A 72,089-nucleotide genomic window follows, 5' to 3' on the forward strand; every position below is an offset into this window, starting at 1 on the left:
ATACAAAGCAACCGAACGATTGATACCATCTCCAGCAGACCACGCTCCGGACAAGCCTGTACTAGCCTACTACCAAACCATCCACTCTGTACACCTGCGAGGGTATTCAGGGCAAAGCTTTTTTGCATGCCATGCGTCCCATATGTACACAAGCCAAAAACACCTTTATAAAATTTTGCCTAACAACGTGTGTGCTAGCTCGTCTGTCGTTTGCTCACTCCATTGTAACACCAGGCCAAAGGGATGAAGGGAGAGATCTCTATGCTTAGATGGAGACAACTCCTCTCTCACAAAGAACAAGGGAAAAAGAAGCTAATGAAAGAGGAGAACCTACAATCAAACATATTCAAACACGTATCTATCTAGTATGTAATAATCCAATAGCATGCAAGCAAGCAAGAAGAAGAAAGAAGCAGAGCCCACAAGTAAACTACTATAAAAAAACACACATAAAAATGACTAGTTTTCACATTGCGTGCCAAACTTGTGCCGACCTCTATTACTAGTCTTAACCAACTATGTACATGGAGTCTTTCCCTATCTGACATTAAGCACACGGTAAGGAAGCTTTATCTATTCGAGCATCATCATCTTACAAAAGATAAGTACCCATTTGACCAGGTAAGATGATAAAGTGTCTTACAGTCAGTCGGGCGATGAAACCCAAACACCTAGGTCACTACAAAGCCACATCCATGGTCTCGGCATTGTCCGACAATCCACCCATCACTCAGAATTTACCAACGTACATGACATATTGGGTGTCCTAAATTCTTCCATACTAGGTGTCCTAAGTTTTTTCATCCTCAAGAACAATCATCCTCTCTACACATCAACACTTGATTCTTTATGTCAAACCATTTGTAAGAGTCCATGAAGCAGACAAATAAGCCTCAAAGAAAGAAGTGTGTTGGAGTTTTTACCGAAAGGAGGTTCTATACGAGCTCACCTTTTGTCCAATGCCCATGCACGACACCTATAATATATGTACGAGCTCTGACCCATCATGGAGAACCCTCGACCTTATGTACCCTCCGCTTTGATTCCAATTCAAGACGGACACAACCTCACCCTAGCCAACGTATTTGCCATGGAAGCCAAATCTCTAAGCAACATGCTATGAGCTCGGGGTATGATGTGATGTCGTGCCAAGAAGATTTAGACCGCAATCTACCTATGCAAATCATTCCATGGTGATTCTAGCGCTCATTCTCCCAATCAAAAGGTGCAAACCGCTTCTACATTTCCAAGAGTCCCAACCATTTTCACAATAGAAAAGTGGCCTCACGAAAAGAACTTCATCAATGCCTATACCTTTCACACGGCCTTGACAAGTTGGCTACCACCACGACTACCCAAAGGCTCTTACCAATATGTTATGCATTCGGCTGTTGCGAATTGCTTCCGAAACATACCATTGAACCTTGCATGAAAACTTCATTGCATATCATAAAGCACCCTAAAGTTAGGAAATACGAATTTTCCATGTCATCACGTGCATTTTTCCACCATGCCCCTAATCAAGGCAAAGCCAAGGGCTAACACGTACGTGTTGCTAACCATGCATGTCATCACGCCTACTTTCACATGCACCATATATCCCTATTTATGCAAATTTGACTCCCTCCAAATTTCGCCACCTATACAAGTGCAATGTATCATGTGCCCCACTTGCAAAGGGGTAAGCAAAAAGTCCCAAGACTTTAATCTAGCACCCTTGAAAGACGATAGTGCTAAGCTTTATTTCCAATAGAGAATTCTTTTCCTTGCATTTCAAGAGGGTGTCTCCTCGACACATGTTTCTGTAGGTATGAAATAGAATCGAATTCCATGTGCACTTGGTTGAAGCTTCCCCGAGGTGAGTTACCGACATGTCGAAAATGTGTGCATTCACTCTTTTAAAACAACTTCTATAACTTCAAACCTTGTAGGGCAATGTACGTCTAAATTGAACACTGCATGAGTCTAAGCTCAAATAATTTTCTCTAAGTACACATTCACATATCACTCTAACGATTCCGCTTAAATACATCCATTTAAATCTTTCTTGTCAAATACACGGGAAATTGCTAATAGCTTTTATGAATTTATGCATTTTGAATGTTTACCCAAAAACAAGATTGCAAAATCAACCCAAAATGTAAGTTCAGAGACATTTATAAATAAAACTTAATGAGGTGAATCAGATTAAAATTACAAGTTGATTCTGCAAGGAAAAAGCCCACATGGCCTCAAAACGATTTCAAATTTGCATCCAAACTTATTCGAGCTCAAATCAAAACAAAGACTTCAAAGGTTGACCCAATGAAAGATTTAAAGAAATTGTTTCAAAACCTAATTAGTTTCATATGGTCCAAGATACACAGTCTTAAGGTAGCCCATGTACTGTGATACATGCAGTCACAATCATGCTATTTTGTTTATCCAACATCACTTAAGTGCTCTGACATGCAGAGCCTATCCCACATATGGTGCTGCACCAAGGCAGCCTATGTGCTATATGATTCATGCAGCTACAACCACACTGTTTGATGTATCCAAAGTGTAGAGTCCATCCCTACACATGTAGTGCCTAGTACAGGACAAGCCAAGGTCTAAAGAGATGAAAATCAATATGGAGGTAAAGAACCCAAAACTCCCTAAGAATGAAAACACAAAATCAGTTATGACTAGCATTCCAATATAGTGTGTGACACACTAGTTCCCTAGTAGCCACAAGGGACTGCACACAGGCATTGAGGTACTCAAATCTATCATCAAACCCTAGATAACCTATGTGCCCAGATTCCAACAGCACACAGCACATTTATTGTTTCTAATGACAAGAAAACAAAGAAAAAAAGAAAGCAGAAGGAAAAAAAACTACGGAAGCACCAAGGTCCTCGAATCTATCATCATCCCCTCGAACTACCCTGTGTGTTTAGGTTTGAAACAGGAGTAGGTAAGAACGTAGAAATACTGCATGGAGTTAACTCAAATCTATCATCACACACTTCATACCCTATGTGCCTCGATTTTAAACAGGACACAGCACGTCCACCATATATAAAATCCAAAAAAAAAAAAAACTAGGGAAGAAGCAGAAGAAAAATGACCAGAAAGACTCAATTTAAAACAGTGAAACAAACAGACCCATTACCAAATTTTCTTCCCAAAAAAGGAATATTGCATGAAGTAATTTTTTAAATATTATTTTTTCATTCACAAGGCAAAACTTTGCTTTTTTCATCACATGATATGAATAATGCAGCATACACTTGAGACAGGGAAAAGAGACTAAAAAAGACTAGGAGGGATTCACAAACGTCCCTCCAACAGATCCCCTGTTTTCGTGACCAAATCCCATTCGTACAAAGCATGATGCCTGCATGTTTTCATCTTCACAGTGCACAGACAGGTAAAGTGATAGCACCCCATACCTGCCCAATTATGGGCCAGATATCTCAAAAAGCTGTCCGATGTGGACAAGCCAGCTGCTCAACAGACAAGCTGAATCATGGACCCTGATGAGATTTGAACTCTAAACCTCACACGGCCTGCAAGCTTTGCTATAATAGAGAGTGGAAGTTTTGTCAATAACTTGGATCTGTGCATGGTTTGTAAGAAGGGGGACAGACACCTCCACGAGGGCACTGGGTAAGTGCTGGGAGACGACAAATGGGTGCTTCAACTTTCGGTTGTAAAGCACCCCTAAGTCAACTATCTTTATTTTGTTCTCTTTCGTTTTCTCACACTTGAAATAATGTTTACCTTGTCCTTATCCAACCTTTCATCATCCAAAATGTGAGAATACTTGTCAATACTAGCAAAAGGGGACTTCTTGGAGCCCTCCTTGATAAAGGCCCTTTTCTCCCTTCCTTTCTTTGCTTGCTTATTCAAATTTGATTGCTTCTTTGTGTGCTTGTTTACATCTCTATTCCAGGTGTCTTGAGAATCTTCGACTTTATCGATGTCTTCCTCAAAGGAATGCTCCCTATTCATGTCTTCAAAAATCACATCTTCCTCAGAGCTATTATACTCCCCATTCATGTCTTCAAAATCCATATCTTCCTCAGGGCTATTGTACTGCTCGTTCATGTCTTCAAATGCACGGTCTGTTTGCTTGAAAGTCCACTCCCCTTCTGATTCGTTTTCTTCTTCAGAAAGATTATCCAAGCCCATCTCTGTGCCCTCATCCTGATCCAGGAGATCCTCTATTTCATCATCATCACTATTATCACCCACTAAGTCATCTTCTCCTCCATTTATTGAAATAGCATCCTCCTTAATCTTTGCCACTTTATTGGACTTCCCTTTCCTATTCAATTTGGATGTGTAAAACTTATGAAACACAATATCCTCTGGTGCTACCTCCTTTTCTGATAGTTCAAGGAATTCCACTCCGACAGGTAACATGGTCGATGTTAAAGCCTATATGACAAAACATAAGAACGGGGCACCTGATTAATATTGAGTTTTTTAAAAGCCACAGGACCTCAACATGAATTTAAAAAATGGACAAGGAGAAACTACCTTTCTAGCTGGTGCTGACAAAGAGGAGCCATGCCATGTTTCGCTTTTGCGGCGAGACTTAGGTTTTTTCTCTGTGAAACGGTCTAAAAATACACTTAAGGCAAGATCCCTTAGTGGATCCCCTGCATAGAGAATACTTGCACCAGAAAGTAGTGTTTTTGCCATCGCTGCAACAGAAGGATGCACATGCGATGCTAAGGCTGTTAGTTCCCACCAACAAGCCTTATCCGCATTGCTGCCAAATAGAACGATATCAGTTGAAATGTCCAAAATGAGAATGATATCAGTTGAAATGTACAAAATGATTCAACCAACAGACAGATGCATGGATAGCTACATCACTAGATATATAAATACTAAATAGACAGCTACACAAACAGAAATGCATCCAGCAGTTAAATTGGAGAGGGCCTCCCAGCTACATCATGCCAGATGCCCATGGTGGATCAGACCCAGGTGCCTCTCTGCATGACAGCTTCAGATCCGACATATCCTTCAGAGTCACAGTTGCTCCACAACAGGAGGTAGATGTAAACAGTTTGTATGACGTCATAGATGAGGAGGAGACACATGAATCCCTGTTGTCCACATAGAGAACTTGTAGTTGAGATGCTAACGCTTTTTTCTTTGATCGTTTTATACTCTTTTTTCTTTGTTCGGTTTATCCTCACTACATATCTAGTTACTCATCATGTAGCTAGTCACCTCATGGATGTACAGTTAACGCTTTTGGTCTCATAGATTCTACCCTTCGGGTCTTTTGTAGATGTTAACTTAGTTCGTTGTTCCCTTAAGGGCTGCCCTTTCCTTCAAGAAGGCAAGGTGAGACTACATTCTTGAATCCATGACTCAAAACATAATAGGAATCAGAAAATTTTGAAGTTTAAAAACTTCCCCTCCAGTGTACATCAGTGAAGGTACTCTATTTCAGCAACGTTTCCATGCCAGTGCCGATGCAGACTTTGTTGCAGAAGGCAAAAGTGCCATGATGCAGATGCTTGGACCTTAGCTCCAATTTGATGTAGGAGGCTTGAATTTGATGATTTTCTCCATATTTCTTTGAAGCCCCAAATTTCTGCAAAAGCCCTGAAATAGTAGCTTCAATTCGATAGGCTGGTGCCTCATATGGGTAGATATTATAGGTGTGTATGTAGTAAGCAATGATATCAACACGTGCCAAGTGTCACTGTTACAGTGTGTGTTTTAAGTCATAAGAGAAGGCTCTAAGCCTAGGAGAATCACAGGACAAAGGAGACATTACAGCATCAGGGAGAGAGTTCCTCATGCTGGGGACCACACATGGCTTCCGGAGCTCTAACATGCTTCCCACGTGGTCCCCAGCAATATCTCTACATGGAAGATAAATACAAAATAACATCAATATGTTTCACAAAACAGAATGGCCTGCAAAACAATGGCAAGAATAGAAGTTACCTTGTTGCTCGTACACATCGTTTTCTTGCTCCACTTAGAGTTGCCAAGGTTTCTAGGGACTGACGCTTTCTTTTCCTTTGTCGAAAGCCTACTGGTAGCTTCTTCAGGCTTGCAAGGTGTCGTTGCTTGTTTCGTGCATCTTGTTTGGCTGCATTCATCTTGTCTCGTTCAATATCAAAGGCCTGCTTAAGCAACAAGTTGTTCTTTTGGAGCTCCTGATTCTGAGTTTTCAAATTGTTCACCACTTCTTCAAGCCTATCAATGTCCTTCTTGTGTTGCTGCTGCAACTCATGCCATAAGCCTTGAAAATGCACTCTTGAATGCGATTCTTGAGCTGCAACAAAAGAAAGCCTTCTACAATAGCCAAATAGACCATTAGCTCCATCACCTACATACGTGAGAAATGTAGTGATATTAACAAAAGGAGGTGGAGCATTGGTGAGCGGGTCAATAGGGTATATGAATCCATTTCTCCAAAGGTCAATACATTTTTGTCCTTGTGATCGAAGAGTATCCAATGGCACATTGGTCACACCACTTGTTTTTGAGCTGCGGATGGTAGCATACTCAGAAGCCAAATCTACATGTAACCTGAACTTTGGTGCTCTGTTAGATATATCTTCAAGTTTAGGGTTAGGCAATGCTGAAAAGTGCTTCTTGTAGAACACAATGCGAGAGTGAGGAGAGGATATTTTGAGGAGAGTGCAATGAAGTTCTGCTGTAAAAAATATTAGAAGATCATAGATGGATAGTGATTAGGTAATAGGAGAAAGGACATGCAAGATGGCAAGAGGCATAGAAGATGGTAGATTGAGGTTTTGCAACATAATACAGTAGAGAGAGAGAGAGAAAGAGAGAGAGAGAGAGAGAGAGAGAGATGTAGAATGTAGACGGAAGTAGGGGATATGTATGCTAAACAATGCAAGAATGGAAAGTAGTAAACTCTGAAGCTATGGAGGTTGACAGAGGGATTTTCTACACTTCAATGTAGGAAAGACATGAGAGAGAGAGAGAGAGGGAGAGAGAGAGAGAGCAGAAAATGATAAAAAGATGAGGCATGGAGGATGAGAGAGTGTGAGATATGAGCATTTGGAAGTGCAGAGGTTATGGAAGCTTACTAATCAGAGATGCTTGGCCATGGCACGTCCAAATGAGAGAAAGGGGAAGAGAAAGAGGATTTTAGTGAGATGAGGGCGTCTTAGAGAGAGAATGTAGAGAAAGAAAGTGGTGGGGAGTCCTAAAAGTGGAGGGAAGAGAGGAGGGAAGGCTTTTCAGCCATTTTGAATTTGGTAAAACCAAAAAGTTACCCCCAATTTAGCTCAAGCAAATATATATTTGAAAAACTAGAAATTCAAATAATGATTGCATAAAGATCCCCTTTTCAGGCCTAGTCAAAGTTTGCTTAGAGTCCTTAAGCAAAAGTACTTAAAAACATAATATGGCAGCTTAAAGAGTCCCCATAGACCTCAACCTTCCCCTAATGATTAGGGGAAGGTTGAGTTCTATGGGGGCCCTTTAAGCTGCCATGTGATAAAAGAAGTGTGAAGGCCAATAGGAAAAATACATGTGTACAAAAATGTTGGGTTGCTTAAGAACCTAAATCTTGTGGTCAAAGGTAGAATCTTACCTTTTTCATATCAGCAAAGAAAATCTTCAATATCTTTTCTTTTTATATTTTTATAAGGGAAAAGTTTTAAAAAGTTATCCCCCCTCACTTCTCTTTTTCCTCCACATCTCTCCAAAAGTAGGGGCGTGTTTCTCTCTCCTCCCTTTTAGACTAACCCACTCTCCCCATCTACCACTCTCTACACCCTCACTTGCAGCCCTATCTTCATCTCCAACTTCAGGAAAGCTCTTTGCTACCAGCTACTCAGAGGAAGCTCTGTTATCAGCCTCTCTCTCTCTCTAGAGGAAGCTCTGTTATCAGACTCGGAGAGAGAGAGAGAGAGAGAGAGAGAGAGAGAGAGAGAGAACACAAGAAAGAGAGAGAGGGCGGACAGGGAGGCGACAGCAGACGGCGAGCAGGATCGAAGAGAGAGAAAGAGAGAGAGAGAGAGAGAGAGAGGGGGGGGGGGAGGCAACAGCAGGCAGCGAGCAAGTTCGAGCAACAGTCACGCACGTGGCGAGCAGGTTCGAAGAGAGAGAGAGAGAGAGAGAGAGAGAGAGAGAGAGAGAGAGTGTGCGCGCGAGTGCGTGAGTTCGTGGGTGGGTGGGTGCGTCGGTCGGTGTGTGCGTGGGTGATAACAGAGCTTTCTCTAGAGAGAGAGAGAGTCTAATATCAGAGCTTCCTCTAGAGAGAGAGAGAGAGGCTGATAACAGAGCTTCCTCTGAGTAGCTGGTAGCAAAGAGCTTTCCTCAAGTTGGAGCTGAAGATAGGGCTGCAAGTGAGAGTGTGCAGAGTGGTAGATGGGGAAAGTGGGTTAGTCTAAAAGGAAGGAGAGAGAAACACGTCCCTACTTTTGGAGAGAGATGGAGGGAAAAGGGAAGTGAGAGGGGGTAACTTTTTAAAACTTTTCCCTTATAAAAATATAAAAAGAAAAGATATTGAAGATTTTCTTTGCTGCAGATCTGAAAAATGTAAGATTCTACCTTTGACCACAAGATTTAGGTTCTTAAGCAACCCAACATTTTTGTACACATGTATTTTTCCTATTGGCCTTCACACTAATTATCTCTTTAATCACATGGCAGCTTAAAGGGCCCCCATAGACCTCAACCTTCCCCTAATCATTAGGGGAAGGTTGAGGTATGATTAGGGGAAGGTTGAGGTCTATGGGGACCCTTTAAGCTGCCATATTATTTTAAGTACTTTTGCTTAAGGACTCTAAGCAAACTTTGACTAGGCCTGAAAAGGAGATCTTTATGCAATCATTATTTGAATTTCTAGTTTTTCAAATATATATTTGCTTGAGCTAAATTGGGGGTAACTTTTTGGTTTTACCAAATTCAAAATGGCTGAAAAGCCTTCCCTCCTCTCTTCTCTCCACTTTTAGGACCCCCCACCACTTTCTTTCTCTACATTCTCTCTCCAAGACGCCCTCATCTCACTAAAACCCTCTTTCTCTTCCCCTTTCTCACATTTGGACGTGCCATGGCCAAGCATCTCTGATTAGTAAGCTTCCATAACCTCTGCACTTCCAAATGCTGATATCTCACACTCTCTCATCCTCCATGCCTCATCTTTTTATCATTTTCTGCTCTCTCTCTCTCTCTCTCTCTCTCTCTCTCTCATGTCTTTCCCACATTGAAGTGCAGAAAATCCCTCTGTCAACCTCCATAGCTTCAGAGCTTACTACTTTCCATTCTTGCATTGTTTAGCATACATATCCCCTACTTCCGTCTACATTCTACATCTCTCTCTCTCTCTCTCTCTCTCTCTCTCTCTCTCTCTCTCTCTCTCTCTCTCGTGGATAGATCAATCTGATCTCTTGGAATAGTTTCCTACGACGTTAAAAAGTTCTCTTCTCCTCTCTCTCTCTCTCTCTCTCTCTCTCTCTCTCTCTCTCTCTACTGTATTATGCTGCAAAACCTCAATCTACCATCTTCTATGCCTCTTGCCATCTTCCATGTCCTTTCTCCTATTACCTAATCACTATCCATCTATGATCTTCTAATATTTTTTACAGCAAAACTTCATTGCACTCTCCTCAAAATACCCTCTCCTCACTCTCGCATTGTGTTCTACAAGAAGCACTTTTCAGCATTGCCTAACCCTAAACTTGAAGATATATCTAACAGAGCACCAAAGTTCAGGTTACATGTAGATTTGGCTTCTGAGTATGCTACCATCCGCAGCTCAAAAACAAGTGGTGTGACCAATGTGCCATTGGATACTCTTCGATCACAAGGACAAAAATGTATTGACCTCTAGAGGAATGGATTCATATACCCTATTGACCCGCTCACCAATGCTCCACCTCCTTTTGTTAATATCACTACATTTCTCACGTATGTAGGTGATGGAGCTAATGGTCTATTTGGCTATTGTAGAAGGCTTTCTTTTGTTGCAGCTCAGGAATCGCATTCAAGAGTGCATTTTCAAGGCTTATGGCATGAGTTGCAGCAGCAACACAAGAAGGACATTGATAGGCTTGAAGAAATGGTGAACAACTTGAAAACTCAGAATCAGGAGCTCCAAAAGAGCAACTTGTTGCTTAAGCAGGCCTTTGATATTGAACGAGACAAGATGAATGCAGCCAAACAAGATGCACGAAACAAGCAACGATACCTTGCAAGCCTGAAGAAGCTACCAGTAGGCTTTCGACAAAGGAAAAGAAAGCGTCAGTCCCTAGAAACCTTGGCAACTCTAAGTGGAGCAAGAAAACGATGTGTACGAGCAACAAGGTAACTTCTATTCTTGCTATTGTTTTGCAGTCCATTCTGTTTCGTGAAACATATTGATGTTATTTTGTATTTATGTTCCATGTAGAGATATTGCTAGGGATATGATGGGATATGAAGGTGGTGCTGAGGAATGTAGAGCAGACATATTGAAACATATTAAGTTATCAGACATATCAAAGCTGCTAGAAGATCCCACATGCAAAATAGCTAAGCAAATCCGAAACAGAATTTATGGAGAGCTGCAAAATATGGTAAGCCCCATACAGATTATGGATGCATGTGATAGTGCTGGTGTCAGTAGGAAGGGATATGAAGCCATTTACAGGGTGTTTACACTAGGTCATCGTGCTAAAGGACTTCTACGACCCATGCTACCAACTCCATACAGTGTAACCATGGCAAGAAAAAGTGCAAACTCAGACATTGCGAACATGTTAGGTGGCTACCGTCATGTGGAGGATGCTCTGCCTGTATGTACTTCTAAGGTATTTGAATACAACAAGTACAACAATGTCTTTATTGATTTAAGGACCCTTCAACGAGCTATGATTTCTTATTATGGTCTAAGCATTGAGGAGTGCTAAGGTCAGACTGTGTTTGTGTTAAAGCTTGATGAGTGTCAAATTGTAAAAGGACGAAAATTAGAAAGAGTCAGCCTAACACTTATGAACAGGGCTATCAAAGGAAATCCGGAACAGGTTGATAATCTTCTCGACTGTAGTGCACAAGCCTCAAATTTCAACACGGGAAGGCAATCTCAGGGAAAAGATTACTATGGAGTGCAATCAGATAAGAATATATGATGGTTGTCAGCATTTGAGCTTCCACAGGAGACGAATGATACATTGCACTAGTACCTTACCCGAACAGGCATCCCAAACATCATATCATTGCAATCAAAAGAAGAGACTTTACATGTGGAAGATATAGGAACATTTACAGTTGAATGGCACATGGCAGGGGATTTAAAGACATTGAAGTGTATGCTAGGATGCAAGCTAGGAGCAAATACTTTTTTTCCATGTATTTATTGCTGCAATTCAAAATCAGAGTATATTGAACGCGGCAAAGCTTCAAGCCAGGTTGCAGCCACCAAGATAACCAAATCTCATGCAAAGGGCAAGAAAAATGTACAACCACCTTCAATGAGTACAATGCAAAACAAAGATCCAAAGAAACCTATGCAGTGGGTTAATGGCATTATGAGCTGTAATACCAATTGTCCGCCTAATCGTGATCAAGAAGATATCTCATGGAGCCCTATATTGGAGATTCCTCTTTCCCGTGTTCATATTTGCACGCTTCATGCTAGGTTACACATAATGGACAAATTACTGAAGTTACATATCAATTATGCATGGAATATGGAGCCTGAACATCTTCGCAACGAATGCATCAGTAAGCTGGAAGATGTCCTTTCAAGCGTGGGGCTTCATGGTGGTGATGTAAAGTTAACCAAGGATACTAAAAAGTCAGGACCGGGTCAGGATAATCCAAACAAAATATGCATGGGTGGGTCCAAAGCTAGACACCTTCTCTCAAATTACGAGAGGTACAATAGTCACACAATATATGAGATATGGAAGGCCATTTGTGAATGCACCACTTATCGTGGGAATAATGCAGAGTTTGGTCTCAAGCGTGCAAGGCTGTGGGAGTCACTTGATAAAATGATTCAATTGCTAGAAAAGGCTTCACTTGTTACTGAGGAGATTACAAACTTAAAGACTGCAATACATACATTTACTCAGCAAATGGTTGATGCATGGGGAGAAACACATATCACCCATTATATGGTATTTACCTTTCTATCTATTTATTGATATTAATCCCCAAATAGTAAAATTCTGATATGGTCTTTGTCGCAACACATTATATTTGTCCACACACAGTTTTTTCTCGACCAATATGGTCCAATGGCAATTTGGAGCACCCAAGGAATGGAGCGCTCTCATTATCTAGCTAAGGCAGCATACTTTAAGAACACGCGACATGGTGGAGGTGGTAAGGAAAAAAGCAATGCCTTGCATGAGATGTTTAATTGGTTTTATCGCAGTTTGGGAGGTCGACGCCGACAGAAACCAAAAGGGCAGGTGTCATTACTACGAACGGTTGTAAAAAATGTCAATCTGCAACGAGCAATTGCATGGCGAGCATCAAGTGACATGCATGGGATGCGTGAGTAGTTTGGTGTGCGTAGGCGTATCGGTCGAAAATGGGTTCCATATTAAAAAATTCTAGCCTTTTTTAAGTCAAAGCTTTTTTTTTTAATTTCTAGCGATAATTTTTTTTTTCAATAAGTTTTTTCAAAAACTATATAAACCTATAAAAGTCAGTTTTAAAAGTATCTTTTCACATTCATTCACTCGTGTACGCAAGGTGGTACCAAACGTTATGTACTGTACGGATCCGTAAGTACTGTACGTTGTTTGGTACGAGAAAAAATTTTAAGGTACGCAAAAATACGTACCATTGGTAAAAATACATACGGAAGGTTGAGGTCGTACGGCCTCCAGAGTCCAGACGCAAGACGTAGGCACGCCGCACAGAAGGCACAAAGTTTAGAACAAAACACAACAAAACGGCGAAAAGTTTATCGCAGGCGAAATCCCACCACAAAAACAAAAAACAAAAAACCCAAAAAAAAAAAGTATGAATCCCCGTACGGTACGGATGTATGGTGCAGATTGGATCCGTACGTACGTTTTGATCCTACCTTGCGTGTAAGTCAATGGATGGCTAGAACTAAGCACACTGCACGCAACACTGAGAATCCAAACGTACCGTCTGGTGCACACAATTTAATAAAGGCAGTCGCCGCGGCACAGGCATTTCAACAAGTGCAAAAACGCATCAAAAAGAAGCATACAAGCATGGACAGAGAGGTAGAGACACAACAGGAAGGTGTACAGCCTGATGTGTTTTCAAGACGGGACAATATTGAGGATGTGTCCAAGCAGCCTGGAGACACCGGCTCATTTAGAGCCACGCGTACACCATTCCCCCGATCTCTCTCAGAGGCTGAGCAGCAGCAACGTGTGCTAGAAGAGCAACAATGCTAGATTGATGAGGAGGCGCATAGAAGAAGAGAGCAAGAGCAAGCCCTACTCTCTCAGCAGCTAGAAGAGGAGCTAAGGGTCGCATTTGAAGAAGACCAGTAAGCACTTCTCTGTACTGAGCAAGAGCAGTATCAACAAGCTGCTGACTTCTATGAAGCAGAGGAAATAAGCCGTCGTGAGGAGCAGGATAGGCTCTTAGCACAAACACTACATGAGGAACTTGAGAGACGTCAGCCCCAGCCTCCACCTAAAAAACAAAGAATAAAGATTTGTATCAAGAGAAACAAGGAACGTGCAAACAGGCAGCGAGAGGTGGAGATGGAAGAGGAGGAATGACGACAAGAAGAGGAGCAAAGGGAGAGGGAAAGACGGGAGCAGGAGGAGCAAAGGGAGAGGGAAAGACGGAAGCAGGAGGAGCAACAAAGAATCCAAGAAGAACGTAGATTAAAACAAGAACAAGAAAAGAAGAAGGCACAAGCAAGTAAAAGAAGACAAACTTTAGATCCAGCCGAACAAGAAAGGCGAAAAAAATTTAGAAATGAAAAAATTTAGAAATGAAAAAATTTAGAAATGATAGACAACCATGGGAAGAGAGGTCGCATCCACCACCACCCCCTGTAGCCAAAAAGAAGAAAAGATGGAAACCGGGGACCGTGGCTCTGTGAGAAATCAGAAAGTACCAAAAGAGCACAGACCCCATCATGGTGAAGGCCCCTTTTGCAAGACTTGTAAAAGAAGTCATCGACAAGTACAGTGATGACAGGGTCACTCAGGTCCAGAGTACGGCACTCGAGGCCCTTCAAGAGGCGTCAGAAACAATTCTGGTCTCTCTATTTCAAGATTCGGTGCTGTGCCATGCTCACGCCAAAAGGGTGACCCTAAAGCTTGTTGACATGGCACTTGCACTACGTCTACGTTAGGATAAAGCGCTCCATAGGGAAGGCTTTATTGGATAGGATTAAGCTTTTATGCGGCCTTTGTGCCTTTTGTAATCTCCAACATTGTAATACATTTTTTTGAATCTATAAGAATGATTGCAGCAACAGTAACATGAGGAGATGGCACATCAGACGTATCTTATTTGATGCTTATGTCGTACAAACTGTGCTATACGGAGTAGAGGTATGGGATGGAAGTATCTCACCATCAACATGGAATGACATTGAGAAGATGCAAAAGGCGTTCCGCAGAAGACATCTAGGAGTCAAAACCACTACACCTTACTCTATATTAATGCTTGAAACAGGCAGCAGACCCATCGAGCTTCGAGCACTCCAAAGGGTTTTGAAGTACATAAAGAAGGTCAAGTCCATGCAGATGGGGAGACTACCGAAGAAAGCTTTGCTAGCAAGTAAAAGACCTCAGAAAGCAAACAAAAGCAAGATGCTATCTTCAGGATGGATGCATGACATCAACGGCTGGTTTCAAACATGGGAGGTAGAGTCCTATCTAAATGCAGCATCAGATGAAGTAGATGAGAAGGCATTTCATCAAGCACTATTGGAAGCACTCCACTGTAAATGGCAATCATCAAAAAAAAGGGCTAAATTTGAATATTATGGCTCACACATCAACCCAAACTATTGGGTCACATACTCAAGTGAAGAAGACAATGCTCAGAAATACATAAGCATGCCTATTCCCGCCAATGCAAGGAGAGGTCTTGCACTTATCCGGACTAGGTGACACACACTCGAGATTGAAAAAGGAGCATGGAGCAATATCCCAAAAGAGAAAAGACTATGCAAAGTATGCACTTTGGGAGCAGTGGAGACGGAGGAACATGTCCTTTTAACATGCCCACAATATGACCACATAAGAAAAGACTTTAGTACCATTCTAGAAGGATATCATGACTTGGTGGATCTGCTCACACATGCCAAGCTTGCTGTTGTAGGCATTTATATCACCAAGATTCTTAAACATCATGGCTATCTTACAGCACAATGCGACCATACGACAAGCTCCATATCACTCCCATGAAGGGAGAAGGCTTTGTATTTCCCTCCAATGAAGGGAGGAGGCTTTGTTTTTTGTTTCTTACAGCTTTGTAATAATTTCGTGGAGGTCCCATGGACCGTTTATCGGCTCCCAGAGGACGATAATACATTCTTCTTCTTCTTCTTCTTCTTCTTCTTCTCGCATAGAATTCACTAGGGTTTCCCCCTTTCATGATCAGGTTGGCTTTGACACCACTTGTGAAGCTCCCTCCATAAGATCACTTGATACACAAGCTAAACACACAAGGTTAGAACACATAGACGGGTGCAAGCAAGCTCAACATGGTCCACCACCGTAGGTCGCATCCGCAACCTCCCCCGAGCCAATGGCTAAGGTTCCACTCCCACAAGCCAAGCCAATGAACCCTTGCATCACATACCACCAGAGCCTACTCTAAGGGACCCCCGGCAAGACCAACATGTCCATGGCAAGAGTAAGCCTCTTGGTCCAGATCGAGACCACACTGATCAATAATAACCCAAGACTCACTTGTTGCTACTATAAATAACATTCCAATCATAAATAGCCAATAACCTTGGACTTATTAAATCTGAATCTTAGCCACCTGAATCCGCGTGCTTTTCCTTATCCCAAGCTCCCTAGCACAGCTCGATTAGTCCCTAACACCAAGGGTTAGTGTTGGGTACGTAACACCCCAATGCACCCCCGGGGCTGACCACAGTTAGCTGGCCTTCTCCATTTCTGGAATTTTTCCCATACAACAACCATCTATCAATCCCCCTTTTTATCATACTCGTGTGCATTTCTATCATGACCTTGATAACGTGTACCAGGATCAGCTCTACTGCCATCTCGCCACACTCCATACTTCTACGGTCTACCCTTCCCTCGACACGCACATCTCAGCTGACTACCCTTTTGCCCCTCTCAACACTCTGACATCCTCCTCTCAGGTGACTTCAGCGCATGGACAGAGAGTCAACAGGTGCAGCTTTTTGATTTGAAGGACCCTATTTTGTTGCAAAGCTTGATCCAGGGGACATGGGAGTACAAAGGATATCATAGGATACAGGCCATGTCACTTCTTTTGGCATCTCTCCTAGAGCTTGGAGCTACACATGGACTCATTATAGATAATAGCATGACTAAATGACCCTCTTCAAGCCGTCTCACTTGCTGCTTCCCACACGACAGGGCAAGGTGATTGAGTACTTTGGGTACTGTGCGGTACGGTGTATGTGTATAGAACGAGTACGCAAAGTACACATCAAGATAAGTACTTTAAGTACGTTCACTTTTTTTTCCTTTTTTAAGATATGATAAAAACTATACAACATAAAAAGGAGAAATTTCAAAAAAAACAAAACAAAAAAAATAGAGAATTGGGAGACTTGGAAGGAATTGAAAGGGAGGGGGCAGCGGGGGGGGAGGGGGGGGGTGTTGTTTTGAGAGATTGGGGGAAATTAAGAGGCTTGGAGAAATTTGGGTTATTCCCGACTCTAGAAAATGGGGAGAAATTGGGAGAGAGAGAGAGAGAGAGAGAGAGAGAGAGAGAGAGAGAGAGAGTAATAAAGAAGACCACAGAAAACAACCAACTAGAAACACAACAACAGGTACTTTGAACAACTTCCCATAAAAAACATTTCAGCCTATCAGGCAACACTAATGAAAACATACCAGAAGGAAGGGTCCCGATGGCGAGAGCTGTAGTAGCCCTCTTTAGGCCACTGCACTCTGCAGCTCGAAGCATCCAATGAAGGCATTGCCAGTGTAGTCCCTGGCACAAAAACTCTAGAACTATCCTTTTGAATCTTTTCTGTAACTTTTCCTTTTGCACTTATTTCCTCTTCATCTGCACTGATGCTGTCATCCTCGTCATCAAGCTCAGAAACCATGCAGTTCAGTTCATCACTTTCAGAGCTATATTCAGATTCTTCAGTCAATTCTTTGCTAACAGCAGTGTTGGAGGCAGTATGATTTGCACCAAGCACCTGCTGGCTGGAAAGGATTGTATCATCCTTTGTTGTGTTCTCCTCTGCAAAGTCCTCAAAGTGCTCGATTTCATCGTCTCCATCTTCAGGCTGGGTGACTGCATACCTATAGAAGTATGGAGATCGCAATCAGCATTAGTTCTTGCAAACAACTTTCCTTTCAGTGCCACTAGCAAACATGTCACTATCTAGCTAAGCATCCTTGAAGTTTGATTAATCTGATTTATCATTGTCCAAAGCCACTTAAGATAAGCACATTACCAAAGTGTGGGTCTTGACTTGAGAACCTCTGACAAAAGTAGAAGACAACCACATGCAAACTGGGGAGCCCCCTGTAACGCTACCTGCAATTGCCAGTCACAGTCAGGCAACACATGATAAATTTTGCAAACCGTTCAGACCACCTGTAAAAAGGTACCCTTTTATCAAAGCACAGGACTAACATAGGCGGGGGCACATCTTCAATCACTTTTCAAAAGAATAGATCAGTTTTAATCTGTTTTCTCAGCTGCCTTATCTCGCTGCCCTCACCCTTGATGGGTAGCTTATCCTCCCCACCCCGATACACAATAGGTCCTGGCAGATTGTGAATACTCAATGGCAGTGGCAACCTAATGTAGCTGTGCACCACAGATCTTGAATCGAGAATCCATGGTACTTGGTGCATTTTTAAAAACAAAAAAACTGTAGCCAAGACCATTCATGAATCGCCATGGGGATCGTTTATCAAAATAACCCCCAATAAGCATTCCATCTGTCTCTTCTTTGCTGAGAGGACAGGATGCCTAGCATAAGCCACATCCTCATTCATGGCACCCACGGGGAGCGCTTTTCCATCTCTCGCTCTCGGTGTTTGGCACCCTTTCTTTTCCTCTTCATGGCAAACGCCATGAGTAGCTTCCTGTACACGCAAGACACGGTCCTCCAAGTCTCAGCCTCCCCTTCCATTCTTTGGACAAGCTCCTGGATGCAGGGTTCACAGATGACAACACTATCACTTACCTATCTGGCTCCGATGGAAATCTCTGGCGTTTTGTAGATGCTATTGAGCTTTTTCACCTTGCTTCTGGTGCAAATATCAACTATCACAAGTGGTGCGGTTTCAGGGTTTGCTGGCTACCATGTGGTACATTGCTTCATGTTGGGCCTTCTCCTGCTGATGTATTGACAGGGTTCATCAGAGGCTTATCCGTAACTTATTGTGGTCTGGCAGCAATGGGCATGCTGCTAGGGCCAAGGTGGCTTGGCATGTGATTGGCCAACCAGCTCAAGAGGGGGATTAGGCATTATTGATCCCGCTTCACAGAGCAAAGCCCTTCCAGGCAAGTTGATAGTCCACAATCTCCCGCCAAGAGGAGAGGGATTTTCTTCTCGGCTGCACGATGCATCCTGGCTAGCAACCCCTCCTCCCCCACCCAACCCCACCCCACCCCCCTCTGAAACCCCCCCTGCCGCAACGAGGAGCGCCTTCAGGTTTTGGGTTCCGCTTTGGGAGAGCCACCCCTTGATCCGCCTCCAATGGCGGTTCGGGAGAGTGGCACTGGTGGGACCTGACCTGCCAACCGGAGGCTCCCAGCATCCCCTTCTTCCAATACTCTGTTCATCTCGGTTGGCGCATTCTCTTACAAATACTAGATGGCGCCCCAACGGCTATAACACACTGGCAAGCCTTGGGCATACTTCATGGTTGCCTTGCAGACTATTGGCACACAGGCACTGGGATAGCTTTCATTCTCAGAGGGTTACGCTCTTCCTTTGGCTTTTGGCACACCGCAGCCTGCCAGTTGGCACGCCATCACAGGCCGACCCTCCCTGTGCAACCACTGAAGTGCCCACGAGGAGACTCAACGACATTGCCTTTGGGATTACCCAAAGGTCTAGTAGGTTTGATGGAGGATCCTTGGGCATTTCACATCCGTGTCGAGCACCCTTTGTTTCATCACATGCAGCATGATTGCATGGGCTACGAAGGAGGAACCCTACACTACGAGGTGGGCGAGATGCAGAGAGGCCATTGGCGGCCTCCAAACCCCCGGCGGCGGTGATCCGTTCCCTTTGGCTAGACATCATCCACACTCTACAAGGACGTTGGGAGCACCTCACAGGCGACTCAGAGCAGATGTAGCAGGCAAAGGGTTGCCTTCCTCACTAGAGAGGGCAATGGACCGATTTGGCCCTGCAGGCTCCCAGTGTGCCTTTTTCCTCCCCCTCCCCTGATGTAGTCTCCCTCCAAGAGTGGCCGGCCAGAGAAAGAGCCCGCCCACCCCACCCCATCCCCGCTGCCCTCCCCCCCTTCTTGTTTTTTCTTCATTTTACCTCTTAGCAGGGATGTACACGGTAGGCTCTCATGGGTCTGTTTTTCGTAGTTCACTTTCTGCAGACATTTCTCCTTTATGACTAATGAAGAATCTTTTCTTGGAAAAAAGAAACATTCCGTCTGTATCTGCATTCAAGCATTATACAACATTTAAGTTGCTCCTTTACCTGCATCAAACGCTTCAAAAATGCAGCCATTCTTTTTGAATTGATATCTGCTTTGATAGCTTTGAATACAAGACCAAGAAACATCTCCACCTATTAAGAAGCACCAAAAAGTTACATTTTTCAAATGTAGATTCAGGAAAAGGAACTGGTAATTGTTTGAAAAAGCATACTCTGCAAATCCAAACCTTAGTAGATTTAGACAGTCCAGGTGACAAGAGGACTGCATAAAGGGCACGATAAAGGCGATCACTGACAGTATTATTTTTTGCCAGAAGCTGGTAAAGAAGCAAAAGTGCTTGTACACCAACATTAAAGCTCTTAGAATGCACCTGTTTAATGAGCACGTAGCAAGAGAGGTCCTTTCAATAGAAGGATAATAATCAGCAGTAACTTTTAAAGTGATTAGAAAAATAAACTCAGTAACTTTATCCTGAAAAGCACAACAACATAATACTGATCACACTCACAAAGCACTAGGTCTCTTAAGTCCGTGACAACTTGCAACCCACACTTTCAACTAGGCCTTGAGAGCATGGCACAGGATCACATTGCAAATCTCACATATGTTATGAATATCCATGGCATAGTTGCAATGGGTTTTAGAAGTGGATAGTTAAAACGTGCTGTATACAAGTTTTGAAACTAGATGACACATTTCGTAAAAGTTTCATACAAAGTGAAGGGTATAAGGTCAACAGAACCTGTAGTGCATGTTTACATGTTTTCTTATTCAACCTTACAAAACTTAGCAAGAAGATAAAACAAGCCAAACCACACCATTTATCATTGACTAAACCAACATTCATCATTTGTCATGACAATTTCAAGTGCAATGCAATTATCCATCTGCAAAGAATTCTCTTTGAAAACCCTCATGATTCATGGCTCACATTGTGCAAGCCAATGCAATTATCTTCCATCCCTATGCAGAGAATTCTCCTTGAAAACCCTCATGATTCAAGGCTCACATTGTGCAACGCTTGATGTCCTCTCTCACATTACTTGTGTCAAAGAGATTTAAAGAATCACGTGTGGGCATATGCAAGGAATATCCTAGGGGCTGGCTAGGAACATCAAAAACGTGATGAAAAAAGTCTCTAATTTTTTTTCTCCTTTTTTTGGAAAGAAGAAAGAGAGTGTGTGTATTAAAGGTCTACAAAAGACCCAAGGAGTCTCTGAGACTAAGAACTAGTACATATAATCCATGAATAACTCAATATCAAAAACATTAAAGCAACCATCTACCAAAGATAATGAAGAGAGTCAAAGCTCATCAAATGTATTCCTGGGTCTAGATCTCTGATGACGGGGATGTCTGGCCCTCTAGAGAGACTGCGCCCTCTCTCTAGAGACGACTCAGGTGCGTGGTGACGAGCTCAGCTGTGACGTGTGAGCTCTCTATGGTTCAGGGGAGCTAGGTGGTGACGGCCCTAGCTCGCGGGGACAAAAAAAAAGTATGTAATTGAGATTTGAGAGGTGCATGATGATCTTGCCTCCTTGAGTGCTATCACATCAGAATTTTTCCCTGATGGCAAAGCTCCATCAAGTACAAGCCCAAACATCTATGATCTCTACATTGCCTCACTTGTGAGAAGGGACCAAAAACAACTCTAAAGAGGCAATGAACTCTCGCGTGTATCTCATGATAGACCCGGCATCTACATACATAATGTCTCTCTCTCTCTAGCCTGCACTTGTAGGCGCATAAATGCAGCACATACCTTCTGTCCAACATAGGCGGCTTCAAAAGGCAGCATTCAGCCCAAGACACCTGCTCTCTGCACGTCATACCTGGTTAGTATTTCAAGGTTTTACAGCCCTAGGGCAGCCCATTTACTCATACAGCAATACAAGCAAATACACCTAAGGGGTGGGGGCCCTTCTGAGGGTTATTGGGACCCAATACTGTGTACTCACTCTCTTTCTCCACTCCATGTCTCTCTCTTGCATAATTCATGTTACGTACCTAATAATAACACATGGTTGGTTGGGCCTAATCTGGGGTCAGGGGACCCTAACACCACCCCTCGGTGCTTTTTTATTCTCTTGTAGGGCACTGCCACTAAGGAAGCACCTTGTGGGGTTTTGAACCCAAGACCTCCTAGTCCTAGACAAACACCTTTACCAATTGAGCTATCACCTCATTGGCTTGTTACCTTCGTGTCTTGACACTCTTTAGTAATAATGTCAAAGATACTAAGTAACGGGAGGTTTGTATATGTGTGATTGGTAGGCCTGACATTCCCAATGAAAGACATGATATCATAAGCCAAGACTAGCATGTCCCATTTAAGCATCTCCTAAACCTTTTTGAAATCCACACAGATACCCTCTGATCTAATTATAGGTAAGGTAGTGGACATCATTGATAAAGAACTTTGACTTTTTATAGTTGGAATACGTCACATAATAACTGGAGGACCTTCTGTACATCCAGCTCATGCTACTCTTCTCTAGAGTTGAGAAAGCCCAAATATCATCCAAAAGTATGAAATTGCATCGTCCAATAGAAGATTTAAAAATGTGTATCAGCGTTTATACAAATGAATGTTGTGAGTGCATTGATCAAAGCAAAATGTGTGACCAGAAACTCGTAGTGGATGAGTTCTGTCCAAAATGCTGCCTTGGAAATATCTGCCTCCAAAATCCAAACTTGGTGATACTCGCGCTAGGATAAATGAGAAGGTCTTACACCTTGAAGGAATAGTTCGAAATGTAGGCCCTCATGATTTTTCCCGTACCATTCATTGTCTTTAAATAGCCTGGGTGCTTAGCACGGAATAAAGATGGTAGATATGGTTGGTTGGGGAGTCGGGATATGCCATTTCAATATCGGGCTGGTTGGCTACATTTAGAAATGTTTCTATGTAATATGTGTTTCCAGTATGTGAATAAATTAATGGAAATTTAGGGATTCAAAAGTTTACCAAACGAAAGAGGACAGGAGTATGCTCTTCTATAAGCGTATCCACATCGTGAGCTGCCACATACGGGAAAGCCCTGTTCACACCCTGCAATCACCGATGAGCACCAGATTACAAACCAAGAGAAGTGCATAATCTAGATCATTAAGAAACGATCTAGACATGTTCAATAGCTGAAAACTCAAATATTCGGAACTGTGAGGGGGGGGGGGGGAAGGCACGAATTGCCGCAACTTTAATTTCCTGAAAATTCTTTGCAGGGGATAACTCTGCCCTACAGTTAGAAGTGCCGATAATAAACGAGAATCAATCTCAACTGCAGCATCATCTTCAGCCTCCCATTTATGAAGATTTTTTTTCCTTGCCCCTTTGCTTCTATCCTTCTCTTGGTAATTCCTTGATTCACCAGTGGTTATGACCTGTAATTTGAAAAAAAAATGCATTTATTGAAACAAATCACCTTACTTAACATGTCTAAGTTTTTTTTTTTTAATGGAAGACACGGACGTGGATACACAAGGTTCATCCAACAATCTCGCCACATTATGATGCCCTCATCCTAAGGGACCCCATTCTATAGGCATGTCAACAACCAAGGAAAGTCCATTGGCTGATATTAACGTCTAGGAAAGACCCGAACAGTCTATGATACCAAAAAGCTGTTACATGTGATCCATGAGTAACCTGGATGTCGAGACATGATGAAAAAAGTAAAAGACTAGCTGCCAAGAGGATAGACAAGGTCAATGTACTACATAGACCCTGTGTGTACAATAAAGTAGGCAGCAGAAGAACCTCATGTGTGCAGGGTCATAACGCGTCATCCTCCTTATGGACCTCCTCATGGACCGTGTCCCTTGCCTCGACCCTCTATCCCCCACCTGTGGGGCTGCCTCTCTATCTTGCTGGAGCAAGACGGCTAGCACATGGTTGGCACAGGCAAGCATGCCAGCCTTTTGGGAAGGATGTTACACAGCAACAATACCAATACAAACTGTTGGACTGTGCACGTCCTTCTTTGCTACTGGCACACATGAAGCTTTTTCACTTTGGGAGATAAACCTCCTTATAGTTTGTAGCGCTTGGAATCGGTGGGTCCAGATCCTTGGCTTCCATGACCACAATTGGCACATTGACCCTTCTCAAGACACAATTGCAAGTGACCCCTCGTGGCGCCCGTGGATTTGGGAGAGCTGGCATTTGTCTCGTCTTTGATGGGGCCCCAGTGACTGGTCCTGGAGAGACCCCACTTCCGTGTTCCCATTTACTCAGCCAATAATTTTCCATGAGGTCTCTACTGCTCACAGAACCACACTCACAACCTATTTTCTTTTGGTAAGTAGGATGGAGGGGTTAGGGGGAGCAAAACTGGGGGAAACTGGGCCGTGGAAGCCAAGGAAAAAAAGTCACAAGTGAAGCATATGGATGGAGAAAACAGAAAAGAAGAATAAAGGTCTCAGTTTGTGTCCAGGTCAAACTATAAAGTCATGTAAGAATAATTGCCAAACAAAGGAGCTCCCTTAGTATGAAGGCCCTTCTATGGATGCTAAGCCACAGCTCCAAAGCTTGCTGCGCTTGATGGCCTAAAGCCCTAACAAGTACATTGTTAAATTAGGAATCATACACAAGTCTTGCATGATGTAGTAGCTCTTGCATTAGTAATTGTAGACACAATTAATTTACATATAATGGCACATAGTAATCAGACAAGGTTTCCAAAGTCCAAAAAGGCAGAAATGCAGACCTTGAAGAGTGAAAAGTAAATATCGATCAATCGTTTAGCAAGCTTGGGTCCATCTTCTCTATTGCTCAGCACAATTTGATTCAAGAACACCACCTGCCACAGGCAATCGATATATCAGTCAACTGGTAAACTCCCCTATGAATTCTCATGAGAATAAAAACTTTCTATGACCATCACTCACTCCAACTTCAAGTTTTCAATATGTAAATCATGTGTGCAGAACAACCCTTTATTCAAGACCCTCCAATGCAAGACCCCGAGATAGTGAGTGTGTCATGTGCACCACATACTTGGGTGCCAGACAGGCATACTATTCCTAGTTATAGGTCAGTTTTGGGTTAGGGATGTGCATAGTGCCCCGTTGTGAGCCCTGGTCCAGGGACATTTCAGGACAATGCCATCAAGGTAGGCTTGGGTTAAGTCCACGCAGTCTCCCATTTGTGAATCTCGCACAGTTTTGTAACCCTTTTGGAATTGAGGCGTGTACAAATGCATAGCAGACTATAAGGCCAAGTGCAAAGCACCAAACATCGGTCTCTAATCCTGACAGAGACATGCATTGTGCCCTGTTGTGAGCCCCAGCCTGGGGACATTTCAGACAAATGCCATTAAAGTAGGCTTGGGTAAATCCACACACTCTCCCGCTCGTGAATCCCACCACACAATTCTGTATCCCCACTTGGAGTTGAGTTGTGAACAAATGTATGGCACCCATTTGGACATTGCTTGACAAGTAGGGTAGGCCAAGCATGTAACCTGACAGGCTAGGCAGGCCTGGGCGGGAGTCTCAATAGAGCGGCCTCAGGCCAGAAACGTCTAAGCGCAGGCCAGCCACGCATGGGTAGAGACCAGACATGCCTCGCCAATGGCCATGCAGGTCATGTAGGCTAGAAAGCTGGTCGAGCATGAAACAGTCCTCTTATCTCCCTGAGGAGCTCTGGCACACCACACACGCGCACACACAAACCACATAGGTATACAACCATAGCTCCATCCAAAGCACCCTCAAGCTAGAGGCTAGACTGACACCCCGGCCATGCTCGTCGCTCTGGTGTCCCATAGCATCAGAGCCCACTGTCCAAGTGTGTCGCTAGATCCATGGCCAAGGTATCACTTGGGTCTTGATCCTTAAGGAATCCTCCCTATGAGGGATGATCACTTATGAGCCCCAAAATTAACATATTGGGCTACAAATAAAGCAAGAAAGCGCACACAATAAATAAGCCCTTTCAAACTAGCCCACGCTATTCGTTCCCATAAGTCATTTAATACCCATTAACAATGCCAATCAAGCTTGAATAACATAGGGTATGTTAAAGTACGCCACTCTTTTTCTAGTTTGAATAGTACCATTGACCGCATCAACATGAAAGCTCAAAATGGAAACCTCACTCGGGCCGGAATGGATCGACCCCCCCCACCCCCAGGGCAGGATTCTTTATTTCCATGAAGTATTTCAATAGTACAAGCTTTAAGGACTCCCAGTCACAAGAACCCGGATTATCCACATACAAATGCCAAATTACAACCCACTCTAGGCAACCATAAATTCAGCCATGTGTTCGCAAAATTTTTACATAGGATGGCCTAGCTTGAGCAGCAGATTTTGAACCTTACCAACACCATTCTTGTTATGCAAGCAACATTGGCAAGTTTGGTAACTACATGGGGAGCTGGGACAACATTGGTAGCACTTTATTTTACTCCACAGCCCTATAAGGGGGACAAAAAGCAGAGGACTCAAGAGACACTTGATTCATGCTCCACACGTGGGGTACAAATTTACATCCTTTCCCCGAGGACAAGAAGATACAAATGGTGCAGGGGTTCCTGACAGAAAAGGCCCTTACTTGGTGAAAAGACTTACACGTGAACCCCACAACATAGGTAGATTTTGAGAAAGTTTTCCGAGAAGAGTTCTTGCAGAATGTGGATGAGTACGACATAGTGCCCAGTTTGAAAGCTTGGAAAGAAGAATACGCCTTTCGGCACCTATCTACATAAATTTAGAGAGTTGCAAGCTTGGGCAACTCACATGGATCCTATCACCATTTTGGATTTCTTTGTAGATGGATTGCCTGATAGATATCAGCTCCATATTAGGAACAATCGGAGCAAAACATTGGATGATCGCCATCCGATATGCTAAGATTTATGATGAGACCGTGGGCGAAACAATAGCCAAAGAAACCCCAACAATCCTCTTTGGCAGACCCAGCAGGATCCAAGCATAAACAAGAGTTTAAGCATGGGAAGACTTCATGGCCTCTAGTAGAGACCCAAAGTCAATCATAGACTTTGGGAGACCCCAATTAGAAGAAATCAAAGAAGGCCGAACAAACACTTCAATACACTAAGAAGAGTTAGTGCTTCACTTGTGGTCAACAAGGGCACGGCACATGAGGACGAGCTGCCCACAATCGAGGGGCAAGTCAAAGTCGGAGGGAGCCCGTGCAAGCGAGGCTAAAGGTAAAATTACTTCCGTGCACACCATTGTCTTAGATCATATTTCTTGCAAGGGTTGTAGCTTTTCGGTTCCACGAACTAATATGTTATCTTTAGGCTGTTTGAGGACGTGGGACATACACAAAAATTGATGGGGAGTTTTATGCTTGCCATAAAGTAGACGTGAGTATCTACTAGTTATGTGTGAAAACACAATCTCTGTTCAATCTTAGATGAGGATTGGACAGGGGAGATCTTGTGGTTAGAATATTGTACTGAAAGTGCATGACACTAGGACTTGTTTGTGGATTAAGTATACTAGTGTTTCATGATAACAAATGCAAGATTCCATTTGGTATAATGGTTGAGTTGTGCTATAGGTCTGTGCTAGGGTTGGTATGGTAGAGCTTATTGCATTTTAAATCCAGATGTCCTATTGGTATTCAACTCTTGGATGAGAGTTGGATTGACAATAAGCAATTGGATCTTTGTAGAGCAAGGTCTACAAGAGGAGTCTTACACTCACTTAGGTAAGAGGTTGTAGACTTGAGTAGATGCTATTGACCGATGTTCGGATTCGGGGATTCGCTTACATTGCCTTGTCTCCTTATACATTCACAAGGCCGTGAATTGAACAGGATGAGGGAAGTATGTTACATCCGAGCAAGCCTAGGATTAGGGCTATAGATGTGGACTAACCAGGTTAGAATTAGGGCTTACCTAGGGCATGGGGATCTAGAGGGTTCACACATGGGCTAAGGATGCTAGCAGGATAAGGTCTAGATTGGCTAAGAGCTTATAATTAATAGCTTAGGACTAATAATGGCTATAAGCTTATAAAGAAGCTTATAAATAAAGCAAGGGCCAATTATAGCCAAGTTATTATAGTGACCTTGGAAACACTAACACTTATGATTTATTGAGGTATCCACGCAGTAGGCATGAGGGCTACCATGGGCATGCAAGACCTAGGATGCTAGGTTGAGTATGCCTCAACTCAATGGGCTCTTTAATTAACTTCAAGGAGCTGAGTATTTTTTGAAGATAAATCATCACATTGCACATCATCCAATAAGGATGTACCCAAAATGGCTTTAAGAACTTGTATAGGCATTTTGAGTCCAGAGTTACGCCTTTTGGTTTGACCAATGCATTAGCCAAGTTTATGACAATAACGAAAAGTATCTTGAGATTATATACCTAGATGAATCTAGGAACATGCCCAAATTCACCTTTTAGGAACGTGCATGTTATATAGTCATGGTAGTCAACCCACAAGACTATGTATCTTGAGATTATATACATGTTTGACATAACCTATGATGTCACTCACAGGAGCCTCTAAGGCTATAAAAGCATTGTACTTGGTGAAGCTCCCAACTATCACATCAATCAATCTAATTGAGTCATGCAACACATCTATCTTCTGAGTATTGCCTCTTTCTCTCTCTATCACCACCATGGCTCTCCATCAACCACCCTAGCTCACCAATCAACCCATAACCATCAAATGGTATCATAACAACCTCCTGTCAATGTTGTTTCTGTCAATGCCACCACCCGACTCTCGACTCTACAAGTGCCTTCTTCCAAACTTGATGTTGTTGGTGCTATTGATGCCTTCGAAGACTTCTGCGAGTTGCTGCTGCAAGTCGTCTGTTGCAGCTACCTATATTGTCGATGCCAATAAACAACAGCTCTGCCCACTGTTGTCGTCTACTACAGCCACACGCTTTGGTCTGCTTCAATGCAAGTTTTACCCAATGAAAGATGATACTTTGACGAGAAACAAGCATGTAGAAGCATTAGGCATCATAGGCCTTAGGGCCAACCTTACGTCAGCTCCAATATGGGTTGCCCAAGAGCCACAAAGGGCCAGCCATGAGCCTTAGGCCCAGTCTGCCAGCATAGGAGAGACCAATCGGCCAGCAAAATAGGCCTCCAGCCACATGTATGAAAGCGCTTGCATAAAAACATTTCTTCAGCCTGTCGTGGGCAAGAATCAATAGGTCAACAGCCTACAGATAGCGGACTTGTGGTAGGTGTGCATATATAAGCCACCCTCAGTCCCATTCATGGAATCATCTTACTCTTGCATAATTCAGCAGCGAACAAAGCAGTTACCATGTGAGCCTACGTCCCAGGGCTTGTGCATGCATATCTTCAGCTGAGTACCCTCAGGGTGCTACAGTCCAAGGCAGCCAGAAGTCATCCTCAGCATTCAGCCATCCCCACATTCTTACGGCAGATCTGGGTGTGCATATTGGCTCCAGAAGTGGCTTCCACAATGCCTTCAGACCGCATGATGGTTCAGCCGACATTTGGTCTTCTTCATCGTTGCGTTTGGCATTCCACAGTCAACCTTCGTCAGTAAGTTCATGATAAAGTCTAGATTGTAAAAAAGTTATCCAAAGTAATAAAAGCAAATACTCCTGCTTGAATGAAATAAGCTTCGGCTAGATGGGCAAAGTGCCTTACGATAGGACAGGGGGGCAAACCTATGCGAACCATTGAAGTGGTTAACATACCCCTCTTCCTAATTTGATGACCGCGTGACCACGGCCTCATGTCACCAAGCTTGGGTGGTGAAGGAACTACGCCACATTCGGTGAGGTGTGGATGGTCAAAGATGTAGTCAGTGGACCACGTGCTGCAGGGCCTATTGGAGATAGCGTTCGGTTGGCACTTGAGTTCGGAAGTAAGAAAGAGGGCAGGTGGTGTAATGTGGGTGTAAAAATGCTTGATATGAGGCCTCATCTATGAGTAGATGAAAATTTAAATCTTTGGCCAAATGTCACTTGTTTTTATCAGAATTTAGTATAGCAGCTCAAGTACATGCATTTTATGGTGGCAAACAGTCTATACTATGCATGATGAATGGATGGTCTCAAGCTTGGCGAGTACTCCCATGAGTTGCATGCCAAAATCACAGGCAATTTCTTAAGCAAGAGTCAAAATTAAAGCATACGTAACCAGATCCATTATGTAAACTACCATCTGAGTCAAGCAAGCTTCTTAAAGGAGTTGAGAGAATATACCGCCTGATATCTCGACCGTAACCCCAAATGAGGTCGAAAAAGAAAAGAATCCACCTCCTCAACCACCACCATCTGGAAGAATGTTCTAGCCATCAATTTAACCCAGCATAAATGCACACTTTCACACACCAACTAAGACAACCATCATCATACAGTCACATTGCATCCATAGGAAAACCGAAACAGGCTAGCCCCCTACCCATAATAGCTGGGTGAATACCTTCATGTTCGGGTGTGCAGTTAAAAGGCAAGAAAGATAATAGCCAGCATTTGAAGCAATTTTCCTTTCAGGGTCTCCAAGCTGCAAATCATTATGAGAAAATATAAGAAGCCGTATAGAGCTGCACTGATGCCAAATCCCTTTCAGTGAAAAGGCAGCAGTTTAGTACTTTGTTCACGAGGGCAGAAAGGAGCTTCCTCTCCTGTTCAGGTTTGCTTTTGAGAAGCTCATAGATAGTCTGCAACGGCAAACCACAGCTCAATCAATTAATTAAAATTGAATAAAAGCATTGAAATGCATAATGCAAAAGCCAAGAACTGCAGCTCCTTTGCAAGCCCACATTAGCAATAACCTCATCCACAGTAAGCTAGGAGAAATATTTCATCAAGAGTTACCTTTACAGCCTTCTCCTTCAAAAAAGGAAGCTGATCTTTTGTCGCTTCCTCAAGTGAACCAACAAATTGCTCATACCTAAAAGAGGCAAAAAGCAAGTCCAACCAAATGAAACTATCAGCTTTGGATTCCAAGAGCTTAATGTAAAATTTGATTTTGGAACAAGCAAGCTTTTGTGTGTGTGTGTGTGTGTGTGTGTGTGTGTTCTATTTACATATGCATATAGAATATAATCCTCAGTTCTTCTTTAGTCATCAGCGCCAGATCTCCATCCATCTAGCATGGGGCGATTGCAAATTTGGCCTTACATAAACACTCCACTTCTATTTTGTCAGTACTGCTGACTGAATTTGTACACCCACCTTGCAGGCTACCCGCTTGCCTTAAATGCACATCTGATGCCCACATTGCCTTTCACACAACAGCTTGCTGCCCATCTTGCCCATCAACTCAATTGAATGCAATGAGAAGACTTCAGATGGATTGGAGAGATTTACAGAGAGTAAAACCACTCAATTGAATGTGATTTGACAAATCCCTTCTAAGACTCCTGGGCATCCCTCACCAACTCTAGTCTCTAGCACATGTGGACCCATTCTCAGTGGTGCGGAAGGTTAACCTTTTCAGAATACTATTTACAGTGTTTAATATAAACAACATACAGCCTTTAACTAAGCAGCATTCTTAAAAAAGTCCAATACATGAAACTGCCTTTTTTTTAGGTGTCTTCTGTTTAAAATAACAGAACGTACAAAAGCCAGAGAGTCAACCAAAGAATAAAGAAGACGACTCCAAATATAATCACTCATGGAGGAACGAGTTAGCTAGATGCTGGTTTTTCTAACATTCTTTCATTTTTCTGTAAAGACTACTTTTTGATTGGGTCCCTACACCATATTCAGCCTCTGAAGACAATCAGGGATTCCATAACATTTTACCAAGACCAGTACTGTGTACTTCGCTACATACCCACAGAATGAGCACTATCAAGGGAGCCAAATACAGTAAAACAACGTTTCCACAAAGCTTTTGATACAGTCCCTTATTGATAAACTGAACAACCTAGAGAAAGATGGGCCCTCATAGCATTACCAACTCACGTCATAGCCCAAATCCACACATGGCAATAATTCTCAATGGTACAATTGGGGTGAAACACAAGTATTTTAGCCAAACTCTACAAAGACAATCGGGTTCAAACATGAACATTTCATGTGCCCTTTTTGGACTCTACAGACACCAACAAATTTCTCTTCAAGGGTCATAAGGGACAGCAAACAGATTCCTTCAGGTTTCACAGAGGGGCAACACAGAGCACGAACACATGTACTTACATCAGAAGGGACCTTTTTCACTACCCGAAATGTCCATGGAACCCACATCTGCGGCTTATCTAGCCACACAATATCCATCGCTACAGCGCGCCCTGAATAATTCCATGTTAAGACCTTGCTTACCAGTCAAACCAGCGGCATGTGTAAAGCACCTTTTTTGCAGTCATCATCCATCTCTAGAGTGAAGTTGGATGGAAAGACTCCACTTATCATGTTATGTGCCTCATTTACAACAGCAAGCCCTCCATGCCACACCACATAAGTCGAGCATACTTTGCAGCCCTCCTGCCTTGTTTCAGCTAGTCACATACTTACAAAGATTAAAGAGAGACTAAAATGGTTGGCCTTATACCCCTCCAAGCAGCTTGCTTGTGAAGAAGTGGTAACCTTATGTCTGCCCGTCAGAAGATTGGCAGCATCCCATGGGCTCTCCTTATAAGCACTGCCACCTTTTCAGTACACTTGATCAGAGGCAGCTAGGTTGACAGGCAGAATGGAGTCATTAGAAATCACTTTTGGCCACTTAAAAATGTAATCTCAGCTTCATCTTCCATTACTATGTCAATGTTCTCTCTAAACAAGAGTGCACTTTTTAAAGTAAACATGTTGAATGGTCTAGAAACGAGGGGAAGTAATCTTTCACTTGGGGGCAAGAAGCGAGAGAGAGAGAGAAAGAAAGAAAGAAAGTTATATTAATCGTCTTCAAAAGACCCATAGGGCCTATGAGACCAAAAGATTACATCATAGTCCATGTTATATCTCACCATGGAACAAAAGCAAGAGAAAATGAAAATGAAACTGAAAATATAACTGACCAATGAAAGACGAGAAATAGCTGCCAAGAAAATACATCATCATCAGAGCTAGTATGATCATCCCCCCACCCCCCCCCCCCCCCCCGCGGGTGGGTAGAGGGCCATCTAGGATATCTAGCGTGGGTGATACAAGTAGATCAGATATCTGTGACATATCTACTGGGTCGGAAGCGGTTGATCGGTGTCAGTGGAGCATATCCCGTATCTGCAACTGACGCTGATGGGTAGATGGTGAGCGTCTAGCCCACTGTAAATTATCGGCTTGGGTGAGGATGACTCCCGTGGCGGTGTGGGATCTATATTAGGAAGGGCTTGACCAAGCAGTGCTCGTGGGCGAGGCTCTCTGAGAAGGGACTCTCTATGTCTGCGAAGCTCAAGTAGAAAGAGCCCCAAGCATCGCTGGTCAAAGGGAGAGAGAGACAGAGACAAAAAAAGTGATCTTAATCGTCTACGAAAGCACCAAAGGGTCTATGAGACCAAAAAGTGTACAATGATGTCCATGGAATCTCATCATCATGGAAAAAAAGAAAAACACAACAAGAACAAAATGTATACAATGATGTCCAAAGACAAAGTGATCATTGATGTACCTGATCTAAAGCATCACCCCATTGGTGCTGAAAATCTCTCATAATCCTCTTGGGCATCTCACTCGTCCAATGACTTACTCATATAGGGCGCTGATACCCATTGTACTCATGCCTATTTAAACTTTAAAGGCTCTAATCTAATGCAAGAGTAGACTCTCAATCTATACTTTCATCATTTTTGAGCTTGCGGATGGCTTTGGACACCATATCAGAGGTGAAGAAGGTGGAAGCGGTGGGGCAAGGCTTTGGAGGATGTGGGAGGGGAGGCTGATTAGGTACCTGGTAGAGAGAGAGAGAGAGAGAGAGAGAGAGAGAGAGAGAGCAGAGAAACATCTTACCTGTGTTTCAAGCAATCCTCCCAATACCATAAGAACAATAACCGTTCTGCTTCATATATATCTGGCTGTGCTTGGAGAGGCTGCTGTGTTAAATATTTCAGCTTTCGGTCTGGCAACAAACTATCATAAAAATGAAAACCTGATTAGATTGTCCACGCATTGTACAGGCAACCAAACCATCATAAGTCCACCATAATTTTAAAGAACTTTTGCCCATTGCAATGAAATCTATGTCTTACTACTTGTATAAGAAACACAAACGACATAGAGCTGTCAAGCACACTGTCTTTTTAAATGCAGATAATCTACCCTCAAAACATTTGAAAAAAATCTTCAAATTAAGGAAGCACAGGCAATACATGCAAGACTCATGTCCACCCACTAGGACTGTACACATCATTACATGGTAGCCAACGGTTCATTCTTACTGCATTTCAACCCTCACCATAACGATAATGATTTGGATAATACTGGTCACAAAATGATGCTATCACCCACACCGAAATTCAATCAAGCCAAACATGACAACTTGCTTCTGAAAGGAAGGTACTAGAGAGAGAAGCGGACATAAAAACCTTGCCACAAAGAGTTCTTTAAGTGCATCTATGCCCATTGCAGCATGCCGTTTGCCACCCTTTGAAGTGACCATACCTACAAACAAAACAAACCATCAGAGACAGCGTTTTTTTTAACATAGAATAGAGTGTACAAAGAATTCTATGAAGCAGACATAAAACATCAGTTAGAGCATCATGTGTCCATTCTACCTCCTCTAGGCATTAAAAAGCACCCCCCTCTCCCTCCTTCCCATCTACCCCATAAGCTTTTCTTCTGACCTTGCTAAGATTTTACCAGCCACCAACAGTAAGGCTGGGAGATACACAGAGGCACATTATTCAAGATCCCCTGAGGGAAAATAGTGTCAGGCCCAAGGTTGATAGGTGCTCCATGCCTTCACCAACCGATGACCGTGGGGTTGTCAAGTGGTGTCGAGGCTTTTGCTATGTGGGATTCATGTCTGAATTTGCACACACATTGGTGGGTCCAAGAATGGCTCAATAGTCTTGACCTTGTGGTATCTGTAGGGTTGGGAGAGCAAAAGCTATGGAGGATGCCAGTGGAGGGCAGCCATAGCTATAATGAGAGAAAGTGAGAGTGAATTATTGGCTGCTGTTAAAAGAAAATGATTGCACGTACAATGATGCTTTGATTAATGTTATGTGCTAATCAACACTTTGGTACATGCTTTTATAGGTTGTTAGTAGTCATCTCCTGTCTGTACATTACACACCAGGGCCTTTGTTGTGGGTGTGCCCGCCCATTTAAGTGTTTCTCCATTTTTCCATGTATTTTCCCCATTTTCTCCTGGTCGTGGGGCAGTTCTCTTCTGGCCGACTTGGCTTTACTAGCTGCCTGGCTGTTTTTCAGTCATGGACAGCAAGGGCTGCTGTCAGCTGGTTTATGGCTGGCGGCTGGCTGACCAGCATATGAGGGTGGTATAAAGCTTCTCACACTCTCTTCCCAGGTTGTACCGGATCTTGCCCCCACGTCCAAGGTTGTACCGGATCTTGTATATAGCAGAGTTTATACAGCTTCTCACTCTCTTCTGCGTTTTTCTCTCTCCTGTATTTGTCTTCTATGTGGGCACATCTTCAACGTGGAGTTCTGCGTTTTCCTGCTCTCATATCCGCTGCGTATTCCGACATGGTATCAGAGCTCGAGGTTGCTTGAAGACCTTGGAGATATTGGAGAGCTTGCCGGACTGCTAAAGACCTTGAAGACCTTGGAGAGCTTGTGAGAGTTTCAAGACTTTTCATGATTGGTGCTGATTGGAGACTTTGTTGGACACTGCGCATAGTCACAAGGGACGGGGGGATGGGGACGGGGACAGGACGGGGGACGGCCATAAGTAGGGAACGGGGACGGGGGAGGGAACGGAACGGAACTCAAAAAATACTTTTTTATTTTTATTTTTCTACTCTACACTTATTCTACTTCGGAAGTACATCAAAATGAGCATAAATTTACACTAAAATGGTAAGCTTTTGAGTCATATTAATAATTAAGTAGATACAAAATGAGTCATGACTCAAGAGTCAGGACTTAGGGGTCAGGACTAAGCCTTAAGGAGGCAAAATACAAGGACCGACTCAAATGAGTCAATGACAAAAAAGTGCTGAAGACTAGAGGCTAGAGGCTAGAGCTAAGTAGTAAGGCCCATGAATCATGATCCATGAATGATCATCCACGTGAAGTGCTCGCCTCATGGTCATGGGTAGCTTGTGCCAAAGAAGCATCAAGCTCATCCTCAGTCTCATCCTCATTGGCATGCTGCTCCTGCACCTCATCCTCCCGTTGCTCTTCTTGTTGACTCATCTCCCACTCGGTGAAGGAATCTGCCTTCTTGGTCACGCTCTTGCAAAGCATTCGCAAGTTCGCGTTGACGAAGACAAGGTCATTGGCACGCTCTACCCCGAGTCGGTTCCTCTTCCTAGAGGCAATGTGGCTGTAGGTACTCCAAAGTTGCTCCACGGCCTGGCTAAGTATGCGGATGGCAAGCTGCTGCAGCTCCGGTCCATCTGAACCAAAGTCCTCCCACCATAGAGCAGCACCAACTTTGGAGCGGTCAACCTGTGTATCATGACAGCCATAGGAGCCATGAGATGACCTGTACATCGAAAGCTGGTCCCTGATCTTGCGCCTAACCGATGCATCAGGCACAAGACGATCCAAGATGATCCTCCATCCAGCGCTCACCTCCCGGTCGCTCTCCTGCTTGTTGCCTTGGAATTCTGGGTCCACCACATAAGCTGCTGCATGCAATGGAGAGTAGTAGGAATTCCACCTTCCTAGACACAAGGCATGGATCTCCTCGTATCTGTCTTCGTCAGGCACGAAGTCTTTCAACTTCTCTATCATGCGATCCATGGCCTCATAGACCTTGCCTATGCATGGTTGCATAGCGTCTACAATCCTCAATAGGTGGACTATGGGCCTCACCATAGCATCTGTGGTCTTCACACGCTCCCACCAAGAGACGTCATCCGCCCGTAGCCTACACTCTTGGCCAGTGTTTGTATGGGACTCTTGCATGGCGACAAACTCGTCGCTAAGGAAAAGCCCCCTCAAAGCATCACTACAATCCTTCAACCAGCCCAACATGAGAAAGTTGTAGGCAAACCGGGTGTCGGAATATTTGAGGAGAGAGAGACAGGACCTCTTGTTGAACTCATGCCGAAGTCTTTGGTGCATAGTGACATGGGACGGGGGGGACGGACCCTAGGGACGGGGAACATCTGGGACGGGGGCGGGACGTCCGCGGGACGGAGGGACGGGGACGGCTGCCCGACTGCGGGACGGGGACGTCGGGAACGCGTTCCGGGAACGTTCCGGGAACGTTGTTCCCTGTCCGTACGGGGACGGTCAAACTGACCGTTGGCGGCAGTTTTTGACCGTTGGCGGGGCGCCAACGGCTATCTGTCCTAGCCGTTTGGTGATGCGCAACTCCTCCAAGGCTTCTTCCTTGAGTCTCTCTCTCCCACATGGCTCCCCTCTTCTTCTATATAAGAGACCTCCATGCTCTCCTCAAGCCATCTCCTCTCCAAGCTCTCCCTCTCCAAGACCCAAGGCTCAAGCTCTCCCTCTCCAAGCTCTCCTTCTCCAAGCTCACCCTCTTCAAGCTCTCCTTCTCCAACATCCAAGCTCTCCCTCTCCAAGCTCACCCTCTCCATTGTCCAAGCTCTCCTTCTCCAACATCTCCATCCCAATTCTCCATCTTGACTCTTTCTCAAGCTCTACCATCCATCTCAAGCTCTACTCTAGTCTCTATCACTATGGCATCCTCTTCTCAAACCCCTTCCTCTCCTCACCCTGGGTCCGCCGCCGCCTCCACCACTTCAACACCCACTCCATCACGAAGAAGGTTCAAGGAGGCCCGCCGTACATCGATGGAGTTGGTGGGATGAGGTAGAGTGCTCGCAATACAGTCAAGGGGGTGGTTCAAGACCATGGGTATGTAAGCTTTGCGGCTACAAGCGAACCGGCGGTGCCCACAAAGTGCGTGCTCACTTCTTGCATGAGCCCGGCAACGAAGTGCAATTTTGCAAGGAGGTTTCGGCCGAGAAGAAGAAGGAGCTCCTTGAAAAGCTTGTGGTTTATGAGGCGGCCGAGTTGGCAAAACGCAATCCTCAAGTGGCCGTCGACCCCACATCCTTTGTGAGGACATCAACCCCGCATGTACCTCGTTCATCAAGAGAGGCATCCGCTTCCCGGGGACGCCAAAGTACTCTTGATGAGAATTGGAACCCTCAATTGAAAGAGGAGGTGGACATGGCGGTGGCACGGTTCTTCTTTCATGACCACATAGCATTTCGGGCAGCACGGTAAGTCCTTGGCACTATGCTCATGTACTATTCAAAATTCAAATATCATGCTCTAAACTTTAAAGACTAAATGATGGTAAAAATCTGAATTTTGTTTGTGTTTTGCATATGGTGTTTTGGATAGATCTCCATACTTTCGGGCCATGTGCAAATTGATAGCGGAGTATGGACCCTCTTATGTTCCCCCCTCTTCGGAGACCATCCGCACCTCTCCCCTTGACAAGGAGAAGGCAAGCGTGGAGGTGGCGGCCAACCACATGAAAGAGCAATGGGCTGAAAATGGTGTTACCCTCGTCGTTGATGGGTGGAGTGACACTAGAAAGCGCTCCATCCATGGAGTTGTTGCCTACTCACGAGGGGAGACATACTTTGTCGACTCCCATGATGCTTCCGGGACGGGGAAGAGTGCCGAGATACTTGCTGCGGAGTGGGCAACAACACTAGAGACGGTGGGGGCGGAGAATGTCATTGCCATATGTGCGGATGGAGAACCGGCAAATAGGGCAGCGGGGACAATTCTCCAAGCAACTTATCCTTGCATCACCGTGTGCTTTTGCATGGCCCATTGCCTCAACAACCTTATCAAAGACATAGGGGCCTTGGATTGGGTTGCACCTGTCATTGAGGGTGCCAACAAAATAGTGACCTTTGTCCTCAACCATCACAGGGTGCAGCACGAGTTTTCCAAGAAGTCAAGCCTCTCTCTTCTTAAGTATTCCGAGACGAGGTTTGCATTCAACTTTCTCATGCTAGGCCGCTTGTGTACATGTAGCGGGGCATTGAGGGGACTCTTCCTCAGTGATGAGTTTGCACGCACTTCAGAGGCTTCCACGACGGTCGGCAAATTTTGCAAGGAAAGGGCGGATGATGCGGCATGGTGGGAGGAGGCCAAGGCGCTTGTGGAGATGGTGCAACCGATTATTGATCTCCTTAGGGTGGTGGATTCCACTCAACCATGCATTGGCAAAGTGTACGAGGCAATGGATCGCATGACAGAGAAGCTAAAAGCAATGTTCAAAGTCAAGCCTCACTATAAACAGGTCAAATCCCTATGTTTGAAAAGGTGGCAAGCCTACCACTCTCCCCTCCATGCTGCTGCCTACATTGTTGATCCTGAGTTTCAAGGCAAAGGGCAACACAAGGACAAACAGGTGAGCAAAGGCCTTCGACAAACCTTGGATCGCCTTTACACTAGTGAGGAGGATCGCCGCACAATCAAGGACCAATTGCAGATTTATAGAGAGAAGCGGGGGGCTTTTGGTTTGGCAGATGCACAGGCGGACCGCTTCAAGGTAGGGTCTGCACTTTGGTGGGAGGATTATGGTGCGGAAACTCCAAAGTTGCACGAATTTGCTGTGCGCGTACTCTCACAGGCTTACAGTAGCAGTTGCCTAGAGCAACTCTGGTCAGTTTATAGCCACATGGCCTCTAAGAAGAGGAACCGCCTTGGTGTACAGAGTGCAAATGATTTGGTGTTTGTCAGTGCCAACTTGCGAATGCTTTGCAAGGGCTTGACAAAGAAGGCAGATCCTTTCACCGAATGGGAGCAGGCACAGCAGGACCCACATCTCTCTGATCAGCAGAGGACCGAGATTTTAGAGGAGCTTGAGGTTGTGCCCGAGGCATTGTCCCCCCCACCTCCCCCTCCCCTCCCACTTGAGGACCAGCCTATGGAGGACTTCACTGAGGAGGTCACGATTGATCTTCACCCTTTTCAGCCTCTTGCCTAGTCTCTTGAGTCTAGAGTCTCGACTCCCGAGTCTCGACTCTTGCCCCACTTTTTTGCTAGCAATCTTGTATCTTGGCACTTAGTCATTTTGCCTTGAGTGTACACCCTCCTTGGGCCTTTCATTATGCCATTTGGCATTTTTGTTTAGATTGATCATTGTACACTCACTTTTGTTTATCACGCCATCGGCACCCCATTATAGTTTTTTGCTAATACGACTATGCATTTCTCCTCTTTTTGGTGCAATTTTGTGCTTAATGTCTTGGTTTCTAAGTGTAAATCAAGTGTGTTAAAAAAATTTGCAAAAAAACAATCGTTTTCAGATTGCCGTTTTTTCCACCGTTCCCGGGACGGCCTTTTGCCCCGTCCCCGTCCCCGTCCCCGTCCCCGTTCCCCGTCCCATGTTTCTATGCTTTGGTGGTTGAGGACAAAGGAGACCATGGTGTTGGCCTCCTCAATGAGCGGGCTGATCCATGGTAATGCCCTGATGTCCTTGAGGAGGTTGTTTAGGCAATGAGCCATATAAAAGGACACCGTGACATGTCCATACATACTTTGGAGAATAGCTCCCGCCGCCCTATTGGAATGCTCCCCATCCGCAACAAAGCCCACTACATGCTCGGGGCCAACGATCTCCATGGTGGTAGCCCACTCCGCCACAAGCACATCCGCGCTCTTCCCAGTGCCAGATGCATCATGAGATGAGATGAAGTACATCTCTCTGCGGGAATATGCAACCATGCCGTGAATACTCCTCTTGCGGGTGTCACTCCATCCATCCACAATGAGGGAGCCTCCATTCCTCTCCCATTGCCGCTTTGTGTTGTCGGCCGCTTGCTCTACAATGCGCTTCTCCTTGTCGAGCAATGTAGTGCGCAAGCTCTCAGATGAGAGAGGCGTATAGGTTGAGCCATACTCCCCAATCTTCTTAACCATGACCTTGAAGTATTCCGACCTATTCAAGAAAGTAATTTACTAATGAGAAGGAGGCTAGGATGATGAAAACATGAATGATGAATTGGCAATGATCGATTGCACTTACTCCCCAAGTGTAGATTGTCGCCGTGGGCCACGTAATGATTGAGAGGCCGTGGAGATGGAGGGTGCCGGTGTCGTGGATGGAGTAACATTCTGACTTGATGGTGAAGGTGATGGTGTGCATGATCCCGATCCACCACATGACTCCATGGTAGAGGCTTGAGTTCCTCTCCCCATCGTCGCCGGATCCACAGCCACTCGTGGTGTCCTTCTTGTCGCTTCGACCGCTTCGTAGACGCTAAGCTTGTCAAGAAGTTCCCGTCTCTTCTCGGGCGTGACATTCGTGCAAAACCTCACCTCATGCCCACTCTCATGCAAGAGGTGGGCTCGCACTTTGTCGGCGCCACCCGTTCGCCGGTAGGGGCAAAGCTTGCATACCCATGGCCAAGAACCGCCTCCATGAACGGATGTGGTGTAGTTTACCTCCTCCCACCATGTCCATCCCGTTGTCCTTCTACGAGAAGCCCCGGCACGTGAGGAGGATGCCATGGTTGAAGATGGCTTGACTCTTGAGCCTTGAGGAATGAGAGAGAGAGAGAGAGAGAGAGAGAGAGCCTTGAGGAATGAGAGAGAGAGAGAGAGAGAGAGAGAGAGAGAGAGCCTAGAGGCTTGGAAGTTGGAAGACTCGAAGAGTCAAGACTCAAGAGGCTTGAGGGAGAGGTGAGAGCCTATGCCCTAGAGCTTGGAACTTGGAAGTTGGAAGAGAGAAGATTCAAGAAGCTTGAGCCTTGAAAGCTTGAGCAATGAGCCTTGAGAGTTGTGAACTTGTGTGTGCTTGTAGCCTTGTAGAGGCTTGTTCTTATATAGATAGGCAAGAGAGAGAGAGGAAAGCCTCAAGGGCAAGAGAGAGAGAGAGAGAGAGCCAAGCCTCAAAGAGCCAAGGGCCAAGGCCCAACAGCCATAAACGGCTAGGAAGGAGCAGGCAGGCGGCAGGCAAGCGCAACGGCCAAAAACGGGCGCAACGGCTCTCTACCGTCCCCGCACAGCGCCGTCCCCGTCGCCGTCCCCGGTTTGAAACGTCCGTCGGGGGACGTTCGTCCGTCCCCGTCCCGGCGCCGTCCCGTTTCGCCGTCCCGGCGTTCCAAGGCTCCGTCCCCTCCGTCCCCTATGACTACGACCTTGCGGGACGTGGAGAAGCGGGTCGAAGCAAGGAAGGCAACCTCTTCTTCAGATTTTTTCCCACCCACCCTCCCTTCACAAGACCAAGATCGCTCCCCAAGATGGCAAAAAAATTTCTTGAAATGGTTGAGAAGCATGTAAAGATCCCTACTCTCCCCACATTCCCAATGGATGGACAATTGGACGGGACCAACTACGGCATATGGAAGGTAATGATGGAGTCTATCTTGGAGTCTTATGAGTTGGCTGATTTCATTGTGGTTGGTGTTTCACGGCCGGAGTTGGAGGACGGGAAGCTTTTACCATCTACTCGGAAAGAACGGGACGCTCAGGCACAGTTGTGGGATCGTGTCAATGCCCGTGTACGTTCTTTCATCTTCCTTAATTACACACCACAAGTGATTAATCATATCAAACATATGACGCTAGCCAAAGGGATTTGCCAGCATTTGGCTTCTCTGTATAATAGGGTATCACCCATGAAGCACATCTCCTTAAAAGTGCAGATGCGGGTGATGGATCCTACAAAGTCTTCGACGATGCGGGAGCACATCAACAAGCTCTTCAGCAGGAGGTTCTTCAGGCTTGGAAGGAGATATGTGGAGAATGGGATCTACAAACTCTCAGCACTCTCTCTTATAGATTCTAAGTTAAGTGATTTGTGGCAGTTTCATCATGACCACTTGAAAGTGGATACGTTGCGGCAAGCTTTCCAAGACCAAATGGTGGATGGCTTGCCAGATGATGGTAGCAGGCAGGAACATTCCAGTTCTTGCGTTTGTCAGTCAGAGGAACCTTTACAGGTGGGAGCTAAGATCATCAAAATCCAACCGAGTGGATGTGACCTGGCACTGCAAAGATCGAGAAATCACATCGTAGTCCGAAGGAAGGTTGGTGAGGATAAAGACAAAGCAGCTGAGAAGAGGACAAAGCAGCACCCATAGCCAGTAACTGGTCATGGATAACCTTAGCCTTCATGAGAAAAGACTACATGGAATTGTTTTCAGGAAATAACAAGCCGTAGAGCTGCCCCTGCAAGGTAAGTAACCTCATCGATGAATCTCCAGCAAAGAGATCCTCCAATTTTGACCATACTTGATGAGCACTGGTGTGAGGATTATGTTGTTAATCCCTCATATTGTGTACTAATTACTACTTAAGTACTTAACTTAGAGAACAAGAGACTTCAGGAGAACACTTGAGAGAAGATTGAATTGAATTAAACTGAGTACAATAGGTCTCTTATATAGGAGATGAAGAGACACATTTGAAGAGGCATGTCCTTTGACGAAAGGACATGACCATAGACGAAAGGATACAACTTTAGGCTAAGGGATGTGTCTATTCGATGTAGAGGCACAACCATTCATCAAGGGATACAACCATTCGTCGAAGGGATGTGGCTATTCGATGAAGAGGTACATCCTTTGGCGAAGAGTCGCAACCAATCGAGGGTAGGGGTTCCCTTGGCTGGTTACTCTTTGCATCTGCAACAGGAATCAGCAATGAAGAGAGAATCTGATACATACATACGTCACAATCGTGACATTCCCTCCCATTTAAAATAAAACCCTTGTGTTAAATGATAGACATCCGTTTGTCAAAGAATTCTTGAAGAAGATTAGGGTACTGCTGCATTTCTTCATCTGTTTGCCAAGTGGAATCAAACTCATCCAAGTCCATCCACTTCACAAGAAATTCTGTAGTCAACTTTCTTCTTGTTTCCTTCTGTCGCACGTCAAGAATTACTTCCGGAACAAGGATAATATGGTCATCTTCAATTTCTGGTACATATGAAGATAAGTCTGGAATAGGCGAATCTCCTTGAACATACTATTTGAGCCAAGAAATGTGAAAAGTCGGATGAACCGTCCCCCATGAAGGTGGAAGTTCCAACTTGTAACTGACAACTAAATTTTTCTTAAGAATCTTAAAAGGCCCATAGAAGCGAGGTCGCAACTTTGGAAAAACTGACTTCAATGTTTTGTAGCGGTGAGGTGCCACATATAACAAGACCGAATCTCCTTCTTGAAAATCTGCATGTCGACGATGCTTGTTGGCCTGTTTTTGATATTTTTGTTGCACATGGACCAATGTATCTCGAACTTGCACAAGCACATCTTGCATCTCCTCAACCAACTGATCTGCCAACGCCACTTTGTGTTGTAAAACAAAGTTTGTAGGCACAAGAGGAGTATGCCCATTTGCTGCTTGAAATGGAGTTAATCCAATTGCTGAATGATGGGAATTATTATAAGTAAATTCCACAAGTGGCAAATAATCTTCCCATGATGCCAAACGGGATTGAATGTAATGTCGAATCATTTCTTCCAAAATCTGATTGACTCTTTCAGTCTGTCCATCTATTTGAGGATGATAGGCTGAACTGAACAACAAATTCGTGCCAAGAGATTTGAACAAAGACATCCAAAAATGTCCAGTGAACTTTGGATCTCTGTCAAAGATGATGGTCTTCGGCAAACTATGCAATTTGAAGACATGTTGCACGAACAATGATGCCACATCTGGGGCTGAAGCAGCTTTCTTGCAAGGAATGAAATGCGCCATTTTGGAAAATCGATCAACCACCACAAGAATCTGAGCATTGCCTTTGGATGAACGAGACAAAGTGGTGATAAAATCCATAGTGATACTTTCCCATCTCTCATTGGGAACTGGCAACAGTTGAAGTAACCCTTGAGGAAGTTGTCGAGAGGCTTTCATTATCTGACACGAATTGAAACCGGCCTCTGATAGAAACCAGAGTGCGGTAGACTAGCAGTCACCCGTCCACTTGTAGTCTAGATAAGAAAACAGAAAAGATTGGGGCTAGAGTGCCCAAATCTGAAAACAAGGCGACACCTGTTGGCCCCAAAGCTTGGCGCCCCTTGCGGTATTTCTTTATTCAATTCCAAAAATATGAATGGCTGAGTACAACAAAAATCAGCCAAGAGATTACACCTGTATGTCCAATCTGACGGCCCACAATACCTCTTAGCACAGAGGATCTATGCACACAAATCTATGTCTCCAAATAACACACTGTGCCTCCCTCTGATCAGCCAAGATCACTAAGCAGGGCAGCCATGAGCATACATCTGGCATAACTCAAGTGCATGATTCAACATCTCAGCTCATACATACATATGCTGTCCAAACTCTGTCTCAACCCTTGTCAATCTGCCATACCCCTCCTCTCACAAGGGGCCAGATAGCTCATATCTGCAAAACAGACATCAAGCAGTAGAAAGAGAGAGATGAACAGAAGCGGAGCTTACCAAATTCAGCTCGTGAAACAGCACTGGAGAAAGCAACGGTACCAATCTGTACTTGCAAGCACTTGTTTCCACAACCCTGCTTCACACGTGTTTGTACTTGTCTGTACCCTCCTCCTTGTGTTCACTTCTATGCTGTCTTTGAAAGTACAGATCTAAAAAACAGCCCCGTACCCGTCTGTACTACCTCGGGATACGTGCCAAGAGTTGTCCTTGCAAGCGCCGCCTGCTGTCTGCACCTATGCTCGCCTGAATCTGCGCAGCCAGATCTGTCCAGCACCTGTCCAACGCCGCCTGCACAACAGCTCTGTTCAGAGATAGTCGCCTGCTGTGGCTGCCTCTGTTCCACAGCTCAACGCCACCTGTACTCAGCAGTACCTGCTGTCGTACAGAGCTGTACGGCTGTTGTACGGCCTTCTCCAGCACACAGCACACAGAAAACAGCAGCAAACCAGTCTTCAGCAATCGACCAAAGCTTCTCCTCAGCTTTTCCACGCATGTACCCAAGCGCATCAATCCTCCACGACTCCTTTTCCCAAAAGCTAGAGAGAGGGGGAGGAGAGAGAAGCACTCACTCCAAAAGTGGAGTGGCCTCCTCCCCATAAAAATCCTAGGGTCCCCAAACTTTAAAAGTTCCCTAGGGCCACTAAGGCCTAGGGGCAACTTTAATAAACATTAAAAGTTTAATGTTCTAGTTCCCCCCTTCACACCTAGGGATGTCCACACATCTTTAACTCTGTCCGGGCACCCCCCATGTGAATCATTCAATATTCTGACTCTGCAACCACCATGCCCACACTTGTACTGTTCCATTTTCCCAGGGCCATGACACGAATGACAAGCTTTGACAAATTTGATAATATCTTGCTGCATCTAAGGCCAGAAGTATGTAGCAGACAAAAGCCGATATGTCTTGTTGATACCACGATGAGCAGCATAAGGAACTTCATGATGCTCTTGAATGAGAATCTTCCGCAATGAAGTATTGTGAGGCACACAAATGCGATCAGAAAAGAACAGCAATTCATCTATGATGGTGTAGGCTGCAAACATGTTCATTTTTGCAAGATTGGGATTAGAAGATTTTAGAGCACGGAACGCATCTCCAAAATCTCTATCAGTCAAATACTCATTTTTTAAACAAGCAAGGATTTCCATTTGCACATCAGTGATAGCAAAATTAGTGGCTCAAGGCATGCGGCTCAAAGCATCCGCAACCACATTCTGAAGACCAGGAACATACTGGATAGTCATGTGGAAATTAGCCAAGAATTCAACCCATCGGCCTTGTCGAGAGTTCATTACAGGCTGAGTGAAAATGTACGTCAGAGATTGATGATCTGTACGTACAACTGAATCTGCTCCAAGAAGATAATGTCTCCAAGTCCGATAAGCATGCACGATTGCCAAAAACTCCTTATCATACACAGGATACCTACTTTGAATGGCTGAAAACTTCCTGCTGTCAAAAGCAATGACACGATCATTCTGCATCAAAACTCCACCAGAAGCACGATCTGAGGCATCTGTCATTACATCAAAGGGCTGGGTGGGATCTGCAATGGCCAAGACCGGGGTTGTCGTCAAGGCATGCTTGAGATCATTGAAGGATTGCTCAGCTTCAGAAGACCACTGAAGTTTGTCCAGCTTTGTCAATTCTGTCAAAGGGGCAACAATCTCTGAAAACCTATGCACCTTGCTGTGATAAAAGTTAGCAAGTCCCAAGAAAGATTGAACATTTGAAATGGTGAGAGGCAAAGGCCAATCCACAATCACCTGAATCTTCTTAGGATCTACTGCAATCCCATTAGCAGAAATGATGTGACCAAGATATTCCACATGGTTCTTGAAAAATTCTCTTCTTCTTGTTGATATACAGCACATTGGTGCGTAGTACTTCAAAGACAATCTGTAAATGCTCTTTGTGATCGACCATAGATCGGCTAAAAACCAGAATATCATCGAGATAAACGATCACAAACTTGTCCAAGTACGGCCCGAAAATTTCATTCATCAAGGTCATGAAAGTGGCCGAGGCATTGGTTAACCCAAAAGGTATGACCAAAAATTCAGTTCTGCGTTTTCCTACTCTCAATTGCTTGTCTCATATCCGTTGCGTATTCCTACAGTTGTGAGCTTTATCTTTCTCATAACACAAATTGAGGCGGTGACACATGTCTAGCTGATGACATCACTACTTACATACACAAACACTTAGGTGGTTCACATGTACTAACTCACTTACTCACATAAATGAGTGTTCACACACAAACACTTCCACATTGGTGGACACTGTAGATGGACACGCACACATACCACTCCAAATCCCAACAAACCCCCCTTCAGAGAAAAAGTGGAGATTTTCTAAAGATAGACCTTCAATAGTTCTTTGGGTCATAGCCACCAACTACAGAGGCCTGACTAGAGCAGCAACAAGACCAGCCATGATGGGCTACACAAACACGTGATCCTCTAGCCCATGTACGCATGGTATCACTAATGAACGTGATCCCTTTTGAGAGCCAAACGCCCCCGTTCTCAAAGCCCTCATCCCTCCACCCAACAACTGTAGATCGAGGATATAGATCGAGGATATCCTTCTAAGACACGGCGGGCTCAAGCTCCCATCACACAGGGAAGATGCTATGGCTGCTTTGTACTCTATTCTGAAGGAGGACGGTATCGTTGCATGACCACATATTTCATCATGGAGCATCACATGGATACTTTAGCTTATGAGCTAGTTTCATACAGTTTTTCTTTTCCATGGTTCAGTATTCACCATGGATACATTGTACTGCCTTTTTCGTCTGGTCTTTTGAAGGCCTCTCTCTCTCTCTCTCTCTCTCTGGATACATACAGTTTTTCTTTTCCATGGTTCAGTATTCACCATGGATACATTGTACTGCCTTTTTCGTCTGGTCTTTTGAAGGCCTCTCTCTCTCTCTCTCTCTCTCTCTCTCTCTCTCTCTCTCTCTCTCTGTACATACACATATATACATATCAAGTGTAGAGGAAATTAAGTGAATGAACAACACAATTAAAGAGTCCATGAACACAAACCTAGGAGAGCATCTAACGATTTGAGATTGGCAACTGGATTGTCTTGCAAAAGAACAGTTAAAGCTGCCACTTTGTCTGCTGTTGTGCCTGTTTTCCGTGCTATCATCAGCCACCGCATATCACTGTCCCTCCCACGAGATTTCTCATACTCTGCTGCAGCCTTTTCCAACAAATCCTCGCCCTTCTTCCGAGCTTTGGCCACAAGTACACTCCATTCTTCACCATTACCATATTTGCTATTCTGCTTCTCTTTGATCCCCGGTGCACCACTGTCCCCTGTAGCGAGCAATGCTGCTGTCGCTTCAAACCAAGGTCCAGACTTCAAAAGTGACCACACTTTTGAAAATATTTTTGAACCATCCTTGGCAAAGTCCCTGGTTTTTTCTGCTTTCTGGTTTTGCTCAGTTGCAGCACTAACAGAAACATCTGCTTTCTTATTCTCTGAAGCAGCGCTGTAAGAAACCCTTGTGTGCTCTGCTTCCTTTTTTTTCTCAGAAACAGCTGTTCCTTCTTTATGCTTCTGCACAGGAACAGAATCCTTCAGTCTCTGAGGTAAGCTGCGAACGTTCTTCGTCTGTTTAGAACTGCTTTCCTTGGACTTCTCATTGTTTTTCAATGCCTTCTGTACAAGCTCTGGTTTCTTTGATTCGTGCTCAGAAAGCTTCCGTGGCCGATCGTCCTTTTTATGCTCTACTGTCGGCGATGGCTTCTCCGTCCTCTGCAGGTTAGGCTTTTTTGATTCCTTGGTAGTATAAATGGTCTTCTCGGGCTTCTTGGCAGAGATGCGCCCTTTCTTTCTGAAGTCGGCGTCGTTGAAGCCTGTTCCATCGCCGGCTGGGGCAAAACCGAGGCTGGAAACGAAGGAGGCGACGTCCGCCTGGATGCTCTGCAAGTCCTCGTTGTTGCGCGGCATAGAGGCACACTCAGAATTTCTCACGGATAGTGAATTTCTCAATGAACCAAATAAGCAAGAACCTCTAAACCCTTCGATAGATTATTCATTTCTTTACCACTTTTGTCAAATATGTTTTTAATTGATGGAAAATGAAGATTAGAAGTGTGACAATTGGGTGTGCCAGCTTCATTAAGATCTGGAATGAACATGAAGTAGAAAGAACCACCCAGAGTAATCCTTGGCATTTTACCACAAAGGTCAACATAGACTAGCCAAAGAGTGACTTCGCTCTAAAGTTAGGATGCTGTGTAAGAGAAAGCAAGTCTTATGTTGCCAAATTCCATATAATTTCTCTATTTTTTTCACCAAAGATTTCATGCTTGAGTAAGCTTCACATGCCGTTGGTATCTCTAAAAAAAACTAGTATTTATGCCACAATCTTGATTTTCTGCATCTATTTCAAGATTTCATGGCTCATGTGCCCAAACCTCTCATGCCACAACTCACTAGTGCCCAGACCTCTCATGCCACAACTCACTAGTGCCCAAATTGAGTGACGCAGAAAAGCTAGTGGTTCATAAAGGTTGTTGTGACTCGTTCCTAATGGCATTGTCATTGGCATCTAAGATTATCACACTATCCCAATCAAAGTGTAACCTCAAATCACAGTTAATATGCTAGTGCCCAAATTGGCGTGGGCTACAAAGCTAGTAGTTTGGAAAGGTGTTGATCCTCTCATGCCACAACTTACTAGCGCCACCCCTAGATTGGCCAAATTGGTCAAGCTTTACACATATTATAAACCATTGTGCATATTTCTTCAATTGGTACTCATAGCATCATCCTTCTTGGTGGGCTTCAAAGTGTCATTCTTCTCATCCGCTTACCTCTTCTTACAGTCATTTTGATAATGATCATGTTTGTTGTAATAGAAACCTTCGTTTCCTTCTTTTCCTTCAAAGAAGAGGGTGATACAGGAGCCTTTACATTTGCATTTTTTTCATGTTGGCAAAGAAAGCAACCATTGTTGTACATCTTCTGACACATTTCCTCCTCTAAAAGCATTGCACATAAATCTAGCAAGAGGTATATTTCTAACTTGAGTTTTCAAAGAACTAATAAGAATACTTTTTAGGTAAGACCCTTATGCACCTACATGCAAGCTCGTGGGTCCTTATGGTGATCGCAATTGCCACCATTTGATCATGTATGTTCTTAGTCCTTGTGATGAATTACTCCACGACTTTCCCATCTAATAACTTCTCCAGAAGGTAAGGTAATTCTCAAAATTTTACACTCGAACACTCATTCCTTAAAATTACTTATGCTTTTTATCATCGTTGCCACATGTTGAATTAGAGTCATATAAAATCATCGATGCTTGTGATGATAAAACATAGAGAATCTACATCCCTCCTCCTCCACAACAAAACAAGAGTAACATTCAATAAAATCATTTAAACTGGGATCCTTAGGATTTGATACATCTGATCCCCTCCAATAATTGTCTTCCATAACTCATATAAGTACAAAATTTCCTTCCATAACTCATATATCTGATCCCCTCCAATAATTATCTTCCATAACTCACATAAGTACAAAATCGTCTTCATCTTGAACATCCATAAAAATAACTTGTACCATCTAGCTTACCTTCGTGGTCATGCCTGAGGGGTGTTTTATGTAGGTTGAACCATTTCTCCAAATCTACTTCACATATCAACTTGCTTCAAAATATAATTTCTACATTTAACAAAAATAGGAACACCTCAATAAAAGAACTCAATAAAAAGAGATGGAAAATAATTTCAAATTACTAATGCAAACCAATGGTACAACTAATGGCAAGTGCCTCCCACATTTTACTCCTCTGAGGGAGCTTAGATGGTGATCTGGAAAGACATTAAGATCAATGTATTGTCAAAATTGACAATATGAATATGATGGAAGCTATTGAATTCATCTATATATAGTACCCAAGGGTAATCATATGCTAGGTTGGCCCGTGTCGACCAAGTTTAACTGGACCCAACCAAATTGCATCTCCCAACTAAGGCAATAATAGGCCAAACATATGACCTATGGTCCTAATACAACGTCCAAACCTATTTGAGGTCATTTGGGCACTAGTTTAGGTGACCCAACCTAAGGACAATGTATTTAGGAAAGATCTCCCTCTTCCCGACTGCATATGGGTATATCATTTTACACTTACTTGTAGCCTACTAGGCATGATGTCATGTGGCCACATATGACCTCACCCTTGTGTCCAAATTCGGCTTTATCTATGATACTCACAACTTCTTCTCATAAATGAGAGCCTTAAAATGTAGAGCTAATCAATACTTGCACACCCAATCATGACAAGGGTGGAGGATTGATTTCCAACACTATGAAATTTAAGAGTTAAAAAATCCACAGCTCAAGGTATAATGCCACACCTCAAGGTGTAGTGAGGATATAAATCCTAGAAGATGTGGAAATGTAGAGGGCTTTGTGAAAGGTAGTAAGCTTTTTTGTAACTACAAAGCCTTTAATAGAGTTTGCCTTACCTTAACGCCACCTAAAGAATGGAAAAAAAAACCAAAATAAATTCAAAAGGTAGGCCCAAAGGGAAGTTAAAAAGCAACATAAAAGGGTCGAAAAAGAGGTGATCCAAGTAAACATAGCCTAGATCCTAGACCTTGAAGAAGAAGAGCGGGGAAGGGTCAAAAAATAGGTTATCCAAGTAAACATAGCCTAGATCCTAGACCTCCAAGAAGACGAGTGGGAAGCAAAACTAGCATGAGTATGGTTAGGAATAACCACATAAAGAGGTATAATCATAAGCTTACTCTTGTTGATATAAGAGCTAGCCACCATAAGTCATGTTGTCCTATGAAACCTCGTATACCTCGTACTCTCTACACTTGTTAAAGAACTTACACAAGTATTCTAAATGGTTTTCCTTGTTTCCCAAAGATGCAAAAAGCCATCTAGGTATACTTCAATGAAATGGTGTAGGAAGATTTGGAATTTATGCAGGTATTCTAAATGGGTTTCCACTCACCGAATATGCAAAAGTCATCTATGAATAATTTAATGAAATGGTGTAGGAAGATTTGGAATGTGGCTATCACTCTTTGGAAAGTTATTGGGGCATTACACAAACCAAAGGGTATTATATGTGATAAGCATAAGTTCCCCAATCAATGATAATGGTGTTATTGGCCTTCTTTGACTACAGGGACTTGGTAATATGTGTTAAACCCATCTAAGAAGGAGCACATCCAAGAGCTCACATCAATGAAGCATATTAAAAAGTGGTCTTTCTTTATCTTAGAGTAATTAACATAGATTTTCAATTTTCAAGAGCTGATTAGTGAAGGCCGCAGGGACTTGGTAATACATGTTGAACCCATCTAAGAAGTACATCCAAGAGCTCACGTCAATGAAGCGTATCGAAAAGTGATGTTTCTTTATCTTGGAATAGTTAACACAAATGCTCAATTTTCAAGAGGTTATTAGTGAAGGGTATTGAAAGTGGTCCTTCTTTACCTTGGAGTTAAGCCTTCTTTACTATGGAGTTGAGCCTTTGATCATTGACATAGATTCTCAATTTCCCATTCATCTTTGGTGAGACCCATTCTCTATTCTCAACTTGAATGAAGCATTAAAAAGCGGTCCTCCTTTATCTTGAAGTAATTGACACAAATTCTCAATTCTCAAGAGCTAATTAGTGAAGGTTATTGAAAAGTGGTCATTCTTTATCTTGGAGTAATCAACACAGATTCTCAATTTTCAAGAGCTGATTAGTGAAAGGTATTGAAAGGTGGTCCTTCTTTGTCTTGGAGTTAAGCCTTTATCGTGGAGTTAAGCCTTCGGTCATTGACATAGATTCTTAACTTCCCATTCATATGTGGCACTACCACTATTGGTGAGACCCATTTTCTATTCCTTGAATGAAGCATTCATTCATGAGAAAGAGAGCATGAAGCCTTTTAATAAGTGAACAAGTAATAAAAGACAATTTTAATCCCATTTCGAGCCAAAACTTGAATACTTAGCAAGCCCTTGAAGATGTATGAATGCTAGAACTTGATCTAATCACTCACACAAGCATTGGAAAAATTATGCACTTCATTGAGGAGAAGGCAAATTTTCCATGAAAACTTAATTTTTTGACAAAAAATGGATTATTAATGAGCTATTGTTCCACGATGGGAAGGCTCATTGGCTTGATTTACAAGCCTAACCTCAAGTCCAACTTCTAGCTAACAAGCTTAAGCACTCTTATGATGCAATATGGAGCGCGTTCAAACAAGCTAATGTACCAAGAGGGGCAAAAATATCAACCTTAGAAGGGTTCTCTGAATTTTGCATAATTGGTGGCCTTAAGCCCCTTTCTTTGGAGAGAAGGGATTTGAACTTCCTATATGATGGAGACAAGAGGACTTGCTTGAAAGTGATGCTTAGCTAGAAAGTATCTAGATCACTCACAAGGTCATACTCCTTGATTGGTTCCATTGGCTTCTCCAACCTTTATGGGAAAAGGAACCACTCCTTACTTTGATGATGTTGGGGTTTTGTAGGGATGGAACAAAGGGGTTTTGTAGGGATGGAACAAAGGGGCAGGGTTAACTTTAGTAGGAAGTGATGATTGAAGTATTTGTTCTTCCTAGTTAAGATCTTGGATGTGAGCTTCTTGATTAAAGTCCTGGATGTGGGTTATCTTTCGCAATGACTGAAGTGGTTCTTCTTGATAAAGATCGAAGATGTGGGCTTCCTTTGGTTTAGGATTTGAGGGACCCTTCTCCTTGGCCACTGCTTCTCCCATCATTAATGGTGCTTTGGGAATGCTTTCTTCCCCTTCTCCTTTCCTTTGGGAGGCCCTCTTTGGTGAGGATTCCACCTCTGGGTTGGAAGTGCATACTAGCTCCACCAATATGGCCTTTCTCCCACACCTAAAGCATTCTACTTGCTTCTTTGGTTTGAGGTTCGAGGTCTACCTCAATAAGTCTAGGATTGGAACCTTGTGGGTCTAAAGTTGGATCCAAACTCTTAGGGGAATATCCTACATTCACATATTGGCTTTCAATAGGTTGAATCTTTCATCTTCCTCCTTTTACCGTCATTTATGCATTTTCTTCAAGGAACAAATTTCTCTGCTATGATTCTTCCTTAGAAAATTGGATTGGAAGGCCTATGGGATGGTTTAGCACTACATGATTAAGTGACTTCTCACACCATGTGTTAGCCACAGATACTGACACTGGTAATAATAACCCATCGACCATGTTTGAAGAATCGGCTCCATGATTGGATAGACAAAATCATTAGCAAAAATGAAACCCCTACTAATAACAATAACCTTCTTTGTGATAGGATTGTAAAGGCGATAACCCTTGCTTTCAGCACTATAACTAATAAAACTATATTTCACTACCTTGTCTCATCAAGCTTAGTTCTGTTTTGTGCTAGCACATGTGAATTTGCCAAATAACCAAAAACATGCATGTATTCAACCTTAGGTTTTTTTATTAAACCAAACTTATAAGGAGTGCCAGTCTTCAAAGCTTTAGTGGGACACCTGTTTAGCACATAGGTATTACAAAGAACTACTTTCATCCAAAACTTGTATGGAAGATGTTGATCTTTAACCATGCATCTAACCATCTCCCCGTGAGAGTCTTGTTTTGTCTCTCAACAACACCATTTTGCTATGGTGTATAAGGAGTTTTACACTCATGCTTAATGTTTTTTTGTGCTAAAAAATATTCAAATGCATTAGATATATATTACCCCCCCCCCTCTGTTTGAATAGAGAATTCAAACTTTTCAGCCAACTTCAATTTCAACCATAGTAATAAAGTATTGAAAATGAGAAAATACCTTTGATTTTGATTTCATGTGGTGAGACCAATCATACTTACTATAGTCATTAATGAATGTAGCAAATTAGAAGTTTTCCTAAAGAAGTAATCCTCATTGGACCACACACATCATTGAGTATAAGCTGCAATTTGCGACGATAAACTCCTCTATCTATTGTATTCTTTGGGAAATGTGGGTGAGAAAGTTTGCCAAGGATGCATCCTTCACTAACATATCTTGATGATGAATCAAGATATGTACGATTCTCTAACATTCCTTGTTTCTACAAAAGCATCAAACCACCAATAAAAGCGTGGCCAACCTAGCATGCCACAACTAAGCATCTTTTATTTCATTGGAAGTGTCTTGTCAGACACAAGCAACATCACACTTGTCATACATGTCTAATTTGTACAAACCACCAAAACAATATATTTGTCCTATTCTCTGTCATCACGGACAATGAATTTCATCTACAAATTCAACACTATAAATTTAACATTAAGACTCCCCTTGCTAGAGTGGGTACAGAAAGAGGAGTCTTGTGAATTCGTGGAACAAAAAGTACATTTTGAAGACAAAGATCCTCACCTCCTATAGGAGTGTGAGAACTATCTCACCAATACCTTTGACAAGGTATAAGACATTATTGGCACACATAATAGTGTGACCACTGCCAATAATGTCTCATACCTTTGACGAGGTATGAGACATTATTAGCACACATAGCAGTGTGACCACTACGTATTCTCTAGATGTTTGACCAAACTTTTTTGAGAAGTTATATCTTTAGAAGAGCACCACTATGTGTTTAGAAGAGCACCACTATCAAACTTTTTTGAGAAATGTGTTTAGAAGAGCACCACTATCAAGAAATCAACTATTAGAGATAGTTGTATTGAGACATGTATCCTATTCAAGATTATAACTACAAATAGCCATTAGTGAGAAGTCTTAATGGACAATAATATTAGTAGAGTCATCTCTCTTGGAAATCTGATTGTCAAATGCAGAACCTTGTTGCATTCCTTTTTCTTCTTTTCCTTATTTTGAAGTGTAAAGTAAATTTTAATTGCACGGCCGGGCTTCTTGCAATATCGGTAAGTCACCTTCTTTAGCTTATCGAAATCACCGTTAGCCTTAAAAGTTTTATTTGAATTGGTCTTCCACTAAAATTTCTTAACCTTACCCTTGGGTACTAGAGCTTTATCACTACTAGTAGAAACATTCTTTCTGGATTGTTTCTCTTGCAATAGTAAGCTAACAAGCTCTTGATAGGTAAGAGAGGGGCTACATTACCTCTCAAAGAAAGTTGGAGAGAAGTATTGAAACCCAAATAAGATTCATGCAACAAGTTAAGGGTGATGCTAATCAGATTCTTTTCAAGAATGACTTCATCAATATTTCTCTCTCAAATCCTGTAAATTTGTCAAATGTTCATTCATGGACCCCTTTTCTTTGCATATTTTTCATTATCAAGTTGCCTTCTGAGGTAAGAAAACCTTGCATCATTTTAGCTCGATACATTATTTCTAGAGTGTTCCAAGCAAGCATAGAATTTTTTCAGATAAAATGTGCAGAACAATAAAACTTTTAATTGACAAGGCAATCAATGCCAAAGCTTGAGCATCAATGTGAATCCCATCTTCTTTGGTCTCACAGTAGCAATTTCAGGAACTTGATGCTGGATCTGTTGGCCCTGACCCCTTTGAGGAGTAACAAGAGCAATTGTGTGAGAGCGAGGCTCGTCTCGCCAACTAACACGACCCCATTATCTATTAGTAATAAGGACATTGATGCTCGAGTTTTGGAAATCAATGCCAAAGCTTGAGCATCAATGTGAATCCTATCTTCTTTCGTTTTAGCAACAGTTTGAGAAACTTGATGCTAGATATTTTGGCCTTGGCCTAAGGAGTAGTATGAGCTATTGTGCGAGGGCAAGCTCATCACCACTGACATAACCCCATAAATCCTTGGTAACAAGACCATAAAGTGCCATAGGGAATAATTTGACCCATCTAATTTGTCCTATTTGGAAAGAATACCAAACAAAACATGTGATGAGTTATTAGTCATACTTGCTAGTGAATTTGAGAAGGGAAGATGTGAAAAGTAGGCTTGAACTAAAATCATGTGATACAATTTGCAAACTGTTAAAAATTAGCAGTAGAATCGAATGATTCTTGAAGGTGAAATTAGGCAATCCGAGAAAGTAGAATCAAACTATCCTCTCTTGAAAGTGGTATCAGAAAATTAAGAAAGTGGAATCGAACAATCCTTGAAAGCAAAGTCAGGGGATTTAAGAGAGTAGAATCAATCGATCTGAAAAGTTGGATTGGAGCATCCAAAAAGCTAGAATCAATCGATCTGAAAGTAGAATCAAACCATCCTCTCTTGAAAGTGGTATCTGAAAATTAAGAAAGTGGAATCGAACAATCCTTGAAAGTAGAGTCAAGGGATTTAAGAGAGTAGAATCAATCGATCTGAAAAGTTGGATCGGAGCATCCAAAAAGCTAGAATCGAGACATCCAAGAAAGTAGAATCAAATAATCACAAAAAGTGGAATCCCCGAGGACGTAGGATCACCGAGGATCGCTGGGAAAGGACTGTCGAAGGTTGGATCGTTGAACAATCTAACTTTTGGAATTGCTAGAAAAGCGTAATCAAGTGATTGGACAAAGTATAATCACCAAAAAGTGGAATCGATGAAAGAAGGTGAAATTAATTAAAAAGTAGAATCGACCAAAAAGTGGAATTGGGCCAAAAAGTAGAATCGGCCAAAAAGTGGAATCAGTTGATTCGACAAGTTGGATTTCCCCTAAAAATGATTTCAAAATGGGCGGTTGGACTTGAAAACGATCACCAAGTCAAGTAATTTCAAAATCGAGTGATTCAAGAATCAGGTGATTCTATCTACCACGTGTCACCAGCAATTGGAGAAGCAATGGAAAGTTAGATCGCTCAGACTACGTAGCTGATTGATTCGATTGATTTTGACAATTGAACTTATAGGAAACTAAACCACCTAACTATCGCTGGAATCATTTGAAGAGACCACTATAGTAATGATATTAGGCTGAACCGACTGTGAAGAGTTCACTATTGTTGAAGGTGCCTCCTTCACTGTTTGGGAAGAAAGCTCACACATGACGCTTCAATGGAAAGCTTCTAGTTGCACCACCACTAAAAAGCTTTAATTTAAGCTATTTGAAGAGATAGCGTAGTGCTATTGGGCTAAACTGATTGGTGATGACAAGTTCACTATTCAATAGTGAAGAGTTCACTATTCAATAGTGAAGAGTTCACTATTGAATGAATTTGAAGAAGCCTTCTTCACTGTTTGAAGAGAAAGCTTACAAAGGAAGCATCAATGGAAAGCACTATCACTGAAGAGCTTCAACCTGAGTTATAATAACCAACTAAAGAAAACCAAAGGAAGCAAGCTATGAAAATCTTGATAGCAAGCTATAGAAAGCTTGAACACAATGCAAACCATAAACCAAGCTTTCAAAAAAACCTCGCTTTGATACCACTTTTGGCTCATGTAGAATGAAGGGCTAGACTCACACACACACACACACACACACACACACACATAATGCTCAAAGATGAGAACACAAGGGTGTAGAGTGTGAGAGAGATTGGCAAGCTCAAAGGAGAGACATAAAGCTCTCTACAAGTACAAAGAGAGTATAAATATGCAAGTAATCCTAAACTATGAATGAGGTTACTTATATACTAGATAACCCTAAGGTGCCCGTTCACACCTTGATGGCCATCGGGAAAACACAACTGTGAATGAGGTTACTTATATGCTAGCTAACCCTAAGGTGCTCGTTCACACCTTGATGGCCATGGGGAAAACCCCACAGTGGGACAAAAGTGTCCATGGCAGAAGTGTATAACCTCACAGTGTAGTACTACCATATATCTAAGAGTCACACGACTCTTAAGGTAGCAGACTAAGCATGAAATTGGCCTCAATTAGCTTCATGGGGTGGAGTAGTGGGAGTTGGACTACTTCTGACAAAAGTAGTTACCTTAGGAGCATTCCCACAGTCCTTTATCTGATGCCCTAGCTAAAAGCATCGATTCTTCTCTTTGTCTCTAGGAAAGCTCATTAGGTACAACCCCATTCTGAGTTGGTCTAAATGATTGGAAGGTCACTTGTGGTGCTTCACCTCATTGGCCTACTAAAACAAGCCCGATGCCTACCTAGGTCACTTTGCCTAGACTCACCCGCTTGCGACTCTAAACTAGGGTGCGTCAAAGCCCTCGACACCACCCAGGAAGGAAAGTTAGAACTATCCCAGAAACAATAGACTTGCTTGAATGATTTCCCTCAAAATATCAGCATCCTATAAATAGTAGGCTCGCTTGAAGGATTTCCTTCTAAACATCCCAACACCAAGGTTCTTTGTGCAGAAAAGGGAGATAGGTTAAAGGGTTGCTTTCTCCTCATCTTTCTAATCCATAAACTAAGGTTTTTAAGCCATTGTAATCAATTCTCATCACAGGGGCCCCTTAGCATTATGCTAAAATAGGCCATAAAACTCTGATTAGAGTGATTAAGCTAATAAAAACCTAGTCAAGGCCTAATCAATCTCAATCTCAATCGCCGATTAAATAAAGAGATTAATTTCAACAAAATTAAGAGAAAAAGACACATGAAAATGGGCCCTTTGATTTGCAACTATCTTGGAAGTTTCTGCAAAATCTCTCTCCTTCATCAAGGACTGCTTCTCTCTTGTAATTATAATGATGCTTGGTTTAGGCCTCTTTATATAGGCATGAGAAGGAATGGGGCTAAATATGGCAAGGAATGGAGACGGGCTAAAGAGAGCAAGGAGTGGAAATAAATAGGAGGGAGAGGAGCTATGAGGCCTTCCACCCCGGTAAGCTACTATTATTGATTATTATTTTTATTATTGTTATTAATTTATCTCTAGCAAGAATGCCTTGTGAACATGGTGGTTAGTTCAACATTTCCCAAGTTTTTAATGCCAAACCAATAGGTTTAATTCCTCTCATCCACAACTTTATTTTTATTGTTATTATTTAATCTCATTTTTTGAAATTTTCCCATGATCAATCCTCATTCCTAGATTATTTGGACTGAGCCCATTGAAATGAGTCCCCACATGACCCCTTTTGGAGTTCAAATCCCCAATTTTTTGCCCTGCTCGGCCAAGTTGGCCACTAACTAAGAGTTAAATCTATGTTTACCTAACTTCCCTTGGGGTCACAAATATGAATTCCCTTAGGGTTATTGAGTGGATGTTTAGGCTTTGTATCCATACCCATAATTATGGTTTTTAAGAGATACAAATATGACTTCCCCTAGAGTTATTGAGATTGGGCTTGGTATCCATGGACACTAGGTGGCATTTTGAAATCAAGATCTATGGTTTGGGGTTTTGTCCAATGATTGGCTCCAATTACATGTGGGAAATTCCTAAGGGAGCAATTTTGGAAGTACCAACTCCCAATAAAGTGCCCTAATTACTTCTAAAGCTAGGGCATTTGAACACTCTCTTTGTGAAGTGGGGTCATTTAGGCTGATTGGTGACCTAAAACATGATAACCACCACACTCTCCACCCATGTCAACAATTTCTTAGCTCATTTGAGTGAGACAATCCTCACTTGTCCCTATAATATCTTTCCTTGTTAGTCTAGATGTACTTTTGTTGAGTATTGTTGGTTTACTATAAGACTTGAGGCTAGGTGGGTAGGAAGAATTCAAGTTGTTAGATGCTCTACATCTTGTAGATTATTGATGTTAACAACATTTAGTTAATACTGGAGATGCATCAAGAGAGTCTTTCAAAAAGGATATATTTTAACAAGTTTTTTGGAACTCAAGCCTTAAACTTTAGCCTAGGATTACATGGCCAAAAGAAACTTTTCTAATGATGTGAGAAAAGGTTTTCTCATAGTGACTTAAACTTTAGCCTAGGATTACATGGCCAAAAGAAACTTTTCTAATGATGTGAGAAAAGGTTTTCTCATAGTGATGTCAAACTCTACTTATACATGATTTCTGTCATATAACAGTGTTTGAGGATAGTGGGTTCAAAAGTTAAACCTAAAGGATTTTGTTATATTGCTAGTTAAATTTTGGTAATATATAGTTTTAAGTCTGAGATGTTTTGAATGCTTGGACCAATAGTGTTTCTCATACAAACGGTTTCAAACTTCTTGTCATACATCGGTTCAAAAAAGGATGGTGTGAAGTGCAATAGTGTGAAAGTCATGCATTGTTAAACTTTGAAACTGGTGGGTTTTAGAACCTAGGCATTGTTAAACAATTTTAGCCATGGTGTTAAGGGTCTAAACATGGATTTGGCTTAGACATGGAGGAAAGTTTGAACGCAATAGTGTTAACTCTTAGACACCAGCAATGTCAAATAGATGGTGTCAACTCTTAGAACCTAGTGGTGGGTTCAAAAGCATTGTGTCCCCATCATGGAATACTACCAAGATTTAGCATCCATGCTTTCCATGGTCAGTTGGTGCCTAGTTTAATGCACTGATGTAATGTGATTATTCCCTTGGCATCAAAGTTACATGGTGTGAACGGTTCATTAATCTCTAGGACAAGTTTAGGCATGAAACATACATTTTGTCATAGTTTGGAACCATCAATGACATCGATGGTATAAACAGTGCGATGCTCACATCTATTTTTGTATAAAGCATGATCCATAGTTTGTGCACCTAGTTTTTCTGATTTTGCCTGGCTTTTTGGACTATTTAGGGTTTAGCTAGCCAAGCTACTCCTAATTGAAGGGGCGGTCTGAAAGACAAATGCCTAATGGTATCAATTTTTAATTGATTTTGTGGTTTCATTCTTATATTGAAACATAGGTTTTTGAGCTACCGAATTGATGTTTTCTTCTAGGTGATGTCACTCCTCATAATCACACCAATCTATTCAATCCAACAAATAATGTTAAAGTTAAAGATGGTATAAGGATGTTGAAAAAGTGAAGTAGCTTAAAAGGGTGAGAATGGATTTGAATACCAGATTATCTAATAGATGGATTAGTATACAATTTTTTGAAGTAATTTATTACTCAAAATTGTTTACGCTAAAAAAGGGGAATGTACATTCTCATAATATCCTTAAGAATTTACATTATCTACATCAAAAACTTGTAGGTAGTGATAGGATAGTTGTCTTTCACCCATATTCAAATAAATCTTTCCTCTTGATACAAAAAATTAAGCATTAAATCAAGAAAACCAAGGAATTTTCCCTTCAAGAATAGAAAACTAGACAAAGTCAAAAAACAAGATGAAACTGCAACTTTAAACACTCCAAGACTCCAATGCCATATGCCTTTCAGGGTGTGATTCCATAAACATCAGGTAATATTGGGTAAGCCTAATAGCTTAGAATAGACACTAGAACAAGGGTAATCCTTATTCTCCTAATCGGCAACAATGCCATATATGTTTAGACGTGTACCCTGTCAATACATATATCGTAAGGGGACTTTGCCAAAGATCTACAAATGCAAATTTTGCTTATGGGTGCACTAGCTCCGCTTCTTGCAGTATCTCCTTTGTCATAGCAAATAGCTCCTTTCTAATGAGGTTTAAACATAGACCTTTCTAATGAGGTTTAAACATAGACCTTTTCTTAGCTTGGTGTGGAAGTAAGGAGAGGTCATCTCCACTCAACATAAATTCTTGTTTTTTTTGCATGAAGGAATAACTTACCATAGCCAAATAGTGTTGTAATGCACAACAATTGTACAAAGATTCAAATGATTAGGAGTATATGCAATGATAGCTAATAAATTATATCACCTATAGTCTTAACCAAATGATAACAAATATATGTAAAAGGATGACTCTACAATTAGCCTACTTAGGTAAGAAACCTTTAGCTATACAATTGAAAGTATTTGGATGAGTATATGCAATGATAGCTAATAAATTATATCACCTATAGTCTTAACAAATGATAACAAATATATGTAAAAGGATGACTCTACAATTAGCCTACTTAGGTAAGAAATTTAGCTATACAATTGAAAGTATTAAATGTTATGTACATTATCTTTATGTTCATAAGGTGTAAAGCCTAGAGAGCCTAGCCACATGTGTCAAGCATAGAAAAGGCTAGATAGCACTGTGCGTAATGTGGAGATAGGAACTTTATCAAAGGCTCATACATATGTACGCATCTTTTGAATAAAGTAAAACTCCTTTATTAGCTATGTAGTTTCTAGCTAGGTGTTGTGCATAGGCTAGTATGTAAGTGTCAAAAGAGGCACTTTATCAAAGGCCTATAAATATTTATACATCTTTTGAATAAAATAAGAGTCCTTTATGGGTAGTTGTGTCATACTCTCATGTTGTCATCTTGTGTTTAGTTAATGATCTTAATTAAGTGTGAGGTATAGTACCATGCCTTCTTGCAAATACTTTGATCTTAGCTAGAGTCGCTAATTTTAAGTTAGTATTAGACCATCAATCATTAGAGTAGGCTTAGCTTTAGCTTTAATTGCTTCCTTATAATAGAACTAGTATCTAATTTGTGCAATTTTACATTCTCGAGGTTACTACCATTTACAAGAATTCTTCATCTTCAAGAGCTCTCACCCATCTCTAAAAATACAAAAATCACATGTTTTTTTCCTCCTAAGAAACTCGTGTGTTGCAACCTAAGTGTTTAAGCCTTGGGAGGGTAAGAACCAACAAAGGGTTTCAGGTGAAACAATAATGTGAACGCCTCCCCTTGATCTATCTAAGAATATAGGCACCTACATTGTGGAGTCAAAGTGCTAATGATCATGGCAAGCAAGATTGTGGTGAGTTGTGATGTGGAGTTCTGGTCACTAGATCAAGGAGAAGCTTCCCTTCTCATTCACAATCAAGGAGGAAATCACTACCCAACCAGCATAATTATCCCTCAAGCTCCCTCTCTCTCCATTTCAATGGGGTTCTACAAGCACATAATCCATAGGAGAAAGACTTCGGGCTTACATAGAGCCTATAGAATGCCAAAGGACTTAGCCATTCTATTAGCATGTTATCTTCTTGATGAAGAAAAATTTACTACCATCTTGAATATACCATTTTATATTTACTCTCGTTAAAGATGTTAAAGGAACGTGGAGGGCTTAAACCTTGCCAACTGTTAACCACATTGGCTAATCTTACTCCAAACACACGATAACACTTTTTGAGCCATGCAAAGCATTTCATTTAAATGATAATAGGAAATCTCCAATCCTAGGACTTGTGTAATGGTAGAAGATAGTCAAAACTGAGCTTACGACTTGTGTAATGCCAATAGTATATAATTAGACTAGGAAATTAGCCTATACTAGCTCTTACACCCAAGACATTACTTGGGTGGCCAGGCATTTGTAAACATTTTGACTAATGAGAAAAGACATAATCCCATTCTCACAATTGTGTTTATCTTTCTTACTCCTGTGAGATTGAAGCTTGCTTACGTGCTCTCTTTCCTTTGATGCATGCTCAATTGAAGATTGCGTGTATGAGTGATAGTGTGATGATGCTAGCTCTCTTCTCCCTCTCTCATTCTCTTCCCTTCTTCCCCATGCTCTCACTTACCAAGGAATTGAGGTAGAGGTTGAGCCTTCCATAGCTCTCTCCCTCTTTGCTCCCCACCCATTTGCAAGGCTTCCTTGTTAGCAAAACAAGGAAGGCAAGGTTGAGGACCCTACCTCTCCACAAGAGAGGGTTGCTATACCAAGAGTGGCCAGAGGTGCAAAGCCAGCGAGACCTGGCATTCTTCATCTTCTTCTCTCCCTCCTATAAGCCTCAAGTGTTCCAGAATGAGTCCCAAATCAGTGAACATCCCTAGCTTAGGACTCCCTTGTTATACTTTGCCAATTAGAGTATTGACATCGATCGGTTAGAATGCAAATCCATTGGTTAGTATTTATTAACTCATGTTTTTTTTTTGTCTAATTTATTACCTTGGTGCAATGGAGCATGGAGAAATCCTTCAAGCTCAAGTTACACGTGTGCAAGTAAGTACTCTCATCCATTTCCTTTGATTCTTCTTGCATTTGCTAAGTTTTGGTTCATTCTAGGCATTAGTCTCACCATTAAAACTTGTAGAAATAATGTTCAAAATTTTAAATGTTCAATACACAAGCTCTTGGGAAAAGCTTATTGTTTATCTAGTGGAGTTTGTTGCGCTCTATGCAATCCATGTTAATAATTTTCATGTTTGTGAAATTTTAAATTTTTGGCTTTAAAAAGGTATAAAATTATAGGTTTTTAGCTATAATAATATCTTAAAATTGCCCATTATGTGATACTTGGTCACTTAGGGTCACTGCCATCATTCTAACCATTCGAAATCACTAAATCTTACTTTTGGGTATATAGAACCTTACTTTTGGGTATATAGAACTATTTAAATTTCTAGAATTATAGAAGGTTATATGGGATAAAATATTTTAAAATATGACACAAGTGCATATTTATACCATTGATCAAGTAATATAAATACCTTCTTAACGTTTTTATCCATGGAACTGAGAACATTTACGAATAGTTTGTTATATGAGGTCCAAGGTTTGAAAAATTGGAAGGGTAGCCCAAGTAGGCTATTGAAAAAGAAAACGTTGCTCCACGTTCCTTCACAAGGATTCGAAGAAGCTTTGAGTATATATCACTATCGATTCAACCCCCCATGCTCAATGCCTTTAATGAAATCCACATATAGATAGGGTCACACCAACGCGATGACTAGCTTAACTTATCGCAATTCACATGTTTCTTCATCGACTTTGTTTCACCTTCTTACGACAAGATGAAGACATGCCTCTCAATAAAACAATAAAGATTCAATCTTCCTTCTTTTTCTAATAAAATGTCCATTAATTACTAGACAAACAAAACATTTTCTTAAGACTGAATTACAACCCTCTAATGAGGTAGAATATTCAATGTGGTAAAGAGGGGAAGGGGGGGGAGCTACACTGGGTAGTGAAGCATCCCCTTAGGTGAGAAAGGGACCTGGGCTCCAAGTGCAAAAAGAAGGTTGCACGTCACTCTAGCATGTGCTTCGATTGAGTCAACAGTCAAGTGGTACAAACATCCCAGAGGGTGTGGATTCGAGTTATTATATAGCACAAGTAGGGTCCCTTCCCCTCAAGTGAGAAAGGGACCTGGGCACACCAAGTGTGAAAGAAGGTTGCACATCATTCTAGCATGTGCTTCAAGTTAACCAAGTGGTCCAAACATCCCCAATGGGTGTGGATGTAGTCCATCATAAAGAAAACAACCTCCACCCCCAAGAGGTGGCCAAACCCTCAATGACATCATTATATCATGCTGACAAGAGAGGCCAAGTTATAATGTTGCTAATAAGCTTAGATTGCTAGTTAATGTGGGTTTAGGGATCTTGTGTGCCATTGGGGCCATGATATAGATTTAATTTTATAAGCGAGTATTAATTGATAAGGCCTTGTAAAGCCATTTTGTGAGCATCTCATTGAGTAAGCACTTTTCTTACAATGATGAGGGGAACTCTCATGAATTATTGATGCACATGTAATAGGTTATAAGAAAAATATATAGTGTGCTAAACCTACCTAAGCCATCTCCAATTATTTAGGATAAAGCATCCACCATTCCATGTCAGAACTAGGTCATATCGAGCATCCAAGCTACACAAACATGACATGTCTCATGAGAGAGCCTTCAAAATGTGAGTATCTAGTACACAAGAAACAATACATAGAATGTTGAGCATTTATTCCAACACTCTTTTTGATGTCCTCATTAAGAAAAGCACATCATGTCCATCTTCATCACTAGTCATCATGTTTGTGCAAATAAGCATGGTGCAACCTTACTTGTGTGGACAAACATTGTTTCATTTATGCAAATTACTTTGCCATAAGCCAATCCACTTGATGTCATTGACATTGTGTTTCTTAAAATATCCATTAAAGTGGTACTTTGTTTTTGTATATCCACTTGTTTTCGAGCAAAGATTCATTTGAGTATCTTAGTTTTGTACACCCATTCGGTGCATGTGATCTTGTGTTTATCCAAAGATCCATTAGAGCATATTTGGCTTTGTATGCCCACTTTATGGAATTGACCTAATGAATTTTGTACTTCTTCAAAGACCATTAGTTTTATATACCCACTTGGTGTTGCCATACTTTGATACATAGTTTTGTATACGCCATGACCTTATGTTTTGAGAGGAGGATCCACAAAGCACAAATGATCTTATTGGTGCTTTTAGCATGGTCATTAACCTAAGGATAGTAGGGCGAGGATTTGTGGTGTCCTACCATAAATTTCACTCAACAACCTGTCCTTTTTACTAGTTTGAGTGGACATCCAAGTTTAGTAATTATACTCTCAAAGAATTTGGTTGTTGCTCTAGCATTAGCCTCTATGGTCGCACAAGCCTCAACCCATTTGGTATAGTAGTTTATAACAGCAATGATGAAATGCACTTAAACCCTAAGATCTCTCTAGATAATTGTCATGCATAAACATGCATAAACCAGGCATAAACTCATCCTCCTTGATAGAATTCATGGTGCTCATGCTAGATCAACTATGTGGAGGAGAGAGACTCACAAAATACAAGAAAATATCTTGCTTATTAAGTTGCTCAAATACAACTAGGCTTCTTGCTCCATACAAAATGCCTTCTAGCTCCACCTTTAAATAGATGAGCTAGTGGACCTTAAGTCCCTTCACACACAAACCCTTCTCCTCCCCTTTTACATAACCTTAGTCTCTTAAGTGGTGCTCATGCTAGATCAACCATGTGGGAGACTCACAAAATACAAGAAAATATCTTGCTTATTAAGTTGCTCAAATACAACTAGGCTTCTTGCTCCATACAAAATGCCTTCTAACTCCACCTTTAAATAGATGAGCTAGTGGATCTTAAGTCCCTTCACACACACACCCTTCTCCTCCCCTTTTATATAACCTTAGTCTCTTAATACTCCCAACCACCCCCGAGCCCAAGGGATGCACACATGAATTACAATGAAGTACCTCATACCTTTACCTTGATGTCCCATACCACCAAGAGGTATGACTCCAATCCAGCAGCATGTAGCTGTAGTGTGAAATGGCATGAGAGTAGATATAATCCTCTACACAAGAGAACATAACATAACCTCCTTGAGTGTGCCCCATGTCCCTATTATATAGGAGGGCCCTCAAGTGACTCTTGACTCTCCATTTCCCATGTGTGACCCTTGGATGCTTGACCCTAACATCAACCCTTAAGGTTAGTCCTAACCCATGTTCCACTAGAGCTTGTTTCCATGCTCCCATGCTCACAAGCCTAATCCTCGAGCAGCTGGACTAATCGGTCCGAAAAAGGCTAAATGTTTGCATGAAAACTACAAGTGTAGGGGCATTTTGTCGTGGGGTTGTGAACCCCAACAAAATGTTGACATTCATCGTAGGTTTTTATAAATTTCATTACATCTCCAAACAAGGTAGGCCACCATGAAACTGCTAGTAGGACTTTGTTTGTGTGATGGTGTCTGCTGAGAAATGTCCAACAACCACATTGGAGTGGACTTGCTCGAAACATCAATATATTCAAATTCTTGAGGACACTACCTCATTATTCCATCTTGGCCTAGCTAGACAGTTGCCTAGCAATTAGCTATTGTGTGATAAGGTGCAACCTTTTTAATAAGGTATCGTGCTCTGTTTATGGAAGACCATTCGTCAAATAATGAACTATCTCTTTAGCCCATTCTGGAACAATGCAAAGCTTGAATAGTGAGTTCATCCTCCACTATGACTTGTAGTTCTCCATTAGGGATGCGTGATAAGTGGTTAGCATGCACGTGTTGTGAGAACTTGTACACAGTCCACTATGAAATTAAACTCTAGAAAGATTAAAAGCCATCGGGTTATCCTTCTCATAGCACAAGGCTTATTGATGACCAAGTAAAGAAGTGATTGATGGTCTTTAAAAAACAAGAATTTGGTTTTGCCAAAAGGGATTGGTGGTACTTCTTTAATGCATAGACCATGGAAAGCCCTTCTCTTTTCGTGGTGGTGTAATTATGTTCAACGTCATCCAATTGGCCTGCGAAGCGAATAGGGAAATCCATGTTATGCTCTCCTGATTATTCAAATACACAGCCATAATAGCAAAGGCCGAAGCATCAATGTGCACAGTTGGGAGATCTTAAGATTGGTGCACTTACTACTAAGGCTATCTTGAGAGTGTCGTAGGCTCTTTGACACTCATTTGTCCATTAAAAGATGATAAGTAGCCTATACGAGGGTCTAGCTGTGTCAACATATAAGATTATGAATCTTTTATATTAGTTGATGATGTCCCATGAATCATTAGACACCCTTGAAGTTTGACGGTGGTGGGAACTCAAGAAGAAGTCTCACCTTACTATCATCTGTGCTGAAATGCCACGTTAGAAAATGATGTTATTACCCCACCCCACCCAAAAATGGCATTTAAGTAGGTTAAGGGAGATTCAGTATAATATGCATTTCTCAAGTACCTACTTGAGGCACCAAAGATGCACTTTCCATTTAGAGTTGATGTCAAGGTAATCCATGAAAACCTCAAGGAACTCCCAAAGTTATTCTTTATATGCTGCGCACATAAGCCTTTGGAAAGTGTCCGGGGTGCTCAATAGGCCAAATGACATAATTTTATACGCATAAGTGCCGCATTATGTGGCAAATGTTATCTTGTGTTGATCATTTGGGTCTATCTTCACTTGGTTATAGCCCAAAACCCATCAAGGAAGTTATAGGCCTCCTTGCCTACTACTTACTACGCATTCTAGCACATACTCAGTGTGAATGGCAATGGTGGGTAATGATCTTTAACCATGGCTTCATTAACCTTTTAAAGGTTACACATACCCACATACCCACATACTCGAATTCTCCTTAGGCACAATCACTATAACCATTCCGTACGCTCTCTCATAAAGTGCTCAAGCACTTTCCTAAGGTTTCCACACATACACTCTCTTTGTAGAATGTGCTTAGCTTCTTTTTGAGCCCCTTGTAAGGCTTTATTTCTTCTACATAGACACTCTCTTGTAGAATGCACTTAGCTTCTTTTTTAGCCCTTTGCTAAGGCTTTATTTCTTGCTCTTCTTGGTGGAGAGCAAGCTAGTTTTTTAGCATCTCCCGAACCTGAGGGCTCATCGTTCTCTATGGCCACTAAATTGATCGGAACCTCAAAAATATTGAGCTCTTTTTGCCATTGGTGGTGACAAAAGTTCACATGAGAGTCTATGGCCTCGATGTATCAAAGTAATGGTCTTTATTCCTCTTCCCCTTTTTTTAGTGTTTTGGGCCCATGGTGCCACTTCTTGGTTTTGGATATTACCTTCAAATTCACACGTAAGTTGCATTACAACACTGAAGAAATTTCCTTGCCATCCATGTGGCATATCTTGTAAATGTTCTAGTTGATATGGAAGGATGTCCATGGTTGCAAGGATGTGCATCCAATTCTTACAGTCTTCCTGTTCTAGGACCATAGAACACTTTGAGTTCTCACACTCCTCGTGCAAAGTTTTATAACATGTGTAAGCCGCATGTTTAGTTTTGTGGTGTTATTTATGGTGTCTTTGGTAAAAGGTCCACCACTCATGGGATGAGTTTTTTATGTTCTCAAGTTTACCTTGAGGGTTTCATTCCTTTTCCATATGTAGATATGGTCTATGTCCCAATCATGAACCATTATGGCCTCTCTTATAAAGGGTATCCCTATGATGTAGTCACAATATGAGAATCAAGACCTTTGGCCTAAGTTTTTGCCACTCTTTTGTGGTAATAACTTTTCTCAGCAACCCAAATTCCTCCTTGGAAGAGGATGAAGAGATGTTAGAAGTTGTATTTTCACTCAAACCCCTTTGGATTGTCACACGTGGTCTTCCCATTGTTGTCCTATCTTCTCATACATTCGTCTCTTGGTTCTATGGGTGACTCTAGCATATTTTAAGACTTCATTGGTTGGTAGGAATCGGGCGGGTCTCGGTGCCCTTTAAGTATGGGGAGTTGAAGCTTTTCTAGCTTTGTTAGCATAGAAACTCTTCTCCTATTTTTCATTCTCGTCACATCATTGAGATGGAGCGTTTATATTAGCCCATTTCTGATTTTTAAAAAGTTGTCAGATTATGCTCATGGGCTAGATCTCATGAAAATGCTCTCAATGGATAACCAATGTAGAGAAGTTATAGTGGATGTGGGTTAGTTGGCATGAGGTTGCTACCACAGGCTTCTTAACGGGACACTCTGCCACCCCAGTGAGGTCCCTTGCACTGATAGAATTGGAATAGCATGGGGGATCCTATGGCATTGAAGTCTCTCCTCTATTAGATAGCACTTGTGGCTATAGAGAGACTCAGTAGACATTGTCACATCTTGAACGTAGTGAGACTGAGGATTTGACTCAGGGGGGGACTTTAAGCCTCTAGGGGTTTTAGGTAGATATAGGTAACTCTAGAATTCTTATTACTCTTTAAGGCACATACTAACTCAAGTGAGGTGTGTTAGTAAGCATGGGCCTTTGTCGATGGTGCATGGAAGCTAGGGTGCTGAAGGGGTGGAATCATGGTTTCCTGTCCTCATGCAATACACCACCAAATTCCTCCTTGTTTGGGTCTTTAGGTGAGGTAATTCTGTGCTTGTGTGGTTAGCACCGCATATTGAACATCAAACTAACTCATATCTAGGGTATATATGTGGTTGTCCCCATGTTTTTTTTTGAAAAGTCTAATCCATTGCTTGGTCATTTGCTGCATGAGTGTGGACACTAGGTCTTTAATTGTCGGTGAGACATGTGGTTCTTTCCCTTTGTGCTGACCTTTGAAGTCACTGTGCTAAACGACCTTTGAAGTCACAATGCCAAATAATGGTGCTGCAAGGAGATTCCTTGAAGTAGTTCCCATGAAGTTCCCATGAAGCTAGGGTAATGGTTTGCGAGGGATAGTATGGGTATTAGTAGGTTGGTATGGCCACATGGCATATGCAAGATATTACACTTGCCATTTGTCAGGCTAAAATCTAAAAGATATTTTGGGTCTGTGTACATATGGGACGCGTGGTGTGCAAATAAATTTT

The 72,089-nt window shown here is 42.4% G+C and overlaps 1 protein-coding gene across 2 annotated transcripts; it reads right to left on the reverse strand.

The window, feature by feature from the left end:
- Window positions 1–3,094: 3,094 nt before the first annotated feature.
- Window positions 3,095–49,215, reverse strand: EDA25 (CCAAT-binding factor). 2 transcript variants are annotated; one of them, XM_086820499.1, is made up of 16 exons: window positions 48,234–49,215; window positions 34,203–34,278; window positions 33,628–33,747; window positions 30,553–30,628; window positions 30,327–30,395; window positions 30,158–30,238; window positions 29,938–30,009; window positions 24,455–24,547; window positions 22,989–23,129; window positions 22,714–22,797; window positions 19,972–20,115; window positions 19,787–19,876; window positions 17,564–17,646; window positions 16,989–17,408; window positions 4,513–4,747; window positions 3,095–4,410 (listed from the first exon to the last, which is right to left on the reverse strand). In XM_086820499.1, exons 1-16 carry the CDS (start codon window positions 49,144–49,146, stop codon window positions 3,706–3,708), a joined length of 3,402 nt encoding a protein of 1,133 aa, XP_086676625.1. In that variant the 5' UTR covers window positions 49,147–49,215; the 3' UTR covers window positions 3,095–3,705. The 2 variants fall into 2 exon arrangements, with proteins under 2 accessions (XP_086676625.1, XP_086676626.1); XM_086820500.1 differs by lacking the exon at window positions 22,989–23,129 and having other exon boundaries at window positions 48,234–49,203.
- Window positions 49,216–72,089: the final 22,874 nt, after the last annotated feature.

This window comes from Cibotium barometz, chromosome 26 (genome assembly GCF_041138505.1).
Source record: "Cibotium barometz isolate CiBa-2024 chromosome 26, ASM4113850v1, whole genome shotgun sequence".
In the NCBI taxonomy this organism is placed as follows: domain Eukaryota; kingdom Viridiplantae; phylum Streptophyta; class Polypodiopsida; order Cyatheales; family Cibotiaceae; genus Cibotium; species Cibotium barometz.

What these genes read in the sequence shown, in the direction of transcription:
- EDA25 (XM_086820499.1), bottom strand. Translation starts at nt 49,146, where the DNA reads ATGCCGCGCAACAACGAGGACTTGCAGAGCATCCAGGCGGACGTCGCC. An exon ending in CTCCTGTCCTCTTTCGTTTG is followed by an intron (nt 20,116 to 22,713) that starts GTAAACTTTTGA and finishes CTCATTAAACAG; the next exon opens with GTGCATTCTAAGAGCTTTAA. An exon ending in TTTTGAAGCGTTTGATGCAG is followed by an intron (nt 17,647 to 19,786) that starts GTAAAGGAGCAA and finishes TGGCAATTGCAG; the next exon opens with GTAGCGTTACAGGGGGCTCC.